The sequence below is a fragment of the Diceros bicornis genome, chromosome 5, assembly GCF_020826845.1.
Source record: "Diceros bicornis minor isolate mBicDic1 chromosome 5, mDicBic1.mat.cur, whole genome shotgun sequence".
Classification (NCBI taxonomy): Eukaryota; Metazoa; Chordata; class Mammalia; order Perissodactyla; family Rhinocerotidae; genus Diceros; species Diceros bicornis.
In genome coordinates, this window is record NC_080744.1 from 44,893,774 (window position 1) to 44,956,378 (window position 62,605).

A 62,605-nucleotide genomic window follows, 5' to 3' on the forward strand; every position below is an offset into this window, starting at 1 on the left:
GCGCCTGCCTCGAGCTCTGGGAGGGGGCGGGCGACAGAGCGGACCCGCCCCGCGCTTGGGCGATGGGGAAGCTGGGAGGGCGCGCAGCCCATAGGGCGCGGGAGCCGGTCCATTCGGGCTCCCTCAGGGGGCTGGGGGGTTTCTATGGTGTGTGTTTGGGGGGGCACCCAAGCTGCCCCCCTGCGTTGGACCCGTGCGCTGAGTTTGGAAAGGTTAAAAAGGCTCGGTAGTTTCCCACCCAAAATCTGCTTTCTGAGAAGGGTTTCCAGCCCCTAATTTGAATCCCGCCTCCCCTCTCAGCCACAACTGTGGGTTCGTCCAAGAGGCGGTTGGGGGTGGGGCGAGAGTTACTGGCGCGAAATTTAAAGGTTTGTGTGTTCCCGCGGTTGTGCTCACGCTGCGCTCTCTTGTTCCCTTTGCTATGCCCTGCTCTGAAGAGGCCCGCGCCATCACCCCCAGCAAGCGGGCCCGGCCTGCAGAGGGGAGCGGCATGCGGCTCCGGTTTACCCGACTCTCGGAGCATGCCACTGCCCCGACCAAGGGGTCCGCGCGGGCCGCCGGCTATGACCTGTACAGGTGAGTAAGGCCCGCCGGCCGCCTGCGCCCCCCAGGGAGGCCAGCCTGGTGAAGAGGCTGAGAGGGCCGCCTTCTGCCCCTGCCATCCCTGCCCCCCGCGGGAACGCCCAATTCCCGAGTTACAGAGCTCTCAGCCCTGTTAGCTTACTTTCAGGCCCTCTGCAGCCACAACTTGAAACATTCTCTTCAAAGGTGACAGAAACAAACGCTTTTTGCATGTATGCAGGGTTTCTGCCCTTTTTTTGTATAGATAATTTTAGCTTGCCTCCAGCATAAATTCATTAGGGATTTGGGCAAAAAGTGTGGAATGGTAAATAAATACCGATAAATGTCCACTGAGGCGTTATTAGTTTTGCAGCATTCATTGTACCCTTTCCACGTGGAGGGCGGAGATGAGTAAGGCCCGCCTTGGCCTTCAAGGACTGGCCTGACCGTGATGCTGTGCCCAATAGAAAGAAAAGCCACGGTGGGACCCTGGGGGCTGAGTGAAAATACCTCAGAAGGAGTAATGAGGGCTGATTCTGCCTTAAAGGGTTAGTGACATTTCTGTAACTGTCCATATTCAAGTTCGCCCCAAGGACTGGGAATTTCAGGAAGGGTCCAAATATGAAAAGCAGAGGTGTTGGTAATACTACCACCCTTTCGTTTGTACGGCACCTTTTCCTGTACTAAGAACTTTCCCATATACCATTTTATTTAATTCTCCCCACAATCCTGAGGTATATGAGTGTTGCTTACTTTTTACAGATTAGGGAGTTTGGGAAAAGCTGAATTGATTGCCCAAGGGCTTGAATGTAGTAGAGGTTTTTTTTGTTTTGTTCTTTTTGGTGAGGAAGATCAGCCCTGAGCTAACATCCATCACCAATCCTCCTCTTTTTGCTGAGGAAGATTGGCCCTGAGCTAACATCTGTGCCCATCTTCCTCTACTTTATATGGGACGCCGCCACAGCATGGCTTGACAAGCGGTGCATCGGTGTGCGCCCAGGATCCGAACCTGCAAATCCTCGGGCCGCCGCAGCAGAGCGCCCACACCTAACCGCTGCACCACCAGGCCGGCCCCTGAGATAGAGTTTTTGACTCTGAATTCAATGCTTTTTTCTCTTGACTACTGTGCCCGGTTCTTAGATGCATCAAGGTAGGTGAAAAGTGATAATGGAGGGAGAGGACGTTTATTACATGACTAAATCCCGAGTGTTAGGGTGTATTTTAAAGCATCCTAGGTAATTCTAATGTGAGAACTACTGGTCTAAGTCATAAGTACAGGAGAAGGGGAGAAAGGAGTGTGATGATAGTAAGGGAGACAAGAAAGAGAAAATTGAGATACAGGCTGTTGTAGCTGAAAGGGATATAGTTCAGTCCCTTAATTTTCATGAATAAACGTAGCGTGATGTAACTTGATTACACCATATCTGGGCACTTTTGTGAGTCTTAGGATCCTGAGACTTCGATTTAAGGTGCTTTAAGCATCCTCCTAATAAAACACAGGTGCCTTTCTGTATACTGAAATAGACATGGAAATAGGTATTTTTAAATCTTTAAATTTGATCTTTTTAAAAAATTAGGTTTAACTACTTGGAGAAAATTCTAACAAAATAAGTAAAAATATAGTACCGCTTTTACTAGTCTTAATTAGGGTCTCCACAGTAACTTCCAGTTCTGCTTTTTGTAAAATCTCTTACATTTCTGTCAAGGAGGGGGCTACAGTAATAGCAACAGTAGCAGCATTGGCTGGGTGGACCTTAGAGAATTGGTTCCTCAGCAGTGTCCATCTCCAGTGATTCAGTGATCGCCTCTCTTCCTCAGCCAGTGAGGTTCATGGGCACAGCGTGGTAAGCTTGGGAAACTACCAGACCAGCAGAGCAGATGCAACACAGCTCTCCCTCCCCTTATGTTGTCCACCCATTTTCCCCTTTCCTTCTCCACATTTTCCCTAATCGCTTAGAGGATTGTGAGAATGAAATGAGTTATAGAAAGCAGTTAGGGCTGTGCCTGGCAGGCACATGGTCAGGGCTTAATGAATGTTAGCTATTATTAACAATTATTTACACTCTTTCTTGGTTCTTTATCTCCCTCTTTTCATACCATGCTGGTGAAACATACACCTTTTAAAAGTCTGCCTTTCTACCCTCTCCTGCTAAATAATTACCTCAATTTCCCAAGAAAATTTTGTTCGGGGGAGAATACATTTATGTGTTAACACCTTGTTCACCCAAAAAATTCACAGAGAATTGCTGTAGCTAACTACCAGTTATTTTCTTTCACTGTCTTCCTAGTGCCTATGATTATACAGTACCACCTATGGAGAAAGCCCTTGTGAAAACCGACATTCAGATAGCTCTTCCCTCTGGGTGTTACGGAAGAGTAGGTAAGTGATTTAAGACACAGGTACCTATTTGTCAGGCTCTTCCTTGGTGATATGCTCCTTCATCGTAGTTTCATTTGGGGTGTAAATGAGGGAAGGGATATCTCTCGGCCTGTGTCCTAAAATAAAGAATTGCCATCTGATGGCGAATGCAGCCGTTTGAAAACTTTCATTTATGTATCTGCTTTTGCCTGTCTCTTTGCTTTTTTTTCTGATTCCTTACTTGAGCTTTTAGGAGCTCACATTGGCCTAGGAGGTTGTTCTCACAACTCCTCACTGTGAGAAAGACTGAAAATATAGGCGATTTTTAACGGGAGCTTTGTTTGCAGTGTTACTGCCATCTTGCACTTCAAGGATCGGATTGCATATGAAGTCAGATTTCTTTGTGAAGATGGTGATGAGAACGGCTAACATTTGTTGTCTAAGAGTATAGAGACGGGCTTAGGATAATGACATATGGCATTTTATATCACAAGAGTAAAACTTGTAACCCCTGTGGGTCCCAGGGTATATCAAGCCACTTGGCCTTTTCCCCTATGGGTTCCTTCTTTGGGGTGTGAGGGGAAGGGATACTCTTCACTGCAGCAGAGGAGCCTCCTCAGAGTGGGAGGAGCTGGGAGAAAATGGAGTGCAAATCAACAGGTTTGACTTTTCTGGAGTGAGTCAGTTGTCGCTGGAGAGAGAGTTTAGAACTTCTTTTCAAGAGCATAATTACTTTCTGGCTAACTTCAGAGTAAACATAAAGGAGCCAATGGAACTGTGACCCTCAAGGGGCAGGGGTGATGGCTAGACTACCACTGTCTTGTTAGCCATGAGGGTGAGAACAGCTAATACTTTGGCCTTTAAAGAAGCAAGATGAGCTCTCTCTTCATCGCTCTTTGGCAGCATTGACTGAATTTTTAGTGTATTTTGGGGGGACAAATCAGGAGATGGAGTAAGATAAAAGTAAAGGCAGGAAGAGACAGCATTTATTAACAAAGTGCCTGATTTAAGTTATTCTGTAATAAAATACTAGAAGTTAGGATAGTTAATGGTAGCCCTGCTGCTCAAGTCAGCAATTATAAGGTATAAACTTAGCATTTTATTTTTTTTCATTTTAAGAATGAAAAGCATAGTAAGAATAAAAAGCATAGTGGAACTGAGTTTTTAAGGTTGAGTTTTTGGCATTTCGCTTGCCTGATATTAGACCTTTTACCTTACTCTGGTTCATTGGTTTCATACAGACGTGTCTTTTGGCATCTGAATCATGAGTAGAGGTCCCAAGTTCTAGGCTAAGCTCTGCTACCCTTTGTTTAGGCCTATGCCTGTCTCTCTCTCTCTTCCTTCTTCCCATCTACACTGCAACATGCTCAGAACTCCCATCTCAAAACAAGTCCTCTCCTCAGTCCTGTGTCCCTGCCACCCACAGTCCTCTTGTGGCCAGACTTCCTGACAGAGTTGCCGTTGGTTGTCCTCCCTTGCTTACCTTTCAGTTCACTCCCCAGTCCACGCCACACCACCTGAGATCTTCAACTGACCGCAGCCCTGTGGTAGTGATTCAAGTTGGTTTTGAATTAAACCCGGTCAAAATTTTCTAAACTGTTCTTTTCTACTTTGATAATACAGTATGATAAATACATTCTTTAATTTAGAACCATCTGCTAAAGTTAAGATGAAGATATAGATGTTATAGGAGCTGAGAGTGACATGCTTAAATTGTATCATTTATACCCAATATTGCCCTTACCCCTTAAAAGAGCCAATTTCTCCTTTTTTTTTTTTTTTTTGTGAGGAAGATCAGCCGTGAGCTAACATCCACGCTAATCCTCCTCTTTTTGCTGAGGAAGACCAGCTCTGAGCTAACATCTATTGTCAATCCTCCTCCTTTTTTTTTTTCCCCAAAGCCCCAGTAGATAGTTGTATGTCATAGCTGCACATCCTTCTACTTGCTGTATGTGGGACGTGGCCTCAGCATGGCCGCAGAAGTGGTGCGTCGGTGCGCGCCCGGGATCTGAACCCGGGCCGCCAGTAGTGGAGCACACGCACTTAACCACTAAGCCACGGGGCCGGCCCCCTTTTCTCCGTTTTGTTTTTCAGCTCCACGTTCTGGCTTGGCTGCAAAACACTTCATAGATGTAGGAGGTAAGATATTTACATTTTTATTCTGTAAATATTTGCAAGTATTTACTCTGTCTTTGCTTAAGAGGTAGTAATCAAATGACAAATTTTATTTTTATTTTCAGGAAAAGGAAATGATTTTTGTTGTGTCTTGTCTTTTAGAAATTTCCATCTCTGCAGTAATAGATAACTATGGTATAGTTTCAAATGCTATTTGGTTATGTCTAATTTTTAAATGACCATTATGTTATTTTACTAATAGGCTAACTAGACACTATATTATGGGGGGTAGGATTTTTGCCTTGGTTTAATGATAATCTGCATTTAGTCCAAAAATGACTATTCATAGAAGAAAGTTTGTTATTATAAGGTAAGGAAAAGCTTTTATGTCATTTTTTTAAGCAATTATATTTTGCTTAATTATTAATAATTCATAGTAATTAAATAATTATTAAATAATTGTTTAAGCAAAAGTTTCTAGAAAATGCAGGTTTATCTTGTAGTAAGAATTTTCTTACCTCTATAAGAAAGCTAGCCATATTTGGCAGAATATAAAAAGAGAATCTTTCCATAAAGTCAGAAGAGAAAACTGCTTCCCTGTCTACATTTCTTGCTGAGTAAGTCCTCAGTGGCTCCTTTTTCCCTTATAACAAAGCCTTACTCCTCTCCCAAAGTCAACAACTTCCTCGCAGGGGTCTTTTCATGAAGGAGCCCGTCTCCTCTGCTAGCCACCCTTGCTGTGGGATCTCGAACTGCCCCTTACTGTAAGGAAATTCTCACCTTCCTAATATGGCCTCCTTGCTTGGGATCCCCTCATTACTGGGGTATGGACCCCACTGACAGGGTCCTCATGTCCTGACCCCTTTTTCTCCCCAGCGGTAGTGAGTGAGCGCTTCACTAACAAGACATCTTGGCGCTCTGCTAGATTCTCTGCCTCTGGCCATTTTTACAAAGCAACTTTTTAGCAGATGAGGAAACTGGTTCAGAGATGAGCCCAAGTTGACATGTTAAAAACTGGAATCTCCATCCATATGATCCCTGTCCCCCTGTTCTTTCCATTGCAATTAACTGCTGTGGATCACCCTGCCCCTTCCTCCAGCAACCAAGCACTGACCTGAGTTAGCTCACGGTTACATGCACTGCAGGGATTAAGCACTGGATGAGGCATGTCCTGGCCTGTCTCTGGCCTGCCCTTCACTGCCCCCATGGTGTCACTAGGTGGTGCTGTGTGGCAAGACAGAAGCCCAAGACTAGTTCTTAGACACTGAAGAGGGGCTGAGTCTGACACAGCAGGGATGGACAGCCCACTCAGTTTGAGGATTGCCTGGGCTCAGTTATGTTTGATTTTCAAAAGTACTTTTCCAAGGTCAAGTGTTGTAATTTAGGACTGTAACTTAAGGATATAAAAAATTGTATATATTTTTAAAGAAATTTCAAAGAGTTGTCAAAGGAACATGGGCTTTGGAGTGACAACTGGATTTGGGTTCCAGCTTTGTCACCAACTAGCTAGTTATTACTTAACTTCTCTGAGCCTCAATTTCCATCATCTGTAAAATGAAACTGTGTGCTTGTCTCTGAAGGGCGAGAGGATTAAATGATAATGTATGTAGAATATCTAACACTGCTTGGCACATATGAGACCCTGTAAGTTGTATTTTCTGTGCCCTAGGGACTTCACAGATTTTTGTATGTGTGTGGAAACTTTTTTTCTCTGACTTTGTTAGTAATTTTTGCTCTGTTTAAAACAACCGTCTGAAAAAATTCATGTAAAAGAAATGGAAAGTTAGTTTGCCTGGTGGTTGGTGTGGTATTATTCATAAAATCACATTGTGGTGTGTTCTTGGATGCAGAGTATCTTAAAAATGTCTCTTAGGCACAAGTTTATCATAGTTGGCCACAGTTTTTATTTCAGAAGAGAGATGTTGTTAGAAATCCCAGGCAGTAAATAAGGGTCAAAGGGAAAAGTTGAATATGCAGGATTCCGTTCAGAATTCACATCTGGTAGGTGTGGATAGTTTTCAGTAAAGAAGGTTTCCAACAAATGACATGCCAAAGTCTTGACACAGTAGAACTTTTGCCTGAAGTCAGTTAATCACTCTGCCAGTTCCAATGCATGATTTTTCCAGTGATAACTTCAAAATACTTTCTGCTTTCTCATGAAGAGAAATATCCCTGATGCTTATATCCCTTATGTAGAAAAAGAGTAAGTCTTGGGTTTTTCTTGAAGGTCAAATCGCCTTTGAGTAATAAATGAACTTGAAACTACTGGATTTTTTATACTATTGGCATTCATGCTAAAAAAAAGTATTAATTGAGGGCCTTTTTTTCTGCCATACATTTTAATTGACTTCAAACGACTTCATTTCTTTTTAGTTAGTTAAAAGCTTTTCACGTTTCTGTGTGCCAAGCATAAAATCTTGGTAGATCACCTGGCTTTGCAGAATTCAAGACACCCAGCCATTTGAGAACTCCTGATAGGACTGCTTTACAGATTTCTAGCAAAGGTCTTTACAAAAAGAGAGTGTTTTTGTATGGTAGACGATACCGTAAAGTGAAAAAATAAATACTTGCAAGTCATGAAAAAGAGTTAAATACCCAAAGAGATAAAAAAAAAAAATCATAAACAAAATATAGAAGAGGACATGCAAATGTGCAACATACGGAGGAAAACAGTCCAGCCTCACTAGTCATCAGGGAAACGCAAGGGAAAGCCACGAGATACCATTTTTTTTTTTTTTTTTTTTTTTGTGAGGAGATCAGCCCTGAGCTAACATCCGCCAATCCTCCTCGTTTTTAGCTGAGGAAGACGGCCCTGGGCTAACATCGGTGCCTATCTTCCTCCACTTTATATGGGACGCCGCCACAGCATGGCTTACCAAGCAGTGCGTCGGTGCACGCCCGGGATCCGAACCAGCGAACCCCGGGCCGCCGCAGCGGAGCGCGCGCACTTAACCGCTTGCGCCACCGGGCCGGCCCCGAGATACCATTTTTGACTCATCATACTGGCCAGAATTAAAAAGATCACTACCACCTGGTACTGGCAAGGCCTTTGGAAATGGGCATTCTTAAATATCGCTGATGGAACTTTGAACTGCTACACGGTTTTTGCAAAGTTATCTAGCAATATCCATTAAAATTTGAAATGTACACACCCTTTGACCCAGGAAAGTGCTTTTTGGAACCTATTTGATGAGAATAAACGCATCCACAAGGACGTACGTAAGGACTGCTTCGTTTATGAGAGCAGAATGTGAAAGCAACCCAAGTGTCTGATAATATGTGAGAGAAGAGTTACACGGAAATGCTGGTACTGTATTTCCGTATCTTGGAAGTAAAAAGAATGAGTAAGATTTATATATAGTCATCTCAAATGATGCGTATGTTATTTAAGTGGAAAAAAGAAAGTAATATGTACAACATATTACTGTAACATTGACTACCTAAGGGAAGATAGGGGAACATTATTGGCTTTTGCTTGATATGTATGTGTACTATTTGGATAATCTAAAATTTTTCTATTAAAGTAGAAACAAAAGAGTTCAGAAGTCAGTCTACATTGTCTTTAACTCATTCTAGATAAATGAGCACTAGCTGTACGTCAGATCTCCCAGCATGGAGAGTGCATGGTCTTCTGTGGTCATTTGCATGGAATGACATGTTCTACGGAAGGGTTTCTTCATTACATCTGCAGCCAAAACTTTCTTGTCCATATAGATAATATAGAAAACAGCTAGTCCCATCTTTATATCAGTTCTTTCATAAGGACGAATTTAATAGTCAACTGACAATGGGAAAGAAACCAGGCTTCAGTATTCTTTGAATTAGTCAAAGTTTTGTTGCTCTGCAACTGGGAAAGAATAGACAGCTTGCTTCAGTCTAGACGTGATAGGAACTACCTCCGCTGCCTTTCAGCCACTTCAATACTCACCTTTCTTACTGTGAAAAAGTTATTTATCTTTAATTCAAACTCTTAGAAATGTTGTGTCAGGAATCTTTTAAGAAGTATACACATTCAATTTCACTTATCCCTAGTAATTCATTCATAAAGCACAGGAGTTCATTTAAATTTTTAGTGTAATCCACTGCAAAAATCTAAAATGTTAGTTTTTCTGAGTATTTTTCCCCATGGTCAAACTTTTCTTTTGATTTGCCTTTTTTTTTTTTTTCCTATATGAGAAAATTGAAAAGGAATACTTACCCTTGTTCTGTTAAAAAAAAAAATTTTTTTTTTTCAGTTGACCTTCAAATAATTATGAGTCTGGCCAACGGGCATTAGTACCCATTGAGCTAAATTCCTGATTGTTTTTATTTCCTTTTTTTTTTTTTGATAAGCATTTTTTTTAGGAGATAGGATGTTAGTAAGATGTAAGACGTAACATGGAGCTACGTTTAATTAGGTTCACACGAATCCTACCCAGCATTTTACAAAGTGAGAAAAAAGAATTAACATGTATAAAAGGAAATTGGCAGTGGAAGGGACACGGGGGATGGGGAGTGACTGTAATAGGGGATTTCTTTCTGGGGTAATGAAAATGTTGTAAAATTGGTTGTGGTGATGGTTGCACAACTCTGAATATGCTTCTGTTGAATTGTGAATTATGTCTTAATATTAAAAAGGGACATGAGAAGCTCTGGTGCGCCTATATTATCTGTCCTTGTGTTTATGGAAACATTTTAAATTCTTGGCCCAAAGAATTCACCAGGGTAAGAAGTCTGGTAAATGTACCTCTCTGGGCCAAGGCAAGGCCCTGGCTCAGGTTTCTCTCCTACAAAGATATGCTGCCCTTGTGTTTATAATCTCAAGCAGGTACTAATTACACACTTCTATGATAAGTGTACTCCTTATTAAGCTTATGTGCTAATGTTCGGAGAGATCATGCTCTAAGAAAGCATGGTGGCTCAGGTTAAAAGGAGAGGAAGAATATGAACTGAAAAATTCAGCTCCATTCTTATTATAAAAATGGAATGTTCTGATATTTGCTAGACTGCTGCTTAACAATGTCAGCATTGACTTATTCTACTACAGATCTTCAGGCTTTTTGACATTTTTATTGATGACAATCGTATTTCAATCTGGATATTAGTGAGAAGCTGCTACCAGGAAAAGCCTTTAAAACCCAAGTCATAATTTCCTCCTAGTCTTTTTGGCAGATGTGCAGCAGGTAGACGGGGTTTGGAGAGAGCTATTCGGGATGACTGTCCGAGATAAGTGCCTGCTCCTAGTTTAGAGTAGGAAATGGTCACCATTTGTAAGGGTGACAGGTTGGAAAATTAGGACCATTTTCTAAATTCTTATTTGCATTTTAGTAATAACATTTCCTAGTTTTGAGACTTGACATAGTACCAGAGCAAGATTCACTTATTCAGTTGTAAGGATAAAAATCTTAACAGCTACATAAGAATGATTTTGGGGTAATCTTACACCCTCAGTGTTTTGGTAGCATTAGTCAAACTCATTATTTTTCTTTTCTCCAGCTGGTGTCATAGATGAAGATTATAGAGGAAATGTTGGTGTTGTACTGTTTAATTTCGGCAAAGAAAAGTTTGAAGGTATGTTAAATACAGACAGTCACATAAAACACAGTGAGTTTTGTGAGTTATATATGTGTAAACCACACTGACTCCTCTCATTCTCATTGCACAAAGCAGAATATAGAGATGCATCAATACAGTGTCAGTAATAGACTGTTTTGTTTGTTTTTTTCCTTTGAAGTCAAAAAGGGTGATCGAATTGCACAGCTCATTTGTGAACGGATTTTTTATCCAGAAATAGAGGAAGTTCAAGTAAGTATCATAAAAGCCAAGTAGAGAACGAATGATGTAACATCTTAAGTGAAGAAAAAAATATAATTTTGAGGACTTAATGTGCTGTATGTAAATAAGTAGTAGCATATGTGACTAGTCCATTTTAAGCAAAATTACAATGTTAGTTTTAGAATTTCTTGAAATGTTTTTCATAGCTATTGTATAGTATTACTTTGGATAATCATTTATACTGTGAAATTCAGTATTTGGGTGGTGAACATGATGTAATATATGCAGAAATAGAAGTACAATGATGTACACCTGAAATTTTTACAATGTTATAAACCAATGTTACTGCAATAAACAAAAAATTAAAAAAAAAAACACTGAAAAAAAATTTATTCCCTTCTAGAACACAAAATAAATAAATAAATAAATAAATAAATATACTGTGAAATTCTAGTATTTCCTTAGCTTTTTTGAAAATTATCTGATATTTTAATTTATGGGGCTTTTTAAAAATTTAATTTTCTTTTTGTAATCTCCTTTTTGAAAAGATGTGATAGCAGTAATAAAAATTACAAATTAGCGCCTGGAGAGATGTGAAAGAGGATCTGCAATTAACTATATGGCTTACCTCTTCTGTCTTTTCAGGTTTTGGATATCACTGAAAGGGGTTCAGGAGGTTTTGGTTCTACTGGAAAAAATTAAAATTCCAAGAAGAGAAAATGAGAAAACGTATTTTTTTCCTAGAGTTTTTGCTTAAAGCATTTTTGGTGTTTTGTAGTTCTGTAAACTTAATAGCTTTAACTTGTAAAAATATTTGGTTCTCTTATGATCAGGAAAAGGGTACCTCTGTTGAGATCACAGAGAAACATACTTTTTTGTTTTTCTCTACATTTGGTGGTTGTAGAAATCTTTATGATGACCTAATGCAAACAGTTTTTTTAATCAAATGTACGTCATTTACAGATCCAAAAAAGACTGTATTATTTAATTCACTAAATACTACCCCTTCAGCGAGTTATTTTAATTGCTTTGTAAATCATAAGCAATGCCTTTCATTCAGTAAATCTGAATTCTGTCACAGATGCTAATTATTGCATAAACTGAACTAAAAGATGATAAAAAGAAGTTAAAGGTACTCTGTTCTTCTCTTCATTGGTCTAAAACAATTTTTTTTTTTCATTTAAGATGCTTTGTGAAGGTGGGAAGAGGAAGATCCTCAGTTTATTTTTTCATTTTTTTAGTTTTTTTTTTTAATCCCTTTCATAGACCCATGTTTGACTGGGTAGAGGTATGTTTGTGAAAGGAAATGTAATTTGGGAATTTACAGTTGGTTTGTTCCTCTGAATTTCATTCCATCAAGTAAATTGTGCAAGTTGTAGTTATATGAGTTTCCTTCACTGAAGTAGCAATAGGCTGTATCCAAGAAATATGCAAGTTAATAGGGATAAAATAGATGTAATGATAGCTTTACACTGGGTTTGTCCACGCCAGGTCCTTTTGAGTAAATATGTTTAAGCAGCATTTCACTGCAGACGGGGCTGATTCTGTGGATTAGCTTGGTTAACATCTATTGCAATCTTCTAGGTGTGCTTTCCTCTCCTGTATTTCCCAGACCCCTTTGCACCAGGGCTTTGGGTGTCACAAAGGCTTTGTCAATCAGGCACTTTAGTGTGAGATTCCTGAGGCATCGTTTTTGCGAGTGTGGGTCATACAGATTCAGTTCTTCTGGAGTTGGCAGCTCTCTTGGCCGCCCAGTTCCTAGAAGGTCAGGCGAGAGTTTGTTTCTTCTGTCCTTCCAGTGATTCTCTGGGCCATTTATACTCTGCAATGCAGTATTTTCCATCTGTGGGCCACAATTCATTAGTGAGTCATGAAATCAACTCAGTGGGTCATAACTAGCGTTTTAAAAAATTGAACAGAAGAAACAAGATAGCACATGTCAGATGGGTAAATGTTGTGAAGATTGTTTGAATTACATGTTTATGTGTGCATGTGTGTACTGTTATGATATAAATTATTTCTGTGGTGAATAAAATTTAAATAAATTCTTTTCAGTTAAACTAGCCAGAGTGGATTCTGTTCTCTGAACTCTGACCAATACATAGTAACAAGTGAGTAAGAACAAATAGTATGATGTGACTACCAGGAGGTATGGCCTCAGCTTACACTGTTAATGTTAGTTACCACTATTGAAAGTCCACTATATTAAGCACTTTTAGAAGCTGCTCATTTCTTTCTCATAGCATACCTGTGGGAGAGTAGATAAAACGTTCTTTTTTTGTAGATGACAAAAATAGGCTCAGAGACATTTGGTAACTTGCTTCGGATTTCAGCTAATAATGACCACTATTAAAACTCAGGTCCTATGGCTTCAAAGCCCATGTTCTTTGTAGTATCTTCAGTCTTCCAAGTGGTAGAGAGAATACAGAATGGAAGCGATGGTTAATGCAAGTCCTCTAGTTTGTTCATACCTGGAATGTATTTCCATCTGGGCACCGTAGTTAAAGGAAGATGCTCAGAACTGAAGCTCCTCTGAAAGTTAGAGGCTTGGAATTGTATCCGTGGGGGACAGAGGAGAGACGGGGGGGTGGGGGGGGGGATGGGGCGGGGAGTTGGAGAAGTGGTGTGGTGTTGAGAATCCAAGGAATGTGGAGGGAAGGAGGGGTGGCTAGAGGAGGTCCCTGGGATATGACAGATGTTAGATTTTAAAGGCTCAGGGAACTGTACGTGAACTGAGGGACTGGAATTAGGGTCAGTGGATTTAGTCTATAGAAGACGGTGCCTGTGCGATGATAGAAAATACATGTGCATCTCTGCCCCTGGTTCCTGGCACGGAGCTCCTAAAGCCCTCACAATTCCCAAAGTAGTAAGAGCACTAGGACCATCTCTTGTTCTAATGTTGGTCTTTAACCTTTGTTCCTGACACAGCTCCTGAAACCCTTGTAATGTCGTGGGTGATAGGAGTGTCTTTTGTCCCAAGGAGATGACTCTGGGTGGGCTCCTGGATGAGGGCTGGTCACCAGAAAGACCAAGCCATGATTAGAAGCTTGGAATTTTCAGCCCTGCCCTCCATTTTCTTGAGAAGGGAGAAGGGCTGAAAATGGAGTTGATGATGATCATGCTTATATGATGAAGCCTCCATAAAATCCCAAAAGTACAGGGTTTGGAGAGCTTCCGAAGGGTTGGTGAACACATGGAGGCGCTGGAAGAGTGGTGCACCCAGACAGTGCACGGAAGCTCTGCGTCCCTTCCCACATACCTTGCCCTAAGCATCTCTTCCATCTGGATGTTCAACTCTATCCTTTATCATATCATATCCTTTAATAAACTCGTAAACATAAGTAAGTGTTTCTGAGTCCCGTGAGCCGCTCTAACAAATTAGTCAAACCCAAGGAAGGGGTCTTTGGAATCGCCAGTCTATAACCAGTTGGTCAGAAGCACAGGTGACAACCTGGACTTGTAATCAGCATCTGAAGCTGGGGAGGGGGCCAGTCTTGGACTGAGCCCTTAACCTTTGGGATCTGACACTATCTCCGGGTAGGTAGTGTCAGAACTGAGTTCAATTGTAGGACTTCCAGCTGGTGTTGCAGAGAGTTGCTTGGTGTGGAGAAAGTCATCACATATTTGGTGACCAGAAGTGAAGTGTTTGATGTGAGTAGTAAGAGATTCACAGGGAAGAAAGACATAGTAGGGAAGAACTGGACTTTTCACTACATAGAAAGGAAAAAAGCTGTTTTTTTCCTTTACAGTGGCATAAGGGCAGACCCATGGAACTTCCCTAAAACAGCAAATTAAATGAAAAAAGCAAAGACTGCCATATGGGAGAGTATAAAACAGTCTGTTGGGGTGGGATTATTGGAGACTATTTTCTATGTTATATATGCAAAGTTTGAATATTTTATAGTATTTTTACTTCGTTTTATTGTGAAATACATTTAGAAAAGTGTATAAAACAAAAGTGTATGATATAGTGAATAACTACAAAATAGAAACACCTAAGTAGTGCTCTAGATTGGTTTTCTAGGAGGTGAAAGCCCTATGCTAATAAGGCTTGGTTCCTGAGCTCCTTGCAGCTTTCTCTTCCAATCTGCTAGATTCAGTTGTTAGCACAGGGAGACCAGAGAGCGTCCCCTTATAAGGGCAAGTTCTTCCTCCCCACTAGAAAGGAAACCAAAGTTTTTCACTGATGGCCAAAGAAGCATTATCTTCATATGTAGGGCTGCACCTCACGATTTTCAGATTAACTACAAATTGAATAGCAGTTACCACTCTATCAGTTTAATAGCGTCTCAGGCAGAAACGAGGCAGTTTTCCTGTTTGTTGACAGTTCCGCCTCACTTGCTAACAATGCCCACTGTCCACTCTGGTCCTTGGTACGTATAATCAGAAGAGAAATAATCAGGGAGACTCCTGCAGACTAATCTGATGCTCCATCAGTTAATTTACTTTGGTGGCTATCTGCAGAAGAAGTCACATACTAGTGCTTGGCCTAGGTGGATGAGGGGACAAGGCACCTTCCCTCCACAGTACTTCCTGCCACGTGACCATCTCCCTCCCACCTGGCAGGAGATATCAAATGATTGTTTCCTTAAATTCATTTTCCATCTTATCAATGGAAGGATGGTGGCAGGTTGGAGGGCTAAGCTATGTAGACACATGGAATTTTGTGAAGTGAATATGTCCGAGTTTGGGGTCAATGGGCCTTGGACTGTTGGAGTAATTATGTGAGTATTGAGTCCTAGTTATCACACAGAGCATTCTCAGCATGGCTCCTACCCCAATCCTCTCACTTTGACTATCCCCAAATCACCCTTGGTCCTGTTTCTCATTTGCCCTTCTTTTCCCCTGCATCTTCAACTCCAGCTGTGGTCCCTGTTAGGGGAGGACCAATAGTTTGTACTTATGTCTTCCCCACTTCCTTTCCCTGCTGCTAAGGTCTACTGCATACTCTGAGGAATGGTGATAGACTGTCAGTCACAAGGACTGCAGATGACAGAGGAGGACAGAAATCATATGGGCCGAATTCAGTGATAATATTCATAGTAATATTTATAGATTCGGAGAGCATCCCTGGATACAGAAAAAGCTGTTCATGCAAACCCCATGCTAAGAGGTGTGTAATTCTGGTAATGATAATAGTGGTCTTTGATCAGGCCTTTAAAGCCGTTTTATCTTCTGTTCGTTAGGGTAAAATATATTATTTCACGTAACTGACCTCATCCTTTTAGCTGAGAAATATCCTCTAGTATTGTATCATTATCCTAAGAAGAGAGGTGAGGTTGGGAGGAATAACTTCTCAAAGGTGAAAATAAAATGCCTTTTCCTGAAAAGCCACATCTCCATTTGGAGATACATAATGTACACAGTGTTTTGACACTGCTCTTTTCCTTACTGAAAGGAGGAGAAAAAATATATAAATGAAACTGAAATTTTCACTGAGGAAATAGTCTCAAGAAGTATATGAAGAAAAAAGAAAGAAGTATACTAAAAATGATTCCCCTTATTAGCAACTAAACATGGTTAAGTTGGGAGAATTTTAAAAGATCCGGGAGGTCTCTTAAAGAAAATGTCTAGTAACTATGAAAGTAAGATTATAGAGAAAATTTATGATTAACAAGTTACTAAATTATGTCTTGGTTTGATCTTAATTTTTAAAAATGGGTTTTACAGATGTGTAAGGACACCTGGGAGAATATATGCCAAAATAATGATTATCTCTGGCTGTTGGAATTGCTGATGATTTTTTCCTTTTTGCACTATCTATATTTTAACATGAAAACTATATTACTAGGTTAAGAAAAAAGCTTAAAATTTTATGGCAAAATATGTTTGTTTAATTTTGATCACATTTACTATTTTAATCAATATCTTTAATATTGAAAATATGTGGGAAAATTATGACAATGTTATAAGTTTTGAAGAAAAAATATGCAAGTTGGTATAATGGAAAAGCACTAGCTTTAGGAGTTTTAGACCCGAGTTTTAAGTTCTGCTCTTTTACTAACTAAAAGATCTTGAATAAGTAAAATAACCTTACAGATACTCAATTTTCTTATCATAAAATAGGGAGAGTGCATCAGATAATCTCCAGGGTCTGTTCCTGCTCTTCTAGTCTGTTTTGCAAATTTTAAGAACAGACTGTATGGCTGTGGCAAACTACTGCCACCTGGTGGCAGTTATCTAAAGTGAGGGGGCTGTATTTAAGGTATAAAATCACCATTCATTCATTCATGCTTACATTTGCCTAGCATCTATATGCTGGGTAAGTGCCAGCATCACCATTCATTCAATTGAGTGTTTTTCTATATGATATAGGTAAAAACAACTAAGATGTGAGCTGTCACTTGCTAGCTGCATGACCTTGAGGCCATCATTTAACCTCTGAGTCTCTGTCTTCCCATTTAAAAAATAAAGATAATATCCACCTTACATTATTAGAAAATCTAGAGATGGTGGATGTAAAGTATCTCACACAGTCCATGGCAAAGAATATTTGGTATTCTTTGGTAGCAATTATCTTCAGGAAGGTTACCATCTGGTAGGGGGAATAAGACAAATGCAGAAATCTGTGCAGTTTGTGATATGCCTTGAAAAATACAGAGAAGGCACAAGGCACATTCAGAAAATGGCAAAACCAAAGTTCAAACAGACTGGAGTATAAAAGACATACTTTTTTAGGAAATTGCTGGTGACTATTCTGAAATGGTAGGTTGCAGGTCCACTCTGGAGAGTCCTAAATGCTGGGGAAGCAATGGCCCACCACAGAAGAGTTTGGGGCAAAGAGTAACATCACCAGAGCTGAGCTGTGGGAAGATTGATATTAATCTGATGCCTGTGACAATGAGGTTAAGAGACCATCATCAAAACAGCCGGGTAATGAGCACAGAGGATGGCAAAGGAAAGACAGATGGAAATGACACCGAGAAACTGCAAAAACAAAGTTGAGAATGAATCTAAGATGACTTAAGACATTGTTAGATTCCAAATCAACTACCTGAGACAAAGGGAGGCTAAGATGTGCCTGGTGTGAAAACAACCAGCCACAACAGTTATAGGACTGGACTCCAGGGTTCCTGAGTCAGGGTCTAATCCCCCTTCTCCACCCAGGAAAGGTGTTAACCCAACTCTCCACTCAGGTGTGAACACTGAACGAAATATGAGGTTGGCCTTCTTGGCACACTTAATACAAGTACATAGGAAAAAAAACTTTTTGTGACTATTTTCTAATGTGCCAGGGGCTAGAGGGGACATATTGTGACAATATACTCTTCTACAAGCCCGCTCACTGAGTATTAGAAAGGGCATTATACTTACAGGAAAATAAAATCTCAAGTGTGCCCCATTTTGAAATCCCTGTGGGATTTATAATGGCTTAACTTTTAGTTGACATGAAATATTTTTTTTCTGGCATCTTAGAGAAGCAGGCAATTTCAGAGGTGATGTTTTGACAAATAGTAGCACAGATCAGGACAAATGACAAGAAGCTCTCATAAAATGTACTTTGACTAGAGCAAAGGCAAATAATGATATAATCCCCTGCAGCTCTATGTTTGGAATGGAAATGTTATATTGTTGGGGATGATAGGAAAAATGATATTAGAAAAAGACTAATGCTGTATGGGGGTCCTGTCAGATGGGGGAGTATAAGATAATTCCATGATATGTGGAATAATACGATTCAGAAAAAAGAAGGGCCCGTTGACTGAGACTGGGTTTGATTATCATAGGAGAGATGAAACCCTTTTTCATAGTCAGAAAAATCAATATACAGCCAAAGAAGGGAAGCCTTTTGATGATAAGGCAATAAAAACTTCAAAGGCTAACTTAAAAACGTTTCCTGATTCGTTTCAGCCTGAACTTCTCCCTGTGCCCGTCTCACGCTGTCCGCCAGCTCTTTTGCTGGAATATGTTACCCAGTCTCCTTGGAATCATGACCGGGTCTCGTTGGAATGGAAACTGTGTCAGGCTGCGGGGGTGAGTGGGAGGGAAAACCGTGCTGGCGGAAACAGAGGAAGTGTTTTTTCACTTGAGAGCCAGGAGTAAGTGCTGACATTGTCTCGCATGTGTCTGGGGACAATGGCACATGCCAATGCTAACACGTCCACTTCTCTGAGTCCCTTGCTCAGAGGCGTTTGGCAAGGGACTGCAGAAGCCACAGCTGTTTCTCTCGCCCCATCCCCAAATCTCTACATCCCTTTCCTCCCTCTTGGGAATGTGAAGAGGGGACAACAGGCAGTTTCCACCTTTGTGTTATTAGCATAACCATCCGGAGAGAATTTTCTTATTCTTCCCGCATATGTATTTTGAAGTGAAAAATCTTTTTCCTTACATAACTTCACTTCCACTCTTCCTAAGCACACCCTTTAGGGAGTTTGAACATTAACGTCAGCTGACTTGAGAGCAGCACTGAGCAAAGCTGCATTTTCTAGGCCAGAGTAGACCAAGTTAAGTTAAAGGAGCGGTTGCCAGTGGATGCTGACTAAGATAGGCAAGAGGCTGATTAATCACCCTGGGCTGCCTGCCAGTGGGCCTCTGGCACCCCTCTCCCCAAGTTCATGGTGGGGGTGTGCAGCTCAGACCCCTCAGGCTTCCAGTACACTTCTGATGAGCCTGCTGTGACAGCTCCCTGGCCCTTGGCTACTGCCGTATAGTTGAGTAGCTGAGAGAAAGATGTATGTTTATTTTTAAAGATAGTTTTATTTATGTATGACACAATGTCTACACTGAACATCTTTTGTTTAAAAGGCAAAAAGAATCACCTGTTTGCCACATTTTACTTGTACTTTCTCCCCAAGACTTGTTTGTAGGCGTAGAATATCATCTTTTAAACTGCTTTGTCCTGATATAATTATCTGTGTCAACTTTTGTTAGAATCAGTTGTCAGAACTGCAATTAGAATACAAATAGTAGGAGGAAGAGAACTAACCTGAAATACTCTGTACTCCAGGTGCTGTGCTAGTTGTGTTACTTTTGCCTGAACAGGATATTTTGTAAAGCGAGGGCAGAATTCCTCTTAGGGCAAAAACTAGTTCCTTTATTTTTTTATTTTTATTTATTGTTTTTGGTGAGGAAGATTAGCCCTGAGCTAACATCTGTTGCCAATCCTCATTTTGCTGAGGAAGATTGGCCCTGGGCTAACATCTGTGCCCATCTTCCTCTGCTTTATATGTGGAACGCCATCACAGCATGGCTTGATGAGCGGTGCATAGGTCCGTGCCTGGGATCTGAACCTGTGAACCCTGGGCCACCAAAGTGGAACACGCCAACTTAACCACTACGCCACCGGGCCAGCCCCAGTTTCTTTATTTTTAGGGAGTCAACAATCCATTCTGATGGGCTACCCAAGAATTTGAGTGGGGTCCCAGGGTTCAGGGCTTGCTTGGGCAGCCCGAGAAGCAGGAGAGGCAGTGAGACTCAGAAGTTGTGGGAAGGGGTCCCAAAATGTGGTAGGAGGCTACTTGGAGAAGGGACCAGAGCCAATGAGAAATTTCCTGCATCAGGAATCACCAAGGAACTTATTCGTTTAAATATTTATTGTGCAAATTCCAATCATGTACAAAAAGTCGAATGTGTATATGACGAACCCCATGTGCTCATCACTCAGCTTCAACAATGATAAAACTCAGAGCTGATTTTGTTTCTTCTATATCCCCACCTACTCCCCCATCCCCACCCCAATGAATTATTCTGAAACAAATCCCAGACATTGTATCACTGCATAGAATACATTTTTATCTGGTTAGTGAGCCATCTGTGCTGTAGCTTCCCTCCTATTACCCCAATTTCAAAAAAGTTGACAACCCACACTGCTTCAGTGTCGGTGGTACTTTGGAGGGGGACAAAAAGCAAAAAAGTTTGCATTTGGGCCAAAGTAGGTAAGAACAAGGCAGTAGTATAAAGCGCGATGCAGAGCTGAGATTAGGAAGGAGCAGAGTGCCCAAGAATTCTTGAAATGACTGGGGGAATGGAGGGGGAGAGGGGGATGTGAGATTTTCTACAGGAAGTCGGAGGAGGGCTCATGCAGGGCTCTGCGTGTGTGTGTGTGTGTGTGTGTGTGTGTGTGTGTGTGTGTGTGTGTGTGTTATTATAATGAAGAGTGATTCTAAAAGACTGGAAGACTTGGGGACAGCCAGACAGCTGGCGTTTGGGTTACAGTTGCATATTCCAAGTTTCCTTGCCTTGAAAGGAAAGAAAATACTAAATTTAAACACCATCTTTCAATTTCTCAGTAATTTCCCTTTCTGTCTCTTTCACAAATGCAGTCTTTAGACATCAGTGCAAGGCATTTATTCTCTACGAAGCCTCTCAGACACATGAGATGGCTAGAGAGGAGTTGTTAAGCAACACCAACCCAATTAAGTTTTCAACGGCTTTCTGAGTAGCCCTGGTTAGGTCACTCTTCTTTAATAGCTTGTGAACCAGCAAAAATTACCAAAGCTTATGGAAAGTGGACCTAGATACTTGCACAATTCTCCCACAGCATTCTCAAGGAAAGTAGGGACAACAATTGGACTAAACATAGATTTGTCAAATTAATAATGCTCTTCAAGTTTATAGATAAACACAGGAAGTTGGGACTTGAAATGTCATCTTCTCATAAGAACTATCCACACAGTTGATAATTGCCCAAATATATCCAATGTTAGACATTCCGTGACCTTTTTTGCACACTTATAGTAGGAGTTACAGGTAAGTTATTTCTAGGATGCTTTATCTTGAGAATTGCTGTTAATATGCTAATGAAAGAGATTTTTTTCTTTGAGAAAAAAATGACAACTTTCCTGTCTGATAACTTGTCTTTCTGTTTTAGGAAAAGACAGAGGTTCTATCTGGGAAACAAAAATTGTAAGCAATGTTAAGACAATACATTGTTCAGAATATTGCTATTCAGAGGCCTTAGAAAATAACATCCAGACATCCACTAGATGTCACTAGATGTTTGCTTTTTTGTAAAGGTAGCTTATTTCTTTTTTCAAAAAAAGGTTTATCTGCAATTATGAATCGACAGCTCCCAGTGGGTCCAAACTGGCAGAAAACAGGATGCAACAATATTTGAGTGAAAGCAGGCAAAAGTCATTAAATGAGAACAATGATTATAACTTTAAATAAGATTTGGGTGGTTTCGGGGTTTGCATAATCCCTCCTGGCATTTGCAAGGATGAAGAGAAGCCAGCAGCTTTGCCCTCCTGCTGTGTTTAAACAAAAAATGGAAAATTGTAATGAACAGCTAGATTTTTCCTATCTTCCATTTTCTTTTTTCTTCCTCTTCCTTCCCATGTTTAGGAGAATGCAACTTTTTAAATGATTGCCCTTTTAATGAAGTTATTTTGCAGCATTTTAAGACCAATTTTTCTTTGTTCAAATTTCTACCCACAAGTTGAAACTGTTTTAATCCACATTATCTCAGTGAAAGGCATGTAACAAAAGAAAATAGAGAAGATGTCTAGAAATTTTGTGAGGGTTCTTGGGGGTTATCCACTTCCTGTATTTGCTAAAAATCTAATAATCAGTTCCAGTAGAGAGCATGTATCCTGGGGTTTTGTTTTGTGTAACAGCTATTTGTTTATTTTTTTTAACTGTCATTGTATTTTGGCTTCACGATGGTTAAATAAGTCTCAGTATTAAGTAAACTTCTCTGACCCTGCCTATTTCCTGTCTTGTCAAACCTTTCCTTGTAAGAATAACAGTGTTCTTTTATTTGGTAGTGTGCGGCGTGATGTTTTTGGCATGCTCAACATTTTTGACTTGCAAAAATTTGTGACCTCAAGTGTGAGAGAAGTGAATGCTTGCTTTAGCACCTCATAGGGTCCCAATCTAAAAAAGGGTCCTGCTGCATACATGTGAGAGTTGCGAAAGAATTATCAGCATGTTAATTCCCCATACATCACAAATAATAAATAGGAATAGATTTTTTACTGAGTTACTAAAATTGTTAAACCGGTGAATACTTGGTGAATATTTTGCTTCTGCCAAACTTACATAATTCCTCAGATTGACCTAGCCATACACAGACATTAAGTGCTTTTATTTACTGTGTACTGCCTAAAAATAATTCATATTTTAAAAAATATATTTTCAAACCAATGCACATTATGTGGCAGAGGTAGTATTGCTAGTTCAAGTAGAAGAAGAGAAGAAATATCTTTGTTGCCTAATCTTTACATATCTAGATCTAAATCGTTGTCAAACGGATTCTATAACATAAGAACCACCGAAATCAAAAGTCTCAACCTTGGGTCCCTCCCCATTGTTTTTTTTGCAAAGGGTGGCTATTTGATAGCATTTTCTCTGTCTTTTGGTTTATCTTCTATTTTTCAACAATGTATTTTTCAATTATGAGAATAAAAACCATAGTGAACATCTCTTGCTTTTAAAGATTGATAACTGCTAAATACTTACCTGGAAATCTGAGAACTAATTGGAACCTGAAGAAAGTAGCTTGGGTTGATTTGAAGATGTCAAAGAATAAATTTTTATAATCTCAGCACTAATTCTGGTAATTTTCTGAAAGTCTCAGCTAACAAAAATTTTCTAAGTATCTGAAGTAGATGGAATTTGATAAAAATACTACCATCGAGCAGTTCTCTGTTTTTTATCTTTAGTCTAGAAATATTGTTCTAATAAAGAGCCTGTGATAGGCAGTAACAAAGAAAAAATTGGGAACTGAAAAGACACATTCGTCACTCTGATCTGGAATACTTTTTCTCTAAAAGTCTGAAACACACAGCTATAAACTCAATTTAAGATTGTCTTAAACCTGTTATCAAACTTCCCTCTATTGCTCATTGTCATTAGGTATTCCTTCTTGTCCAGGGTGGAATCTAAAGAGATTTAAATAGCATTATCAAGATTTATTGCATTTATATCACACACATGTGCTTTCCTGTACTGTAGTCCAAAACACTATTTTATTGTCTTCCTTTTATAGAAATAAAAATGAAGTACAGTAATACTAGAAATTGATTTACCACCTTTTCCACTTTTTAATATAAAACTGTAATATTACACAATAAAATGAAAAATATTAAAAAATTAAAAACCAGCATGTTTTAAAGAAACACCCTTCAAGTAAAAGAGATGAAAACCCATAAGTTATTGGCATTCTTAGCTCTATTGTAGAGTAGTTGTGTGTATGGGCTTTGAATTCAGACTGCCTGGTTCAAGCTTTAGCTTCGTCACTTACTCGTTGTGTATTTGGGCAAGTTAGTTAGCCCCTCTGTGCTTCAGTATCCTCTTCTGGTAAAATGGGGGAAATTATATTGCTTATGCTATTTTTTTTGGATGAGTACATAAATCCTTTTTGCAGTATCGTTAGCACAGGACCTAGTCCCTGGTAAGTGTTTTTTTTAAAGATTTTATTTATTTGTTTATTTTTCCCCCCAAAGCCCCAGTAGATAGTTGTATGTCATAGTTGCACATCCTTCTAGTTGCTGTATGTGGGACGCCACCTCAGCATGGCCTGACAAGTGGTGTGTTGGTGCGCCTCCGGATCCGAACCCGGGCCACTAGCAGCGGAGCGCACGCACTTAACCACTGAGCCACGGGGCCGGCCCCCCTGGTAAGTGTTTAATAGGATCTACTCTCATAATCAATATTATGAAGCCGGACAATTATTTCCTTACCATCTTTGGCCATTTTTATATCATCTGATGAGAACTTTGTAGAGAATTGAGTGTGTGGGATTAAATTTGCTATGTCACTGAAGCACCTGAAAATACAGCTTGAGTTTGATCAGTTCTACCACCTTAATACAAACACAAGAATCAATGAACTCGCTTGTTATAAATTCCTCATATTCGTAATAGGTATAAAAAATCTTTAAAAATTGCTTTAGAACATCTATTAATCTAGAGGATATTTTGCAAAACAATTTTTAAATATTTGCCCATTTAAGAGAGAATACAATGGGATATTGGGCAAAATGAAATATATTCACTTGCCATTTGTTCTTTCCTTTTTAAAAGTTAGTCTAAAATATCCCCATTATTTTATAAAGCCTTGACTAGTGATAAATGCAATCCATACTTACAGAACAGTCTTCTTCATTACTACCATATTTGAGATTGTTTAGCAATCTTACTGCCAATGGGTTAAAAGGTCATGTGATTAATATAAATAATCTGATTAATAGTGGAGCAAATGAAGTCCTATGGTTAAACTGTGGCAACAGTCCAGCCTAAATGAGTGCTCATCAAATAATCAGCTGCAGTATATACAACAAACATATTGACCAAAGTAATGCAAGCAGAATAAAAATGAGGAAATTCAGACACCTTAAAATGATCCCTCAATCTCTCTTGAACACATGCGCACCAGAATAGTGTTTTTTCACGTTGGTTGAAATTATAGAATCCTTCTGTGTTTTTCTTCCACTGTGTGACATTTTCATCATGCATTGATTCGAGTTTGCCAGGCCAGCGTTATAGATATGATTTATTTCCTCCCGGAACTAGGCTTGAAATTCCAATGGACCCCAATAGATGCAACGGTGCCCCTTGAAATAGCATGTCAGTATCCACACAGGCAGGCCTGCCTCAAGAGTGATAAAAGGAGTCACAGGTAGTGTAATTTTCCACTCAGTTACACAATTTTACATTTTAAGTGCCTTATACTTATAGCCAAGTGTAACTACATAAAAAATAGAGAAAGATCTTAAATTATGAACTTAGCTTTTTCAATCTTCAACAGCTATTCATATTCTCCTCATACATACTTAAAACAAATAATATCTGTTTTAATCCTCATGACCATTATATAAGGTGGACATTATTATCTCTTTTTTAATATAAATAACTCAACCTAGGACTCTCAGGAGAATCCAATCCTACATCTTTTGACACTTTGAACAAACTGTTTCAATTGTGCCATAACTGCTCTTAAGTTACAGCTTGATATGCATGGTTTTCCCCAGGCTTAAGTTGATTTAGGGACTTGCTTAGTGTTTGCCTATTATTCTGAGATCACTAGATCTAACAGGAAAAGCCTAAAGCCTTTGTTTTACCATAGCATTACATTATCCTGGTCTTTATTCTAGTAGGAGAGACATGCTAATCCCTACACACAGCTTATCGTGGAAAAGTCCCCATTTGCCTTTCCAAATATCCTGCTCTTCTTGACTTCCTTTCTCTCTTCGTTTCAACAGGAATTTTAAAAAGTAAGAATTTTGAGGTAGCAACATATGGTCTGCATGATAATCTTAAGACAGTCCATTTGCCACTGCCGACACGTCCTGAGCTCCCTTCCTTTTTAAGTACCTTTGGAGACATTTATGGTTGTTCCTCCATCCTTTCCCCTCCTCTCCCAGCAGCTCGTGCTTTCCATTTAACATCACATTCTAGGGGGTTGAGCCCATCTGGTGCTCCAGTGCATTCCATGTCCTGGCCAATGATTGGTTCAACAATAGGCATGAGACCTAAACCTGTCCAATGCAAGCAAATTTGAGATTTCTGGGAATTATCAGTCAAAGATGCCCACTCTTTCCCAAAGGACTTAAACAAGGAAGCATTAGCCCCAGCAGAGAGTAGCAGCCATCTTAAACCAAGGGAGATGCCAGTCTTAGGATGGAGCTGACACCATGGCAAGTGAAGCAGAAAGCAACAGAAGGGAATTGGATACTTGGTGACATTCTTGATACAGCCTTGTCTGGTATCTCTCTATGTCTGAGCATTTTAGATGCATAATTAAATTCTCTTTTTTTGTTGTTTAAGCCACTTTGAGTTGAGGGTTTTGTTGCTCACTAGTCTTAGCATCTTAACTAACACAGTACCTATTTTTTCCCACATTGGTGACTCTAATACGCCTGCAGAAGTTGCAGGACTAGCCCCTTCTAGGTACAGGTTGCCATTTTAATGGGACCCTGCTCCCTTTAACAGAACCTAATTTTTTTTCAAGCACATTTGAATTGCACAATCAAGATTTAAAATAATGACAAAAAGTGATTACATCTAAAAATTCTAAACCCTGGTACAATATTATCATGCTGTTAGCTGTGATAGAGCTGATAGCTGATAGAGCTTATTTTTTCTCATGACCCTATTTGCTTCAAAGTAAACACCTGAGGTTGACAGAGTTTGATGTCCCAGCTTTTTGGATCTCTAAAAGGATTACAGCATGATTTTATAACCTCTCACAAACCCCTCCTCTACCAATGAAAATTACTAGGTACTATAAATGTGTCTTTTAAAAATTAATTGGAATCAAAATGTGCTTGGAAATGAGTTATTTTATTTTAGATTTCTTAGCGTTGTCTGAGATGTCTTTTAATTGCTTCAGCATGGTGCTGAAATACTTTATGTATGTGGCTTTAGGAGTCAATGATCTAACAAGATGTATGATGAAAAAAGCAGTCCTCTCGCCCACCCTTCTCCATCTGGAGTCAAAACACTTTCAACTGTTTGTTATTGTCTTTGCTTTCATGTTTCTAAATAATATGCATGTGCATCTATTTTCTTATTTTTCTTTCAAATTAAGGCCCTCTCTAACTGGTTTTCTTCTGCAGCTGATGAGAATTCAGCTCTCTTGCCATACCCTTTTGCCGCACGCTCCTCCCACCCGCTCCTTCTTCCTGTCTTCCCAATGCAAAGGTGTAACTATATTTTGGCTAAATGTATAGCTCAGCCATATAGTATACTATAGTAACATGTTTATGTAACTTTTTTCATTAATAATAGCCTCTTTTTTTGTTGTTGCTTAGTTTTTCATGTGTTTAACATTAATTCTTCCCCAAATTCTTTGATAGAATAGTAACACTCCCTTGAATAGAGTCGAACACTAAGATAATCTATCGGATTCTTTTCCTTTTTCCTTTTTTCTAGAAGTTTGTCTCTGATTCCTCTGCCTCCAGCTCCAGTCGTCACTGACTACTCTCTAGCCTGCCATCCTGGGAGTCACCATTTTCTTAGGAATTCCTTTTATCTCTGTCCTCTGGGGGATTTCCTATTGCCTGGATCCCATGCTTTCCTACTTTTGGCTTATATCCTCATTTCGGTGAATCACTGTCTGCGGTAGTTTTTTTTTTTTTTTGGTCGAGATACAACAAACATATAATAAAATGTACTAAACCTAAGTGTCCAGACCAATAAATTGTTGTATACCTATATATTCATGTGAACACTGTCCAGATCAAGATATTGAATATCTCCAGCACTCTTCAGGGCTCCCTCATGCCTCTTCCCAGTCAATACCCTCCACCTTCCACCACCCCCAACAAGCTAATCACTATTCTGACTTCCATCACCATCTATTAGTTTTGCCTGTTCTTGAACTTCATATAAAAGAAACGTAAAGTATGTACTCTTTTATATCTGGCTTTCTTTTACTCTTCATTATGCTTGGGAGAGTCATCCATGTTGTTGCATGCACCAGTAGTTTATTCTTTTGTTTGTTTTTTTGCTATGGTATGTGATATGAGTGTAAAGTATTTAGATATTATAAATACAGCTGCTACCAGTAGTCTCATACCTGTCTTTTGTTGGACACATGTACTCATATATCACCTATGAGTGGAATTACTGGGTTATAGGGTAGCCATTTCTTCTTGAGAAATGGTGCAGTTAGAAATATTTTTGGTGGGTTCTGTATTAGGTTAGGCTACACTATGGTACAGTAACAAACAAGCCTCGCACCTTAGTGGTTTAATATGTCAAGTCTCTTCTGGCTCACCCAAGTCTGCTGGAGGTCAGATAACTCTCCAGGGCAGCTGTCTTTCATGTGGTGATTCAGTGACCCAAATTGCTTCAGTCTTGTGGCTTCACCATCTCAACATGAGGCCTCTTTGGAAAGAGTGGAGCTCATACCTCTCCCTTCAATGTTTTGGCCAGGAAGTGCCACATGTCACTTCTGCTCACAGCCACTTGATCAGAACACATGGCCCAGCCTAACTTGGAGAGGTCTGGGAAGTAAAGTCTTCTGTGCACCAGGAAGGAAAGGAGAAACAAATATTGGTGAGCGTAAGTAATGTCTACCACACTTCACATATCTGACAATACCTCTGTTCTAATGTCATAGAAGCTTGAAGTCATTTCTCCATTGTCTTTTAGGAGACAGTAGGACTTACTGACCGGTGAGCTTCCCTGTAGAGTGATGAGGTGGGACACAGACACTTTGCTGAGTGACTCCCATGTCAATATTGGTAGGAGTTTTCTTTTGTGGCTGGGTACTTTCTACTCCAGTCTCCTCCATGGGGAGTATAAGCTTGGATGTCAACATCCACAGAGCTAAGGGGAGGTTTCCAAGTCTCACCATTCAGATTGTGGACTTTCACTTAATCCTCTTTCTGTCTAGCTCCCTGGCATCACTGAGTTCAGAACCCCACTGAGTTCAGCATCTCCAGAAGGCAAACAGCTTGCTTTCTACCAGGGCAGGGGGAAATACTCACCTGGCTGTGGGGCATAGGAAAGAGTCTCTAACTTACACAGACTTTCAACAAATTCTTTGTTTTCTGTGCCACCCATTCCCTTCATATTTATAAGCACCAGGGACCATCTATTCCTGACCTTCCCAAAGTTCTTTAGAGCAATTCATCTTGCTGCTTCTTGGCTTCCTCTTCTTAGGTTTTATTAGGCTTTTGGGTTTTATTAGCTTTCTCTACTCTGCTCCATCAGTTATTGCTCTTCTTTCGGCTTCCTGTCTCCCAAAAAGCAGTTGATGATTCTTGTCTGATGTCTCCTCTACAGCTCTTTTTGTCCTCGGGGTTTACACCTTTATTCATTCTCTCCCTATCATTTTCAGTAGGTGTAGAGAGAGTTTATATAAATGCTTATTTTTAATTTTCCATGTTTAATTTGAACGATAATTATTTTTTAAAGCTAAAATATCATCATATCACTCTGCTTTCTAAAATCTGCTCATAGAACTGCAACACCTACAGCATTAATTCTAACCTTATGTTTGCACACAAAATTTTTCATGATTTGACTCTTGATAACTTTTCTAATCTTAATCCAACAATTCAGCATATACGATTCTTTGCTATTTTTCAAACACGCATGCTTTTTCGTGTTTTCAAAGCCACGCAGAGACTGTTTCTGTTACTTGGAATCTACTTTTCTTCTTCCTATGAAACATCAACTTATTCTTTGCCTCCCCTATGAAGCATTCTTTGACTCCTCCAGACCAAAGTAGTTCTCTTCCTATGTGTTCACATAGCACTTAATACACTTGTATAAAATCTTTTCCATTCCCAGTCCTACAATGGAGAATTTAGGTGTAGTATTTCCCAGTCCCACAATGGAGGACTACTGCACACAATGTCAGCTCTCAAAGGCTAAGATTGTGTCTTCGTCTTTGAGTTTTTTGGTACTTGGCAAAGTGTCTTCCATAGCTCAGACATGTATATCTCAATATATATGTGACCAGTGAATAAATAAGGAAGAGATAATACAACAGCCCTTAGGTGTTGTAAAACAAGGCACCAAAGCACAAAACCTTCACCTGGGAGTCAGGATTTCCAGGTCCTGATTTTTGCCTGACTTGGGCTTGCAATATATAATCGAGCATTACTCGCTCTCGTCTTTCTACTCTCAGTTTGCTGCCTTGCAGGGTAGGGATATCTCACAGAAGGTCATCATTTTTTGGAGAGGGTTTAAAAAACTGCTTTGAGCTTTAAAGCCTCTTGGCCAGCTATAATAAAGTCATGGGCACCTCTGTTTCAAACTCTGTAGCTGAATTATTTTCCTAATTGTGCTAGATAAGGTCGTTCCTTTCAAATGCCTAGAAAGGAGGGACACCCCCATTGGTGAATGTCCCACGTTCAGGCACTATAAGCTACCCACCACCAACGCTGTGCTGTTCTCACTGCCAGTGTCCTCCTTTGGTAAATACCAGCAATGCTTTTAACAAGATGCATCCTTTTTGCCTGATCTTGTTTGCTCAATACTGACCTCAGATGAGGCTACACGCAAGTCCCACCCCACAGCTGTCTCTCTTGGTAATCGTGTCTCATGCCAGGATTTGTTTTGTAAAAGATCCAGCTGTATGAAAAGTCCCAACAATTGCAAACATTCTATAGAATAGAATCCTCAACTCTCTGTTGCCAAGACTTTCAGGTGGGAAAACCTGCTAAAGATGGGTCCCACTCAGGGCCCTTCATCTCAGTATCTGTGAGCCTTTCAGACAGCTGTCTGACTGGAGACTGTTCAGACAAACACGTTTTTCCTCCAGAGTGTTCCTTCAGAGCATCAGCTCCGGAGCCAGCCAGACATGGGATTTTGTTCTTTTTTGCTTTCCAACTTTGGCAGGTTACTTAAGTATTTGGAATTGTTGTTTGCAATCCTATAAAATAGGGCTGGTTGTGAAAGTCTAACAAGATAATGTGCATAAAGCAACCAGCACACAGTAGGTATCCCTTTTGGCGTTTCTCCTCTCGGAAAGAATGTCGGAGTTCTCTCCAGTTTTTTTTCTTTTACCGTTCGCTCTTTTTAAAAATTTCAGTCTTTTCCTGTTCTACTCACTGTGTTGTCCTCTTTCATTCTTCCTTTTTTTTAGGGTGTAGATTTTTTAGTTTAAATTGTAACTTTATAAGTTTAAATTTAACAAAACTTAGTTAAGTTTTGGTCAAATCTCTTACATCCAGCTTGTGATTATTTCCTTCTTTTTCACTTATATTTCCTTTCTTCTTTTTTGGCACTTCGTATTTCTCTTGGTTTGGTGGCTTTAAAGGTAATCCTAGACAGAGTTTGAGAGATGTTTTTTCAGGCATTCATCTTCATGATTGGAAGGAATAGAGAGCCGGGCAAGCCCGCTTGCAGAGGTGGTGGTAGTTTGGAAGAGGAGTTGTTGGGAGTGGTGGTAGGGAGGTGTGATGGTTAGGAAACAAAGAAAGTCCCAGGAATTCAAAAAACAAGAAATGAAGTACCACAAGAACTCGTGGCACCTGGAACGTTGCCTGGAACCCAAACCACTCTTTTTAGGGGTATTCTCCTCTCCTCTCTCTCCCCTCCCCTTCCCTTTCTCTACATCTGTTCTGTTGTCTTCTCATTTAGCACCTGTCCCATGATGGCCATCCCAGCCCCCCACTCTACATGACCTTCTTACAACTGAGAAGTCAATATCTCAGTTTCCCAAGTCCAAAAATTTCAAGAAAGGAATCTAATTGGACCAGTACCTCTTTTCTCACCAGACCATAGGTCACTGGCCTGCCTATGGTTGAGCTGTCTTTGTTAATCCGAGTCCACTCTGCTCCAACTGGACATTGTCAGGGAGGGCAGCACCACTTGGAATTTTTGTGACTTCCTGGTCCTGCCCCTTCCAGCCAAGGGATAATCTCTTAGGAGACAGTGAGACCAGGTTTACAGCTCCAAACTTAGCAGCACACTGGGTTTGATAAAAAATATAAATATCAATATCGGGATGCTGATGTTAAACAAGAGCCGAATAAATACAACTACAATGTCAGAAAAGGACAATATCCTATGATATAAAGTGTTTTTGGAAATTTCCCCTAGTAAAAATTTGGATACCTGAGTGATCACTCTCCTTCCTTTGGAAACTTTCCTGTATATGAAAGCTGCTGGCAAATAATTCTGAAGTGACATCATCCCAAACTTTAAAATCTCACCTCTGGCAGCTCCTAAGAAATGGCAGCACAGGTTGTTTCCCCAGCTCATTTAAGACGGAGTGGTCAAGGGGCATGTGCCACAACAGAGCCAGCTTACCTGTCCATAGAGTTTGGTGAGAAACAAGCCTTCATCTGTTTCACCTGCGCACATCCCACACAGGCACCACGCTTGACAAGGGAGTTCCCGAGGGAAGTAGGTCCAGAGGGGTCTTGCCCACTATGCTAGGGACCTGGCACGTACTCATCTGTGTGACCAAGCCAAATTGTTGACACCAACATTAAATATATTGTCCAAAATTCTCTTTTCTCAGATTGCATTTCTTCTGTTTCAAATCACGCCAAAAATTCTACACATATCCGAGAGAGAGAGTAAAATCTCATAAGCTTTTCTGAGTCCTTCCCCTCCTATTCTCTCAGCAATCCTCTCTTGTCATCTCTCCATCCTCCTTTTCTCCTCTTCCCCAAGCTCCCACTTCCACTTGGTCACAGTAAATCCGTGTTCTCCCACTCCCTCAGCATGGCTTTAGAAGTAACCTTTAAGGATAGCTGATAAGTAGAGCCAAATCTCCGTAAATCATCAGAATCCTCACTCTGAGAACACGGGAGCATAGCTTGTGAGGCCCAAATTGACAGTTTTGCTGCCACTGGGATGTGACATCTAATTTCTCCTTTTTCTTCTCTTTCTAAGCCACCTAATGACAAGTCCCTCAGGCTGAATAATGAAGATGCTCTGCTCTGCTGCTTCTCCTTTCTTTCCTGTCTTCTCGAGGCCAGCTTTTGTAAAGGAGGGATGACTAGGCACAGGGAATTTGGTTCTTATTACAAGCGTGAAAACTGGGACTTAAACCTTCATTGCTTTTCCCCACCCATTTTCATTTATTCAATCTGAAATGTTACACTTAGCCTTCCTATCAAGTTCAATGTGTTCTTTAAGAAAAAAGAGTTTCAAGTGCCTCTATCATTGATGATAGAGAATTATTTTACTACATTTTAACTTATAAAAAAAAAACTTACTCAAAAGGACAGTATTTAAACAAACTAGATGACAAATGTCAGACTGAAAAGAGAGTTATCTATTGTTTTTAGCAACTTTCCTCCTTTTTGGCGTGAATCCTTTGAAAGAAATGAGTCAGTTTCACGCTGCGATTGAAAAACATCCCAAAGATGGTGTTAGTGTTTTAGTCTGTTTTCTACATAAAGGGTGTTTCATGAAAGACCCGCCCGAACAGCACAAGACCAGAGCTTGGGAACCTCAATCTGTTCCAGAAACCAGAGTTCCCACATAACTACATAATGTGCTACTATCAGGTTACCGGCTTGCCACAATTGCCTAATGTAACAGTGAGTTCAGGGCGCTGCCGTGGGGAGGTGTAATTATCAGGGGATGACTTAGGCTGAGTGGTTGCAGTCCTCGGGAATTAACATGCACAACTCATGGGCAGGCCAGTGCTCCACCTCAATATTCAACTGCAGGCCAAGGATACCCAGGCCTAAACTTTCCAAGGTCTTTTCCTCCTCTCTGAGGTAGTATTGTATATCAGCTGTTGTTTCTGTGATAAAAGGGTCAAGGAAAGGATAGCATTTAATTGTACTGCTGGTCTTGTTTTTAATATGTTGTTTTCATGTCTCTGAAATGTCTTTATTTCAGAATCCCCAAAATGATTTCTGACAAGATCTCTGATTTTTCCTTTGTAGTGAAAATAATTATTTGTTGACTTGCTATAACAGGTTGAGAATGGTGATGAGGAGGGCTTGTGAATAAATTTAGTCATTTTTATATCAAATTTCAACCTGTATCCGTTCTTGTTCCTAATTCTTTACCCAGTTCCAGATCCTGACCTGAAATGAGCCAGGCTTACTAGTAGAATTTATGGAGTTCAGCAAGTCTAGCCGGATGAGGGGGTTGAATGTTGATTTCACACATTTATGAAAGTGACAGGTGAAAGTAAAATGCTTGGAAGATAAGACCCAATTCTATTTAATGTTGTTGGTGGTGTTTCCAGTTGAACTTAGTGCCTTGAAGCCCAACCTGGATCACTAGAAACTAGTAGAACTCTGGTGTAGATATGAGAAAAACCTGGAATCTGATTCCCTACATCCATTTTTCAGTTCCTATTTGCACCCACATTGTCCCTGATACGGTCCTGCTTGGCTCAGAGTTCCCACCATCACAGCCTTGGTGGGCCACCTTCTCTGACCCTGGATGATCACTTCCCTGTGGCTTCTAATCCTATATCTTAGCCTGATCATCACCCCAGCTCCTAGCTCCCTATGTGTCAGTATAGGTCACGGTTTACCTCTTTTAATGGCAAATTCCTTGGCTGAAAATTATCCAGATGTCCTGGAGAACTAAATGGGCAAGAGGTTAAATAGTTCTGTATAATGATGATTTTCAAAGACTTTTCCTAAGTAGTGGAATATTTTTTCTTCAAATTAAATCTTGTGCAGATGCCCAATATCTAAAGCAGATGAACGTGGTGCTGTAGAGATATTCCACCATGCTGTCATGTTCACCCTGAGGAACCTTCACTAATGCAAAGGCTCATCAGGACATGGATTTAAACTACTAACATACAGGATTCAGAAAGGGAAGAGGAAGCCAAAACGTTTGTGGCTCATTTCAACAGCTGTTTCACTCAGTAATTATAGCTTTATTCCCATGACCTGCCTCTGAACCCAAGCTTTCTGGATCCTATTCAGAGCAAGGCATGAGGGTGACCTATAGTAAAGCTAGCTGCCCACCCCCTTACTCAATTTCTTCTCCAAGTTTTTCACCAACTTCCTGCTCTTGTAAATTCTGTGGGCCTCTAGTCAAAGGATCTAGATTCCAATTCCAGTTCTGCTACTTTCCAGCTGTGTGTGAGGATCATTTGAACTCCCTAAGACTTGATTTCTTCCTGAGTTGATAGAGATAATGATACCTACTTTGCTGTGAGGATGAAAATCAAAATACACTGATTGTATAAAAGAATTGTGTAAACTATGTAAACTATGCATTCTATATTCTTTTAAACTTATTATTAATACATACACTAGAGTGCTGGAGACAAGAGATGTATCACCAAAGACGTTTGGTTAAACTGTAATCATCATTCTTAAAATCTTAATGGCTCTGGAGGCACACAGAGAGGATACAAATTAGGAGGAAAATGACCTGCTTTTTTTCAGCATCCTCTCAGTGCTATGGATGCAGAGTTGACCTATAACCCATGGTCACAAATCTCAGCCAGAAGGAAACTTAAGAAAGATGGACATCTCAACTGGTAATGTGCCCTAGGCAGAGGATGGTCGGTCACCAAACTCAGGTCTCTGGCAGCACTGGGAAACAGTGAATTTCTGGACAACCAGCGTAGCACATTTAACTGAGCACATGTATGAGGCTGCAGACAGAGCAAGGCAAGTTTCAGCATCTCTCCCTGGTCAGCAGTGTGAAAGTTGCCATAGAGCCATGACTGCTTCAGTGAATTTAAGCAGAAGCTCTTAGGATCCTGGAGAGAAGGGTGATGAGGACTGGCAGTGGCAAAAAGGGACACTTGTGATGACAGTTATCTAAGGCGGGTCACTGCTGTAATCACTTATACAGTATTAGAGTATTCAAAGAAACAAAGGAAAGAATTTAGAGATTATTCGGTGCACAAGTCAGAAACCCACAGCAACTACGCTGCCTCTTACCTTTCTCAAGATCACGGCAGCCACCACTAATCAAGACTTTCTATGATTATCTTTATCTATAAAATGGAGTAATAGTGAGATAACACGTAAATCACTTAGAACAGTGACTTTCACAGAATACTCAAAAAATTGCTATTATTCCCACTGAACCATATTAGCACATTCCCACTTGGCTGTGATCCAGTCTCAGATCCCTTTCACCACAGAGTTATAGGAAAATACTTTCAAGATGCAAAAAGAAACTTAAGAGCCATTTCTGATCTAGTTCAACACGTACGGCCCTCCTTGCCCCACCATCTTCTGTGACTAAGGAAACTGAAACTGAGGGAGAAAGAGAGGCTTCTGTCCCCTGTACTGTGTTGCCTTCGAAGACTTGTCACGACTGGAAAAAATGATCATAGCATCTACTTTCCAGAGTGTTCCTGTTTAGTACCTCACCTCCCTTTTAAATAGTCCTTCAAAGGCAGGGATACCATTTTCTAAGATTTTGGTAAACTCACTCTCCCCGTGCTAAAGTCACTTGCCACCTAGTCAAATTACTGTGAGGTGAGGTGAGGTGAGGTGAAGGGGGCCAGCCCTGGTGTCTAGAGGTAAAGATTCCATGCTCTTAGTGCTGTGGCCTGAGTTTGTTTCCTGGTCAGGGAACCATACCACCCATCCATTTGTTGTCATACTGTGGCAGCTGTGTGTTGCCATGATGCTGAAAGCTCTGCCACCAGTATTTCAAATACCAAGGTCAACCAAGGTGGACAGGTTTCAGCAGAGCTTCCAGACTAAGATAGACTAGGAAGAAGGACCTGACCACCCACTTCTGAAAACAAGTGGCCATGAAAACCGAATGAATAGCAGTGGAGCATTGTCTGATATAGTGCTGGAAGGTGAGAGGATGGCGCAAAAGGACCCGCCTGGTTCTGCTCTGCTCGCTACAGGGTTGCTAGGAGGCAGAAACGACGGGATGGCACTAAGAACGAAGGTGAAGGGAGGATCCAGTTCCATGGAGAGCGATATTAAAGAAAGGATACCACAAGGCTTTAGAGGGGAAGAAAAACAAGAATGACTTAACAGACTGTGTGAGTCGTCAATAACAAGATGGACTCCATAGGGCTAAACAGTGACTATCATAACATTAATCATATAAAGTTGGCAACAATAGCTGGCTCTACCCTTCATATTTTTGAGAACTTCTTAATTTGCTAAGCTTCTTGATGATCTCAAGTAGTTGTACAACCCAGGGACTGGGCAGCAAGTCTCCTGCATGAGGGACCATGAGTCACTGCTCAGAGGTTCCCCGTGTGAGGCTATCTGGACCCGTGCCATCCTTTCTTGTCTCCCCAACCTCTCTCCTCCTCCCAGCCTCTCCCCAGATGAATTGTTAAGTCCCTTAGCTTGGTCCACTCCCTGCCTGTCCCCACTCTTGTGATTGCTTCACCTTCCCCAGGCTGCCATTATCTGTGTTGACCCGCCCTTTCAGCATCTCTTCCCCTCCCCACCCAGCGTAGCTTTTCTCTTCCGGGGCCTCTTTGCTCTGACTCCCACTCCCTTCTCCATAATTGTTTCTTTCCATTCTCCTTACTCGTTCATTTCCTGAGTTCCACCCTTCCTTACTCATCCCAGTTCTCGTCTTTTATATTTATCCCTTTAGCCATCTTTCCCTTTTTGAAAAGCACAATGCTGAGATTTACGTTCAAAGGAAAGTGTCTTTTCCCTATGCTGACCTTCAGAGCAAATCCTCTCAAGGGGCTGGCGTTTCTCATCAGGCTCTACATTCGACCTACTCATTCTCTCTTGTCCACTGACAGACTTTCTTCGATATCATGTAGCTATAAAGTTTCATCTACTGTTTTTTTTCTTTTTCTTTTACTGGAGGAGGGCAAGAGGATGAAAGAACAGTGAGCACACAAATCTAGAAGGTGTTTTACTAGGTGATCTCTATCATCCCCAGGAGCTGCGTTTTACTTCAGCATTTGAATTCATATCTCTCCACATTATTTCTAAGAATATACTCACTCCTTTATGCATGGGAAAGCTGGTTTGGAGCAGGGAAAGTGTGGTTTCCTTAATGAAAATCTTGGGTATATTACTGTTTGTTTGTTAAATGAGGGGCAGTAAAGGGACAGGCATAAAAGGGAATGGAAATAGTCTAATCTCTTTCTCCCTCATCCTCTTCTGGCAATCTGCAAAATGAGGAGTTGGAAGCTAAACTATGGAAGTTAGACCAGCTTAATCTGGTTTCCAAAGATTGAGTTGAATTGGGTCTCTTGGTGGCACATTATTTGTTACCAGGGAGGGCCCTCTAAAAATTGTAAAGTGGCAATTTGTTTTCTCTACCTTATCAACTTGACCTCATAGATCCATAGGTCTCCCCAAGCTGTAGGTACAAGGCGAGCTAACAGTCATGATTCACATTTCAAGAGTCTGTCCCTTATGTTCATGAAGCAGGACCTCCAGGCATCTCCTGGGGTACCTCACATGTGCTCACACCTAATTCTGAGGATCATCCATTCCAGGCCCCTCACGGGTATTTGCCACTGAATGGGGTACCTTGCCACAGCTCTGGCCCCTGAGAATCCCTCTGTAGAGTGCCAGTTCCCTCCCCAAGGTGCTATTTCCTGGTGCTCCCAGAGCTAGAGCCCTGAAGGTGCTAATATGACAGCAGGCTCCTCTGGATCCTGGCTGCACTGGGGCATTTTGTGTTCCCTGCAGGTCAAGTAGAAGGCTCCGGTATATGTCTTGTCTGTCATCTGTCATCCAGGCCCTGAAGCCTCTCTGTTCATGGCCTTTCTGTGGAGCAAGGAAAAGGAACTGAAGCACCTCAAGATCTCAGTTCCCCTGCCTGCCCTCAGACACTCTTGTACAAACAGTGCACTCTGCTGAGCGCTCCCTTCCCCTCTCACCCACACCCTCCTTCTGAAAGTCAGCACGTTAATGGCCTTGATGGTGGTCATGATATCATGGGTGCATATTTATCCCCAAACATGTCGAGTTGTGTACATTAAATATGTACAGCTTTTTTCACGTCAATCAAACTTCAAAAAGTGATTTAAATAATATTAGCTCAATCAGCTCAAAGACAGGCTGAACCCTCTGCTTTTCTTTCTGAATATTGATATAATTCTCTCTGAATAGTGATATAAATGTGTTATTTAAAGTCACAAAGGGAGCAAATAGAAGAACCAAAAGTAGTAATATAATTATTAAAGATCTAGAGGATGGGGGCAGGGAAGAGAATATTCTGTCTGAATATTTCCACTGTCTTTCCCCTCATTTCTTCTCTGTCTCCTCCCACACTCCCGTGCTGCTACTCTTCCTCTGGCCCTCACTTGGCTCCAATTTTCTTGTTCTCCTTCTTCCCTCCCATCCCAGTCAAAATGTTAACTCCTGAGTACTTGAAATTCCTGCGTGTTGGAAAGTACGTGTGCATTCCAAGTCAGAGGAACAGTTTCCAGAGTGGTCACCACTGTTAGGCCCAAAGGCAGAAAAGAGCTTGTTAGATCACACAGTTATCTGTGATCTCTGAGCCGTCACGTTATATGAATGGTCAGAGGCAGAAGTCACAAGGAGGTTTTTTGAAATTGGACTTTTTCATTTTTGATGACACTTTGGGGAAATACGTTTATGAAAGTGTACTCATAACTCTGCCTATGAAAATCATTTTGAGGCTGAGGATGTTGAATCTTGAATTCAGACAAATTATCCAGTAAATGTGAGGTCAAAATAAAGGTCTTTCCAGACAAGCAAGGGCATCCTTACTTGAAGTTATTTAAGGATGCATGTTAGGAAAAAATGAGAAAGAAAACCAAGGAAGAGGAAATGTGGGGTTCAGGAAACAGGCTCTAACCCACAAGTTGAGTAAAAGGGAAGATTCAGGTGTCAGTCATGAAACCAGAGGATGCAGCGCTTGGAGAGGCAGCCTTGCAATCGACAGCGTGACTGAGGGATGAAAAAACTTGAGGAAATTGTAAAAGCACTTTATTCTACTGTCATAGGAAAAAAGCAAAGGCCATTAGAAATTCCAGGGAAAACAGAAATCTGGATAAGAAAGTCTTGCCCAAACATGACGAAAAGAATAAAGAGGCATGATTTTAAGCAATTGATAATGTGTAAGAAAAGAAAATCCTTTTGGCCTTGATGCTAAAAATATTTCCCCCTACACAGCCCAGAAGACCTGTTGAGAAGAGAATGTAATCCTAGTCTGCCACTTGGTTCAGTAGGGAGCAATGTTTACTCACAATATAAATGCTATATATTCAGTTTTATCTTTTAAAATTAATCAATAGACAAAGCACACGTGCCTGGCACCGGAGCATAGATACATGTTAACAGCTTTGGTAGTGCAAAGATTATGTCTATAGTTGTAGTTTATTTTATGAAAAAAGTAATTAAAATGTTGACTAAGGTTGATGGAGGATAAAGTAGAGATATAAATGCATTATTTAAAGTCACAAATGTAGCCAATGAAAGAACTGAAACTAGTAATAGAATTATTAAAGATCAGGAGGATAAGGGCGAGGGAAGGTGAAGGATAATATGAAAGAGCTAAATCATCATTTTGAGAGTAAATTAGTATCATTTATTTATTTACTTTATTTGTGAGGAAGATCAGCCCTGAACTAACATCCGTGCCAATCCCCCTCTTTTTGCTGAGGAAGACTGGCGCTGGGCTAACATCTGTGCCCATCTTCCTCTACTTTATATGGGATGCCGCCACAGCATGGCCTGACAAGTGGTGCATCAGTGTGCGCCTGGGATCCGAACCCGGGCTGCCAGCAGCGGAGCGCGTGCACTTAACTGCTATGCCATGGGGCCGGCCCCAAATTAGTATCATTTAGAGTTGATAGATCAAGAAATAGAAATCTATGCTTATTATCCAGGATTATGGATGTCGGAGTGGTTGCCTCTGGGGCACGACGTGGGGGTAGGTTGGGAAGGGTGTCGAGAAAGACTATTGCTTTAAATCTCTTTATTATTTTTTAAACTATGCTTATTCTTATTTTAATTAAACATGACATTAAAATGAAATCATGCCCCACTTTATGTATTTGTGCCTATTCAGGACGGCAACCACCAGGGGTTCTTCTTTTCCCTTACATTTACCACATACTACACGTTCATTGCCCTTTTTCTTACCCCCATTTCCCTTGGGATAAAATGGCTGAGGTGGTGAGTTATGGCACTAGAATGTCATTTCTTGGAAAACAAACATGACCGTTTCCAAGCTGGGATTGTATGACCAACTGGAAGAGCCGTTTGTTTACGGGGTCCAGTGTGGCTGAAACTGGACAGGAGGGCCAGGAAGTGTGGTCCCAAATGCCCACATGCCGTCGTTTTCTTTTCTTGGGTGATGACACTGAGAACGTTCTGTTTTCACAGCTGGCCTCCTTGCTGAAATGTGGAAGGAAAACTGTAAACAGCAACTCGCAACCTGTTGACCTGTGTTTTTCTGTGCCGTAGTACCCTTGCATCTCTGTCCACCTGGAGGAGAATATAGAAGCAGCGGTGATGGCTTCCGTTTTCTCACTCCCACGGACCAACTTGGAAGGGCGCGAGGTGAGATTTTCACACTGGCCAGTGAGTGCTGGCCTCAGTTCGGGTGCCTGGAAACCATCGAGGAGCCACAGAGAGCCCAGCCACCCTCCCAGGCTACTGAAGTTCACAGGTAACTACATTGTGTGTTATCCCTTTGGGCATGTCCACAGCCCAAGAACTGACAGCCATTTAACCCGTTCAGTCGAAGCAGTAAGGTGAACTGTGGGCATAGGCATAGCCTTAGGAAGCCAGGGGACAGGCAGAATACAGGCAGGCATTTTCTAAAACTGAAACAGAGATTTAGTCATTAGTACCCTGCTGGCGCCTAAGTGTTAACATTGCTTCCACAAATCCTTAACTTCCTCCAAGGGAATCCTTCCTACACTTAGTTCAATATTTCACAAACCACAAATGAGAAATGCAGATTAGGCAAACCGATCTTACGTCCTTTGAAGCCATCACAAACTGCTGGGTCACCTCATGTTGACATATACCTGTTGGCCAAAGAACTTAGAATGCCATAGACTGCATTTCATATCAAATGATTTCAGACTTTGATAGTTAAACCCATTCTCAGAGGAGAGGAGAAATGAGAAACAAGAGTCTGGTGTAAAAAAAAAAAAAATTGTGAGAAAAACAACTGCAGAGCCACAGACCCAAACAGGAATCTAGTTTCTAAAAATCAAATAGAATTGGAGCCAAAAAATAGTATCTGATTATGAGACCTCCTAGGGGCAGGGGGAAACTGGCAGCGAGTTGAAACACAGTGCGATAGAGCTCCTGCCGATCCAGGGGCTGCTCAGAGGAAAAGCAGCCGGGGTGAGAGCTCGACCGGAGAGCAGGACGCGCCTGAATAGCAAGAAGCGGGCAGCTCTGCTTCAGCTGCTCCTCCGCAGCCAAATGGCAGTGGGGCCGTGACACTGGCGCCTTCCCCCCATAATTTAATTAGCAAGTGTAATTCATGTCTCCCTAGAGAATGTCACTCTAGGGTACTACAGGACACTGCGCAATGTGCAGTGTTCAGGCTCCAGAAAAGTGCCCCGCTAGCTCCCTAGCGCCTGAATGGCTCCCATTGAGTGACAGGATTCTGCTCTTTGTCATTGACTAGAGGCCCTGGCATCACCATGGGGCCTGTAAGCGCCCACTCTACCACCAGGGTCTCTGTGTGTCATGTTATGAGCATTGCTATTGATGCCCACTGAAGCCGGTTTCTCTGCCACCAGTGGTGTTGGAGCTGGCCTGTGTCTTAGTTTGTTTGGCTGCTATAACAGAATACCATAGACTGGGTGGCTTATAAACAACAAACATTTATTTCTCACAGTTCTGGAGACAAGGCACTGGCAGAGTCAGTGTCTGGGGAGGCCCCGCTTCCTGGTTCCTACATGGCCATCTTCTCTCTGTATCCTCCCATGGCCAAAGAGGCAAGGCAGAGCTCTCTGAAGTCTCCTTTATAAGGACGCTAATCCCATTCATGAGGGCTCTGCCTTCACAACGTAATCACCTCCCAAAGTCCCCACCTACACACACCATCACATTGGGGATTAGGTTGCAACATATGAATTGGGGGGGACACAAGCATTCAGTCTACAGCACCCTAAATATGGCTCCTTCCCCTTGCCATTCCAAAGCTGCCCTGTGCCAAGGTGCACTTTCCTGAAGTGGCCCCCTTACATGCTGCCTGATGTTCTCAGCACCTTACAGGTACATTGTGCTTAGGTTCCCCTTGTCTCTATGTTGACTGAGGCATTTTTGCTGGACAGAGCTTGTGTGCCTGACTCTGCCCTCTTTCTCATCCTGCCAGGACGCGGGACATGCTTGAAAGACCTAAATCCAGCAGTGAACCTGGCTTAGTTCCAACGAAAACCACCTTGCTGATCTTGCTTATTATGGGCCTTGTATGTGCCCAGAACTGTACCTGGTTCTGTGACAGGAAATAAGTGGAGTATATTGCTCTTGCCCTTGAGAAGCTTACAAACATGTTGGGGAAACAAGATATGCACATAAAAAGGTTAAGCCGCAAAGCCAAGAGAAATAGGGGTAAATACTTGAATGGGCAATACAGAAACTAGAAGAGTACAAGATTGTGAATTGCCTTGTGTTGTGTATTGGAATGTGGGAACACTTACAGAGGAAAGACTTGAGCTTGATCCTAACTAATGCTGTATTAGTCAGGTGTCTTGGTTGTTCGAGACAGAAATTCAATTCAAATCCCTTAAAGAAGAAACTGTACATCCAGAGATCATCTATCTTCAGGCATAGCTAGAGGCAGTCATCAGAATTTAGTCTTTACATTTGTTTTATGTTTAGACCAAGGTAGATTAGTGAAGGTTTTCCTTAACATGACTAAAGCAGCATGTTAGTACATTTCCTTTGTGAACAGGATATTGAATAACAATAACTATGATTTATTGAGCCTTTACTAGGCATCAGGCACATTCATTTTGTAGATAAAGAAACCAAGCATCAGAAGGATTGTATTACCACCCTAAATTACTTCAGGGAGGGAATGCAGTCCCTCTGACAGAGCTAGCAAGTGGCAGGGCTGATAGTGAGACCTGATACTGTAGTTGTCTAACTCCTGAGTTTATGCTTTTAACAACTGTGCTCTTTTCAGCAAATTCACTGTTGTGTCTTATGCATTTTCCTGGCCTCACTAATGTCTGCCAATGCCAGGAATGACCATCTGAGAGCTAGATACTCTCTGACTGGGCCCCTTGTTGGCCCCACCCTGCTCTGAGACTCTCCCCAGCTAATAGCTCAGACAGCATCTGGGGCATGTGAGTTGGCCATTAAGAACCTGTGTTGCTGTTGTACCCCATCAGGCACCAGAAGTAGTGGATCCCAGTGTAGCAACAAGCCAATGACAACACCAGTGGAATGCAGAAAGGGCAGCATTGTACCTTTTCTCTCTGACCTTCTCAGTCGAATGGACTGAGACCAGTGGGGAGCTGCACCATGGTGACTACCTACAATCCAGTTTCTTGGTTTCTTTGAATGTCAGGGTCCTAGTACAAAAGAGCACAGGAGACAGAGCTGAGTGACATGGTGAGCCCAGAATGGACGAGCTATGGTCTTGAATTGGAAGAATAAAGGAAAAAACTCCTATCTAAAATGGTTCTCACAGTTCCTCACACAAAGTAGATTCTCATAATTGTAAGACAGTATTAGCATCACTACTATTATTACTACTACTCCTCTTCTCCTCCTTCTACTATTATGATTTTACTTTTTATAAAACAGCATAATGATGTGTATGATGAAATACTGCTTAAGGATAATATCAATCAGGATGCTTTTGACAGCAAGTAACGAAAGACCTACCCAACTCAAAATGGCTTCAGTGATAAAGAGATTTATTATTTCACATAAGAAGTGTAGTGTGGAGGCAGTTCCTAGACTGATCCATTCAGCATCTCAGCTGTGTAATAAAGAACCTAGTTCTTTCCATCTTTTCTGACCTGTCAGGCTGACTATGTTCGTTTTTATCCTCATGCTTATCTTCTAATGGTGAGAGATGGCTGAGGCAGCTCTAAGCATCATATTCTCATACATCCATATTTAAGGCTGGAAGAGAGAACACTCATTCCCTGCATCCCTCTTGAAGAGTGAGAAAAAATTTCCCAGAAACTTCTCTGCAGACTTCACCTTCATCTCAGTGGCTAGAATTGTGTTACATGACCATTTCCAAACCAATGACTGGCTAAGGAAATTAGAATTCCCATAACTGGTCTGGGGGAAGGGGCCTAGACTTCCTAAAGCCCGAGTACTCCTGATATCTGAATACAGTCAGGGTTTGGTTAACATGAAAGAGCCGGGGGGATGGCCATTGGGTGCACAACCAGCAGCGTCAGGCACAATGACACTGGCTGGCTCTCAGTGTAAGCAACCTGATTTCAGCCTACATTTTTCTTAAGTCTATGCTTTAGACTCCTTGAGAATAGTAATAGACTCTTATTTATCATTAGATTCCCCCAAAAGTGCTTACAATGGAATAATTTTGTAGTTGAATACAGTGAAGCAATAACATTTTTTCCATAGTTATGTCTCGTTTTCATTACAGGACCTGAGATCTCATCGAGCTAATAAAAACAAGATCTCCAGTGGTTATTTGTCCCCCAGTGACTTTTTTTTTTACCTCTACACTGACTTAAGAAAGCCTGGAACTGTCTTCATTAGAGTTGAACATTATTGTGAGAATAGAGGGTAGAGAGCCAAGAAAACCATGTCATCAGAAATGTCTTCTGTCCGGTCTTTAAATATATTCTTATCAGAGTTTCAAATGTAAGGGAAGTAGTAGGAAGAGTGAATACCTTTGTTGGATGGAATCAAAATATAAAAGACAATTTTTAATAGAAATGGCCATTGGACTAAAATGATTAAGACTAATTTTCATGAGAAAAACAAATATGAGTCCTTGAATCAGACCCCAAAACCAATTATTAAAATATAAAAAGATGGTGTAGGGGGATGTGTGGCATGGGAAATCTGATTCTATTTATTAAAAAAACCTTATATGTTGAGTCAGGAAAGTTTAGCTTATACTGCAATAAAAAAGAAGCCCAAAATATTGTGCATAATGCAACAAAAGTTTATTTTTTACTCAAGTGAAGTGTGTTGCATGTCCAAGCATTGTGCCAGGGCATCTGCCCTCTGTGTGTTGTCTCAGCATTCCAGCTTGATTCAATTCATGACACTTCCTAATCAACACATGAATTGACAATTGCTATGATGGGAAATAGTGGGCTGAAAAGTTGAGAATGAGTACTTAAATGCCTCAACCTTGAGTTGACATATGACACCTCTGCTCATTTTTCATTGGCCAGGGGATGGGGACTTGTACTCCTCCCATGTGCCTGGGGAGTAGAGAAGAATTGGTGATTGATGACCAGAGGTATCATTAATTTGCCCATCACACAAATTTTATTGGGAAGTAGATTCTTTATGGGTCCAAAATACCATAAGGCTGTTAAAAACATGTAAATATGAGGCTACATTAATGGAAGTAAAATCTCAGAATGATGGAGCTAACAATGGTGTTATTTCCCATCTCTGGACAGAATATTCATTGAATGTTGTGCTCATTTGAGGGACTATACTTTAAGAGGTCCTCTGGAAGTGTTCAGAGGAGAAGAGCTAAATGCAGAATGATCAAGAACTTTTTATGTTTAGACTGGAGAAATCTTCTAAGGACAAAATAGCCATTCATCCTCAAATATGTGAATATTTGCCTTGCTTTTAGGGGCTATGGGTGGTAATTCACAGGGAGAAAGATCTCTGCTCAGTTTAAGAGCCTTTTGCAGTCAAAACTATATAGATTGCCCCAAGATAAGGGGAGTTCCTTCTCAAGGGTGAGGTCTGAGCATGAGCTGAACCTCTTCTTTTGCACAAAGGTTGGGGGAAAAGGAGAATTCAAGCATCAGATGGCTCATTGGACTAGATGACTCTTAAAGATGCTTCTAGCCCCAAATTTGATAATTGGATCGCTCCTAAGTTGCCCACAACTCCCACTGGAGTGATTGCCCCTGGACCTCCAAAACCACTGACACTTGCCTGACTTCCTTCCAGGGTCCTGGAGCCATACATTACTGGAATCTGGCTACACAAATGAGAAACTGATGAATTATATCCCAAAGGTGAAGAGGACAGGATGTGGTGGTGAGCCCTGGGTTGCTGTACTTTCTCCAGAATTGTATTCACAAGGCAGCTCCAAGTCATTCCAGAGCTAGCTGTGGAAACACACAAGAAGCCACACACCCTATTGTCTTCCTGTAATGAAGCTGGGCTGAACTAATGCAAACCAAATTTGATTTAAACCAAAAAAAAAAAAAAATCAAGAAATTCTTGTTAGGTGGAGCCTTTTTATGTCGTTTTATCCTTGAGTGAATTTTTACAGCTGAGTTGGAAACTCTATCAAATAGGGATTAGAACTTCTTTGCCAACTCCTAATGTACATCTTAGCCAGGGTGTGTACACGGCCTATCCAGAGCTGCCCTGCTTACCACCAGGAGTTAACTGCGTTCTTCACTCAGTAACCATTTCCTGACATTCTCCTGATGACACACTCACACACACACACTTTTGTTTTTCTTTTGTCAATTCATGAGTTGCACTTTCTTGGTTACTATGGCTACAAATTGTTGATACTGGATTCACAGTCAGGTTTTTATTCCTTTTTGTCATTTTTTCCCATGAACTAATAAGCCACAGCGGAGTTAAAAGTACAAGTAAATGTGAACCTTACACAAAGCATTTTTATGTTCTACTGCCATTCCCTTCTTACCCTTAATCATTTAGAGTTGTTAACATAAGAAAATGAAAATGTTCAGCCTCCTCCCTCCCCCCACACCCCTTTTCCTCTCATTTCCCAAGTTTCAGAGGGGAAGAACGCTCAGCCATTTCCCATCAGGACTGTTTGCAGAATAACACATGTCCTCAATTACTGGGATCAGAAACTGAAGGCACCTTTTGGGTTGGTGATGGATGACCGGTTGGCGTCTCCTCTCTGTTGGATATGCACCACTACAGATGCCACAGTGGGAATGGCTTAGCAGAGTAACATTTTTCTCTCCTGTGATTCAGGCAGATTTCGCCCTGGGCCATAGACCTAGTTCTCAGAGGGTGTGAGCCCAGTCTCAGCTCATGTGTGAGCCACTCCACAGGAGAATCCAAGCTTAGAGCTCATCTCATGGGGAAAAGATCTCAAACTGAATCAAGAGGAGAAATGCATAGAGAGTAACTTTTTATACGGCAAGAGAGTAGGTTCTGGAGTAAGACTGCCTAGGTTTGAAACTTGCCTTTACCACTTACCAGTTGCATGACTTTTTGCCAAGCCATGCAACTTCTCTCAACCTCTCTTTTTTTCATCTGGCAAAAGGAGATTAAAAATAATAGTCCTTATCTCATGGAGTTGTCATAAGGGTTAAACAAGATAATCTAAGAAAAGGACTTAGAACACTGCATGGCACTGAGTAAGTGCTCAATTAGAGTTAGCAATTGTACTCATCAAGAACATTTTGGTAGCAACGGACCGAAAAACAGTTCAAAACAATATAAGTACAGAAAGGCATTTGTTGATTCCTATAAGGCATGATGTTCCAGGAGCTCAAGCAATGTCAGTAAGACTCAGTCTCCCCCTCCCTGATTGATTGATTCTGCTGTCATGGTAGCCAGTCTCTCAGATGGCCCCCGGTGATCCCTGCCTTCTGGTATATCCTTGTGTGGTCCCCTATCACATTGTATCAGAGTTGGTCTGTGTGACCAATAGAATATGGCAGAAAATATTGTATGTTGCTTCCAAATTTGTGTTATAAAAGACACTGTGGGGGCCAGCCCCATGGCTTAGTGGTTAAGTGCGTGCGCTCCACTACTGGCAGCCCCGCTTCGGATCCCCGGCGCCCACTGATGCACTGCTTCTCCAGCCATGCCGAGGCAGAGTCCCACATACAGCAACTAGAAGGATGTGCAACTATGACATACAACTATCTACTGGGGCTTTGGGGAGAAAAAAGGAGGAGAATTGGCAATAGATGTTAGCTCAGGGCCAGTCTTCCTCAGCAAAAAGAGGAGGATTGGCATGGATGTTAGCTCAGGGCTGATCTTTCTCACAAAAAAAAAAAAAAGACACTGTGACTTCCCTCTTAGTGTCTGTCTCTCATTCTCTTTCTCCCTCTCTCCCTCCCATCATTCACTCTGGAGGAAGCCAGCTGCTGCATTGTAGACAGCACTGTGGAAGGCCCATATGGTAATGAATTGAAGTTCCCTGACAATAGCCACATGAGTGCACCATTTTGGAAGTGGATCCTTCAGCCTCAGTCAAGCCTTCAGATAACTGCAGCCCCTAATGACAACTTGACTGCAACCTCATGAGAGATCTTGAGCCAGTGCTCCCCAGCTAAGCCACTCCTGGATGCCTGACCCTCAGAAACTGTGTGAGATAATACTTGTTGTGTTAAGACTGCTAAGTTTTGGGGTAAATTTTTATGCAGCAGTAGAAACTTAATGCAACTGTCTATTATGATGGATTCACTTGTAGGTAGGTCTCTCTGGTGCAGCTCTTGGCAGTCTCAGGCTTACACCATCTTCCCAGCTAGCAATACTAGTAGAGATCTTCCCTTTCCCCAAAATTATAACAAACTCACTGGGCTGAATCTCATTGGATGAACTTGGCTAAGTGTCCTCCCCTTAGCTAGTATTTTCCACAAAGTAAAAAAAAACTGTTATTAGCAGAAGAAGCAGGGATTTTCTTGGGCAGCAAAAACAATAGCCATCTGCTGTTGTTATTATTGCTAATCACAATACAATCATTTTCTCTTGTGTAGGCAAATACGTTTGGTAGTAACAATATTGGCTAAAATTTATTGCATGCTTGCCATGTGTCAGACACTGTTGTAAGAATTTTATATGTTTCACTCATTTAATCCTTGCTACAAGCCTATGAAATGGGTACTGTTATTATCTCTATTTTATGAAGGGGAGAGGCGCAGAAAGTTTAAGTAACTTTCCCCAAGTCACATAACTAGCAAGTAGTCAAGCTGGGATTTGAACCAAGACAGTTTAGTTTTAGGATTTATGCTCATAAACCACTCTGCTAAAACACCAATATCATGAAGTGTCATGACCTTGTTAAGTTTTGATTTCAGGTGTTTTGTCCTCTTAGGTCTTGATTTTTCATTTATAGAATATGTTATGTTTTCACTGAAATAGAAATGGAGATGACTTGGCCTTAACCCTGAAGGAATAGACAGACACAGTTAAATACCTGATAGTGTGTGGGGGAAAATGCACCCACACTTTCTAGTGATGTGCAGTCAGTGTTCTGGTGCAAGTCCCTCCTCACTGAGAAACCATTCATACAAAGGCACCCTCTCTTTTCCACCACTGACAATAAAGTGGATATTTAGAAAAAAAGGATCTTTTGAGTGAATAGAGAGAGGTGAGAGGTGGCGTAGAGAGGTGAGTAGGGGAAACGTCACTAACGAGACCCATTTAACCAATTTAGGGGCACATCTGGCCGGCCCCTCATTTTTATTTGTTCCAGTTAATTATTCTACAACTTTCTCCACCTGCCCCTATTAGTGGGAAATTTGGTGTTTCCTTGTGAAGTCTTTGCCCACAACTTGAACTGTACAGAAACCTGAGGGACCTGTTCAGTCTAAATGGGTTGGTTCAACTTTCAAGCTCCACGTCGTTTGTGCTGCTACTGTCCTGGTGTGGTTTGCAGAGTGCATTGTGTTCCTGTCCACTGTGGAGATGGGGCCCTCGTGAGCCCCGCACTGGCTCTGGGTACACCTCACCCTTGAGCTTCAAGGGTTGGGCTCTCTTTGGTTATATGCAGAGGATCAGCTACTGCTTCACAAACACAGCAACCACACCAGGGTGGCTGGTCTGGGAGGAGTAAGATAGTAACCCCAGCTGTACTCCAGAAACTAGCCCTTCCCACCAAACAGTAGCCCTGTTCCCTGATCCAGACTCCTCCTTCATGTGCGCGGAGCTCCTCTTTGGAGCTCTTGATGTCCCAGTGAACCTCTATCAGGACCATCTTCATCCATCAGAGAGGCTTAATTCTACTAAACTCCACAAGCAACTCAATGGTTCTGAGACTGGAGTGTGTAACACACTCTTCTCCCCAGAGAGCAGCCACGTCTGCTTAACTGAGACCATTCAAGCGTGACAGGGAAATATCAAGGATAATCTGTCCCAGGGTGACTTTCTGCATCTACCTAGGCACAAAAGCTGTTGGCAGCTTTTCTTGCTAAAAATGTACTCAAGTTATGCTTCACTGGACATCCTGCTAGAGAAATATGACAACTACTTAGGGTATCAGAAACTTAGGCAGACTCCCAGGTGGAGCCAGCCTTTCTGTGTCAAAAAGATCTACTTGGTTGGAGAAATGCAGAGGCAGTTGCCCAAAGAGAGGGCATGGCTATTCCCAGAAAAAGAGAGAGCTGCCAGGCAGACAGATGAAAGGTGACCAACACATTTAAAAGGGTGTCTGTGGCTGGTTAGCTCTGGGCTTGTGACAGGGGAAAAAAATCATCTTTTCAACTCCAGCTGGTCCTCTTCTCCCTGCAGAAAACTAGGTATTGCCCACTACTTATGTCATTTTTTATAGGAAAATTAATTTTGAGCTGAATGAAATTTGAGACGACTATATGGATTCAGAGTTAGGAGGAAGATGAGAAGTTACTAAACAGATTTGGTGTCATTGCCTCAGGATCTTGAAACTCTGAAGTACTCAATCTCTACACCCAGTTCCACTGGGAATAAAGGGCATCAATTCCATCAGTTAAGAATATATAGGTGGGCCGGCCCCGTGGCTTAGCAGTTAAGTGTGTGCGCTCCGCTGCTGACGGCCCGGGTTCGGATCCCGGGTGCGCACCGACGCACCGCTTCTCCAGCCATGCTGAGGCTGTATCCCACATACAACAACAACTAGAAGGATGTGCAGCTATGACGTACAACTATCTACTGGGGCTTTGGGGGGGGGGATAAATAAATAAATAAAATCTTAAAAAAAATAAAAGAATATATAGGTAATTTACATAGTGGGCAGTCTCATCTCAGAAATAAGAGGGCACCAAATAAAACACCAGGAAATGCCAAGATTATTTGGATGACCAGAGCTGAGAGGAGAGAACTCACCATCTCTTGTCTCTTTGCCTTCCCCACCTCCCTGCTTTGAGTGAACAAGTTGCTAAGGACTAAGAATGTTTGACAAAAGCATTTCCCTTTGGAGCTAGGGGAAATTAATATTTTGGGGTTGGGGTTGGGGTGGAGAATTGGAGGAGGTGTAAGCATGAAGCCAGGTGTTGATGATTTCCCTGCAAATATGAGAATTTCTAATTAAAAGCTGGCAGCTGCACCAAACAGCTTGCACCCTGTGGGAAAGCAAGGACTGAGAGGTTGGGTGGGATGGGGCCTGATGTAATCACATTCCACTGAACACAAATCCTTTCCTATGGGTAAATATTGTCTCGGGATCTCATGCTCTGTTCCTAATAGATTTCAACAGGCAAAGACATAGACGTATCACCTAAAAAAGGTCTTCAAATGACAATAGTTCCTGCAAGCCAGGAAATAGAGCTGATTTACCATTAAAGTAGGTCTGTCTGTTCAGCAGGGTTCCCAGGTCGCTGTCATGGAGAAGTTATTTGCTGACTCATCTTGAAATTGGAGAATTTTCAATTTTCCATTGTACACAGTTCTGTCTCTTTCCAGAAGAGTCTTTAAAAAAAAAAATTTATGTAACGTATGTGAACTATGTTTCACTGTTTTATATTTTAACAGGAAATGTTACTTGTTCCCAATTCCAATAAAGGGGGAAAAACACAGTTTTTTGAACCCCTCTCAATTCAGAATGTAAGAAAGCACGAGCTGTGGACAATTAGTGGCCTAGTTTTTTGAGACAAACTACCGAAAAATGCATCTTTTATTTAAGCCTTGCCAAATGTTAGCAATACTTTTTTTCTTTTGCACATAAGAAGTTTAGATTCTGTTTTTTGTCACTCCCTTGAAGCTGATTTACCTGTGCAACCAGAGAAATGAGTTTCAAAAAAATTACTTTTTTTTTTTCCAGTAAGAAAGAAAGTGGCTTCCAACAAATCTTCAGTTACTTTTTTTTTTTTTTTTTTTTGTGAGGAGATCAGCCCTGTGCTAACATCCGCCAATCCTCCTCTCTTTTTTTGCTGAGGAAGACGGCCCTGGGCTAACATCTGTGCCCATCTTCCTCCACTTTATATGGGACGCCGCCACAGCATGGCTTGCCAAGCAGTGCGTCGGTGCGCGCCCGGGATCCGAACCAGCGAACCCCGGGCCGCCGCAGCGAAGCGCGCGCACTTAACCGCTTGCGCCACCAGGCCGGCCCCTTCAGTTACTTTTAAACAATTTCTTTGTGTTCAGATATGGGGTTCCACTCTTCCTGTCTTTAGTTCGGGCTTTGGTCAGGGGACCGAATCTCAGGATTTGGGGAGTGGAAGAGACCCTCTCTTCCAAATCACAACCAGTGAAGGGATCCCATCTACACCCTCATCCCTCCAATTGGTCATGAGGCCTCTGCTTGGGCACCCAGTGGTGTCTCTACTTTGTGAGGCTATTTTCTGGAAAAGATGGACTCATTTTCAAAGATGGGAAGGACAGACAGACTGGATACAAAGTCATCTGTTCATTCATGCATTCACTCAGTCCTTCCACAAATATTTATTGAGTATCTTCTTCATGCCAGGCAGGCTGTGTCTTGGCTCTGAGGACAGAGATCAACAGAGGGGATGTGGTCTCTGCCCTCAGGGAGCTCCCAGTAGGGTAAATAGACGTTAAACAAGTAAGTGCACAGATAACTAATTATACTTTTTACAATGATGATAAATGGCCTGAAGGACAAGTAGAAAGAGTGATAAGGGCTAATCATAGGGAGACAGAGCCTAGACTGGGAGTCAGTTGGAAACTTTAACTAAGACGCTTTTCATTTTTCTCCCGTCACCCGAATGAAGCCTGGGTATGAAAAAATGGGTTAGAATTTCTTAAAATAACTACTCATCAGAAGAGACAAAGAAGTGTCATAAATGAGAGAGTATTGATGCAGCCTAGATGTTCTCAATGAGGGAATAATTAAGTATCTACAATATATATATCATTTGGCAATATTATATAGCCTTAAAACCAACTTAGAAAAGAGTTTTTATTGATCTCAGAAAATCTTTATGCTCTAATGATAAGTGAGAAAAGTTGCAAATGCAGAAATAATGTAATATAATTATAAAATAATGTAGAATAATTCTCTCCATATACATATGCATATGCCTATAAAACATGTAAAAATTACACCAAAATATTTTCCTATTTTTATTGTTAAATATATTATAAACATGCAGATAAAATATATTTTTGGTGAATATGTATAAAACAAACATCTGTGTAACCACAGCTAGATAAATGAGTAGAACTTTGCCAGCGCCTGAAGGCTCCACTTTCCCCTGCCCCCTCCCCTCATACAGCATGTATCATAATGCTCTCTCTTTCTTCCCTAGAGGTAAACACTATCCCGACTTTTATGATAATCATTTGGGGTTTTTATTTTTTAATACATAACTTTATCACCTGTATATATTCCTAGGCAAAATTTTTGCCTGATTTTGAAATTTGTATGCATAGAATCATACTTTCTTGCTTCTTTTGCTCAACATTCTGCTTGTGGAATTCATCCTTGCCATTTTGTACAGCTGTAGTTAGTTCATTTCATTGCTTCAGTGTTCCTTTGTAGGAATGAATATAGCCCAGGGCATTTATCCATTCTACCATGGACGGATGTCGGAGTAGTCTCGTTTGGGTCTACCACAGAGAATGGTGCTACTACCATTCTTGTACATACACATTGTACACAGTGTATTAAGCTTCCTTACTGTGTAAACCTCCAGGTGCACTTGCTGAGTCATGGGAGATGCTGGTTATTTTGTTTCTACCTTCCCACCCCTGTTCCATTCTTCACTTTTCTCTGCCTTGCACTGTGTACCTTTATAAACCATAGAACCAGACTGCCTTGCCTCCAGTTTCAGTTAGGTTTGGCAAATGGGAGGCAACAGCATGAGCTTGGAGGGTGGGAAAGAAGAATGTCTGGAGTATTAATTCTCCTGACTTCCTCTCTGCCTCCCCACAGTTCTGGCAGCGGCTGCACCACATTGCTTCTTCAGTTCTAGCTCTCGTGACACCCTGGTAAGACTCTCCTCCTCTAGCTGATTCAGGCCTAGCAGTGGTGAAGGCCTCCCATTGTTAGTCCCCAGTGGTTACCATCTTTGTGGTTCTTTCAACCCTGCTCACATCTTTGTAAACAATCCTTTTATTAAACTCTCTTCACTCAAACCCTCTTGAGCATGCCATGTCTTTCTTCCCATTTAAGGTGTACAACTCAATGACTTTTAATATACTCACATATTTGTGCATCCATGACCATAACCAATTTTAGAACATTTTCATTACCCCAGAAAGAAACCCTGCAGCACTTAGCTATTACTCCGAATTCCCCCACACTCTCCCAGCCCTAGTCAACTATTAATCTACTTTCCATCTCTATAGATTTTCCTTTTCTGTATATTTCATATAAAAGGATTCATACAATATGTGGTCCTTTGTGACTGGCTTCTTTCATTTAGCATAATGTTTTTATGATTCATCTGTATTGTAGCATGTATCAGGACTTCATTTCTTTTTATTTCCAAATAATATTCCATTATATGGATGTAGCACATTTTATTAATTCATTCATCAATTGATGGACATTTGGGTTGTTTCCACTTTTTGGCTGTTAGGAATAATGCTGCTGTGAACAATCAATTACAGGGTTTTGTGTGGACCTAAGTTTTTCTCTCTCTTGGGTGTCTTTTTCTTATTGACTCATAGAATTTTTTTTATATATTCTGGTTACTAGTTGTTTGTCAGTCATATTGTTACAAATCTTCTCTGACCAGTGGCTTCTCTTTTTAGCCTCTTTATGCTGTCTTTTAATGAATAGAAGCTCCTAATTGTAAAGTAGCTGAATTTGTCAGTCTTTTCCTTTCTGGTTAGTGCTTTTGGTGCCTTGTTTAAGAAATCTTCCCTCCTCCAAGCAAATGAAGATATTTTCCTATATGTTTCCTATAAGTTACATAGCTTAGATTTCAGATTTAGATTTTTAGTCCATCCAGATTCTTTTCATGATGATGATGATGAAAGATAGAGATCTTCCAGAAGAAAAGATTCGATTTCTTTTGCCAAATGGCCAGCCAATTACCATTCATCATCACCATCCATTTCCCATCACCATTTATTGAAAAATTTGCTTTTCTCCATTGATCTACAGTGTGACCTTTATTATAAGACTAGTTTCCATATATGCGTGAGTCTAGTAGAATATTAAGTTGATCTCTGAGTGGTTGTTATTTTCTTCTTTATGCTTTTATGCATTTTTCAAATTTTCTACAGTGAGGCTATCTCATTTATACAGTTGGAAAAGATGTGTCTAGAGAAAAAAATTAGAATTTGAAGATCAAGAGACAGCAAAGGACCTTTGGAGATCTTCAGACTCCTGAGGAAGACTTTTCTTTTGCTGCTTTTCCTACCTATATCACATTATTCTCATTATCAGTGGCAAGTAGCCAAGAACCTTCTTGTATCTGCAGAACTGAGCACAGACAAACCTCCTGCCCAGCCTTCCAAGAAACCTGAGTCCTCATCTGAGTTCTCACACCCTGTTTCTCCAAGTTCAGGCTGAGGTTACCTTCCCTGTCCACTAGAGCTGCGTTTCTTTTCTGAGCTTTTCTGTGATCCAGATCCAGAGTCTATGACTCTAGGAGAAAACCAGCCTCTTCATGAAATAGATCATTCTCTCTCAGTGCACAGATTCTATTGACCATTTAATAATCCATCAACCTCTCTCATCTTCTTTCCCTCCTTCCTCCATCTTCTGAAGTCAGACTGCCTGGGCTCAAAACCCAGTCCCATTAATTATTATTTATCAGCTGTGTACCCTTGAAAAAGTTATTTTACCACTCAATCTCTTAATAGAGAGTTTCCTGGTCTATAAAATTGTGATAGTTGTTAGGATAAAATGAATTACTCTATATAAATTTCTTAATAGTGCCTGGCACATGGTACATTCTCAATAAATGTTAGCTATATTTATGGTTATTATTTGATGCTTATATGAAAAAATCCATCCACCCACTGTCATGAAAGAGATATCATATATTTAGGCATATGCAGTAGCAAATGTTTACTCCTTGAAAAAGTCCAAAGCAAGCAGATATAATAAGAGTAAAACATTGCCTTCTATAACAACTGCTTTACATCACCATAATGAATCCTCTCCTCCCTTTAAAGTCTACTTTGGAAGCGGGGAGGGCAGAGGTGTGTAGAAGGTGGAGGGAGATCATTGTATTTGATGTCTGGGTCGCTGTGGGGCACAACAGATGCAGCATGCTGGAAAGTAGAAGCTTAAGTGGCAGAGGAGACAGCGATAATATAAACCCCGAGGAATTCATAGAAATCCAGGGAAGAGTGTTAAATTTCCATAACCTAGTGGAGGTAGGGGTGGGGATAGGATTCAAGCCTCTTGTTCCCAGATCTAAGGGGCAGAAACTTCCCATCTGAATTACTCAAGAGGTAGAGCCCAGAATGCATGGCTGGCACGACCTCCCTCAGTTGTTGGCTGCTAAGCAAGGTGCCGTGAATCTTCCACTCCTCTCCTCCCTGCTGTGTTCTTTCTTGGCAATGTTCTTTATGGATAGGCCAGATGGGCAGCTTCGGATCCTGTATTTGCTTTGGCTTCGGGATTCGCCGCTTACTTCCTGTTAACATTCCTCCACCCTCACCCCAGAATATGGGTCTCTCTCGCAGCCACCTGCTCTCTACCCATGGTCTCTGCTCTCTGATTTCCCCATCAGCTACTTGGCTCTTGCCTGGGACTCAGATCTAACTTCTGTTTAAATAGTTTCCATCTGAACTTCTTGTTTGGAGCAGATAGTGTTTCACCGTGGTCAGTGTTTATTGGGATGGAAGAGGGTGATCAGGGGTGGCACTGGAGAAGTCAAGTTATATCTCCAAGTGACTTTTAAGTGAGACCAGATAAAGCCATTCTTCCGATGGGTTTCTGCCCAAAAAGCCTGAGGCCCAGTGCAGAGTCAGTTATGGCCAAGGAGTCTAGTGCTGTCTTTGAGGCCAAAAACCAGCTAGGCATGGACAGAGGCTCACAGCTGGCACACATGACTTTAGATTCTCTCACATTTACCCTCCTGGGTCTTCTTAACCCAGGCAGTTGGCCTAGTAACAGTGCCAGGCCAGGCCATAGTCCAACACCAACACATGTGCCAAACTGCCTCACCCCACGTGTGGCATTACATACTCTGGCTACTCACAAACTACTCAGGTGTTCATCTCTTCCAGTGGAGTTCAGATAAGGGTTTTCAGCTTGACTGCTTCCACATGATTTTCCCCAGGTCCAGAGGCTCCACAAAGAAACGCGTTTACCTACTTAAGGAGCCTCTTCCCTTGACTTCCACTTGGATGGACGTCACAACTAAGAACACTTTAGCGAGATGGGACAGGGCTGTGTTGTGAATCAGAGTGTGGGTTTAAATCCCAGATCTACCATTTATTAGCTTCATGACCTTGAGCAATTCCCTTAACATCATTCTACCTGTTTCCTCATTTGTGAAATGGAGCTAATGCGGCAAAGGGGTGTGAGAATTTAAAAAGATAACCCACAAATATTAAGGTGAGTGATGCTCTGAAAAACATGCTAGTCATACTGAGACGGGAAATAGGATTGATGTTATTTATGGAGAGGTGGTCCCTTCTTTGCCATTTAAGAGATGAGATCCATAGCTCAGTGGAAAGTACGGTGGGTAGCTGAGTCGGGAAAAAGAACATTGTGTGTGAATTCAGAGCGCTGTGTATAAAGAGCAGAGCTGTGCCCTGCACTTGGTGTTGGATGTCTAAGGGTCCCTGAGTTGAGGTGACATGGACAGAGGACAGTAGAGCATAACAGATGCATGTTCTGACATCCACAGTGCTTTTGGACTTGTTCTCATTGCTGGAAATGCCTATTTGAAGGGGTCTGCCTCCTGGAATGGGCAGGGTGATGACCTCAAGCAGGTCATCGATTTCATTGAGGGGATATCTCCAGGGGGGATTTTGTGACCACTAGCAATGACAACCACAGCCAAAAAGAATGAGGTTCCTTGGCAGACTAGGCAAGGTTTTGGGTTTAATACCGTAAGGCAATACTAGTCTGGACTGACCCTTTGGACAGAAGAAGGCTTCCTGGGGCCTTGGAGCTCTTACACAGACATAACGCGGACACAGAGGCATTTAATACTCATGTTTGAGAGAATGTGACCTCATTTTATATCCCAAGCTGGCGAATCGGTTACATTTGTAAAGTGGTTAGCACGCTGCCTGGCACATTTTAAGGGCCCCATAAATGATGCTCATTATTATTAAGCACACGTGCCGCAGCAGCCAGAGGGCAGAGCAGTGCTTCCAGGCAGCTGGAGTTCCCTAAGGGGAGGGCGGCAGTTTAGGAGCTGGGAGAAGAGAACTGAATCATTTAGCAGCTGACTTGTACCCGGTCACTCCAAGGAATCTCCCATCCCGGCACAGAAGTCTGACCCAATTTGCTCACCCTTCTCCTGAGACTCTGGCTTTCACCACAGATCCAAGGCAGGAGCATCCTTCTTCTTAGCTGGCTGTGGTTGGGAGGCAGAGGGGGTGGCCCGGAGGTCGCCCAGATTTGGGAGCCTTGAGCACTAGCTCATCTCCTCCAGCACTCCCTGGGGGTCGAAAGGCTGTGAGAAAGGGAGGAGAGAGGGCGTGGGGCACCTTGCGTGGTCAGGAAGGCCTCCCCTCCCTTGGAACATGCAGCAGCCAGATCATGGGCTCATTGGGTTGTTTATCATCCTCAGTCTCAGGGAGAACATGCCCACATGACAGTGCTTTGCAAATTGGAAAGTACTTTTCAAATGTACAAGACCTCAGCCTGGGATTTAGCTGTAGGACTTTTCAAACCTTGGAGCACAGGATCCTGTGTCAATTCTCTCAAAAGAGGATTCACATCACTTAAGTCACATTGGGGTGGAGGTGCCACATTAGTCACTGCAGTTTGCAAGCCTTGGGTTCCACATTCTTGCCAGGAAACTTTCTGAATCCCTAAAGAAACCAGAAGAATGGAGAGTGACTTGGGCTGGGCCATCCCAGGCATTGATTCTCATAGAATCTGAGATCTGGGAGCACAGAGGGTGGGCTTGGAGCAGGGAGAGAGGGGAGCATGTGGACCTGGGAGGTCACCCAGGGCGGCTTTCAGGCACAGCCATATCATTTTCCTTTTATAGATGTGCAAACTGAAGCCCAGAAAGGCTCACCTACCCGTCAGATTCACCACCCAACCTGCTACCTCTTCCTGCTGCAGCAAGTCTCCTCCTTTTGCCCTGGTGGCCTTTCACAAGCTTAAAACGGTTTTACTACTTTAATGTTGCTATTCTTTTCCAGCCACCAAAGCAAAACCACATTCTACAATTGCTAGTTTCACATACACACGATGAACTCAGTTGTTCTCATTTCTCCCCTCTTCCCACAGGGTCCTGCATTCCATGGCCACTAAGGCACCCACTGCCTTAAGATGTCACCCATCCCAGTGACTTTGAGGCCCGGTCATACTTGCTTCACCTTTCTTTTCTTTTAACAAGGTCTTAATCAAGCCCTTCTATTTTCAGTCTTCCCTAACCTCTTCAATAATCCTATCTCCTCAATGTTCATATCTAGGGGATCAGGGAATGGTGGAAAAACGGAGACAAGGAGAGAAATGACTTTCCCTAGGTCACTCAACTGAACGGCAGAGCAGGGAACAGGACCTCTCGCCTCACATGTGGCTCTTGAATCCATTCCCTTCCTTCCACGCGCCAAACTACCATCTTGCTGAGACCTCCTGCCTGGACTCCTGCAGGATTTCATTCTTTCAATAAATGACTGAGACAGAAACAGCTCCTGCCCTCATGCCTAAATGCCCAATGAGATAAGTGGGCATTGGCCAAGTGATTGTGAAAGAGGAATGAGAAAAGAGAAGTCAGAGGCTTCCCAATTTGTTCTACTGCCTCAGTCTCTTGGCTTCTCAGACAATGCTACACACTCCTGCTGGATTAATATTCCTAATATTCCCAGAGCAACCACTGTATTCCAAACTACTCTAGGCAGGCACTCTACCCACCCCCATGATCACAACCTCATGACCCTGCTCCCTTTATGCACTGTGCCTGCCAGCTGGCTCTACTGCCCCCTCTCTTGTTGCCCACTTCAGTGCCCTTATCCAGGATATTCTTTCTCTACAAAAGCCCAGCTTGGCTGCTACATACCAAGGAGCTTTCATCAACACCTCTAATGGAAATGATCTTTCACCACCTCTGCTATATACTCCCTTACCAAATTTTAGGACTCCTTTTGTGGAAAAGATGTATGTTACAAGATTCAAGGAATTTACAACTCCTTTTAGGTAATGAAAAGTCCAATAGTAGACAATGAAACTGGAAGACCTTGGATTATCCATCTCTCAGCTCATTTTTTGAAAGCCCACCCTTGTCCGTAGAACATTCATCACTCTGAGCAATTCATCATTTCTGAGCAGGTGCTAAGTTCTGGGTGCTGAATAGCAAAACACAATATGCAAAACATGGTCCCCAGCCTCTTGGGTTTGCGTTTTGAGAAGTTCCTGGGAAGGCTACAGTCTGCATCAGCTGAAAGCACTTACTAAGCCCTATTTCCAGAGAGCTGCCCTCCCCTGGGAACTTAGCCTGGGATGGATATTACTGCGTGTGGTACACCTCATAAATACATCCCATAGCATGACCGTGAGTGCATCCTCTTCCCAACTTTGCACGTTCATTCTGTTCTTCTCAGCCAGAAAGATCTTCCTCATACCCACTTTTCAGCACCCTACTCAGGTTCCCTTCTTTCTGCTCTATCCTTGTGATCTCCCACTCCTTTGAACTTCTTTCAGGAACTTGTAATTTAACACCACATAATTTAGCTCTTCCTCATATGGTTCAGAAGCATGACTTTTAGTGGCTTTGGAGTTTGTAGCAGAGAGAGCTAGCTGACCGCCAAAGATATTTGCTCCCCTTCCGTTAGGTCAAGTTGTCCCTGGGACACAGCTCCCCAGCCACTTCATTTCCCAACCTCTTTGCATCTTACTGGGGCTATGAAACTAATTATGGTGAATGAAATAAAAATGATTTATACTGCTTTAGGGTGGAGGTTGCTACAGCACGTCCTGTGCCATCATCACTCACTCTTCTCTTCATTGACAATTTTGGATGCCAGACATTGGAAATAGCAGAGTTTCAGGATGGAAGGATCCTGGATTCCTGAGTCTCCACCTGGAGAATAATCTCTCGAGAAAGCCAACCAGGAACATCTGCAGACTTTAGGCAAGAAATAAACTTTTATTAGGTTAAACCACTGAGACTTTCCCTGGACCAAAACAGAGTTAGATAAATTTAGGACTAAATCTTATCTTTGCCACTTGTTAACTGTGTGATGTTGGGAAG

The 62,605-nt window shown here is 41.6% G+C and overlaps 1 protein-coding gene across 2 annotated transcripts; it reads left to right on the top strand.

The window, feature by feature from the left end:
- The first annotated feature begins 320 nt into the window (after positions 1-320).
- DUT (deoxyuridine triphosphatase) lies at positions 321-12,852 on the top strand. 2 transcript variants are annotated; one of them, XM_058541523.1, is made up of 6 exons: positions 321-576; positions 2,850-2,941; positions 5,015-5,059; positions 10,511-10,585; positions 10,749-10,819; positions 11,435-12,852. In XM_058541523.1, the coding sequence occupies exons 1-6, from the start codon at positions 422-424 to the stop codon at positions 11,489-11,491; spliced, it is 495 nt and encodes a 164-aa protein (XP_058397506.1). In that variant the 5' UTR covers positions 321-421; the 3' UTR covers positions 11,492-12,852. The 2 variants fall into 2 exon arrangements, with proteins under 2 accessions (XP_058397506.1, XP_058397507.1); XM_058541524.1 differs by lacking the exon at positions 5,015-5,059.
- The last annotated feature ends 49,753 nt before the right edge of the window (positions 12,853-62,605 follow it).

What these genes read in the sequence shown, in the direction of transcription:
- DUT (XM_058541523.1), top strand. Translation starts at nt 422, where the DNA reads ATGCCCTGCTCTGAAGAGGCCCGCGCCATCACCCCCAGCAAGCGGGCC. An exon ending in GCCGGCTATGACCTGTACAG is followed by an intron (nt 577 to 2,849) that starts GTGAGTAAGGCC and finishes CTGTCTTCCTAG; the next exon opens with TGCCTATGATTATACAGTAC. An exon ending in CAGAAATAGAGGAAGTTCAA is followed by an intron (nt 10,820 to 11,434) that starts GTAAGTATCATA and finishes CTGTCTTTTCAG; the next exon opens with GTTTTGGATATCACTGAAAG.